This window comes from Hyla sarda, unplaced genomic scaffold (assembly GCF_029499605.1).
Source record: "Hyla sarda isolate aHylSar1 unplaced genomic scaffold, aHylSar1.hap1 scaffold_306, whole genome shotgun sequence".
Lineage (NCBI taxonomy): Eukaryota > Metazoa > Chordata > Amphibia > Anura > Hylidae > Hyla > Hyla sarda.
Genome location: NW_026609781.1, coordinates 11,888 through 83,976, shown reverse-complemented (window position 1 = coordinate 83,976; position 72,089 = coordinate 11,888). Strand labels below are relative to the sequence as shown.

Sequence of the window (72,089 nt, the reverse complement as noted above, 5' to 3'; positions counted from 1 at the left end):
TATATATACAGAGGAGAGGAGATATATATATATATGGTAAGGCCTGCGCAGCTGGCCTGTAATTGTGGGAGGAGCGGGATGACCATAAAACTCACGGCTCCCCCCCCTTCTATGACGCCGTGGGTTCTTCGCTTGAGGGTTTGTCATGTGATGTCGGCAGGAGGCGGAGTCACGTTCCCACCGGTCAGCTGACTGCACGAGTCAGCTGACAGGAAGGTCGCTTCAGCCGGCATGGTGGTGGTAAGTGGCCGTGGCTGACCAGGGGTAACGCTGGCTGTTCCCGGACTCCGGAGGTGAGTCGGAGTTCAGGGAAACCCTTGGTCAGCCCGGCCCCAGGTTATTGTATTACATATCGGCATTCGGCTTCTCGCACATGTATATCATTACCGCACTATATGATCAGTCTCCTGCACATGTATATCATTACTGCACTATGTGATCAGTCTCCTGCACATGTATATCATTACTGCACTATGTGATCAGTCTCCTGCACATGTATATCATTACCGCACTATGTCATCAGTCTCCTGCACATGTATATCATTACTGCACTATATGATCAGTCTCCTGCACATGTATATCATTACCGCACTATGTCATCAGTCTCCTGCACATGTATATCATTACTGCACTATATGAACAGTCTCCTGCACATGTATATCATTACTGCACTATATGATCAGTCTCCTGCACATGTATATCATTACTGCACTATATGATCAGTCTCCTGCACATGTATATCATTACTGCACTATATGATCAGTCTCCTGCACATGTATATCATTACCGCACTATGTCATCAGTCTCCTGCACATGTATATCATTACTGCACTATATGAACAGTCTCCTGCACATGTATATCATTACTGCACTATATGATCAGTCTCCTGCACATGTATATCATTACTGCACTATATGAACAGTCTCCTGCACATGTATATCATTACTGCACTATATGATCAGTCTCCTGCACATGTATATCATTACTGCACTATATGATCAGTCTCCTGCACATGTATATCATTACTGCACTATATGATCAGTCTCCTGCACATGTATATCATTACTGCACTATGTGATCAGTCTCCTGCACATGTATATCATTACCGCACTATGTGATCAGTCTCCTGCACATGTATATCATTACTGCACTATGTGATCAGTCTCCTGCACATGTATATCATTACTGCACTATGTGATCAGTCTCCTGCACATGTATATCATTACCGCACTATGTGATCAGTCTCCTGCACATGTATATCATTACTGCACTATGTGATCAGTCTCCTGCACATGTATATCATTACTGCACTATGTGATCAGTCTCCTGCACATGTATATCATTACTGCACTATGTGATCAGTCTCCTGCACATGTATATCATTACTGCACTATGTGATCAGTCTCCTGCACATGTATATCATTACTGCACTATGTGATCAGTCTCCTGCACATGTATATCATTACTGCACTATGTGATCAGTCTCCTGCACATGTATATCATTACTGCACTATATGATCAGTCTCCTGCACATGTATATCATTACTGCACTATATGATCAGTCTCCTGCACATGTATATCATTACTGCACTATATGATCAGTCTCCTGCACATGTATATCATTACCGCACTATATGATCAGTCTCCTGCACATGTATATCATTACTGCACTATATGATCAGTCTCCTGCACATGTATATCATTACTGCACTATGTGAGCAGTCTCCTGCACATGTATATCATTACTGCACTATATGATCAGTCTCCTGCACATGTATATCATTACTGCACTATATGATCAGTCTCCTGCACATGTATATCATTACCGCACTATGTCATCAGTCTCCTGCACATGTATATCATTACTGCACTATATGATCAGTCTCCTGCACATGTATATCATTACCGCACTATGTCATCAGTCTCCTGCACATGTATATCATTACTGCACTATATGAACAGTCTCCTGCACATGTATATCATTACTGCACTATATGATCAGTCTCCTGCACATGTATATCATTACTGCACTATATGATCAGTCTCCTGCACATGTATATCATTACTGCACTATGTGATCAGTCTCCTGCACATGTATATCATTACTGCACTATATGATCAGTCTCCTGCACATGTATATCATTACTGCACTATGTGATCAGTCTCCTGCACATGTATATCATTACTGCACTATGTGATCAGTCTCCTGCACATGTATATCATTACCGCACTATGTCATCAGTCTCCTGCACATGTATATCATTACTGCACTATATGAACAGTCTCCTGCACATGTATATCATTACTGCACTATATGATCAGTCTCCTGCACATGTATATCATTACTGCACTATATGAACAGTCTCCTGCACATGTATATCATTACTGCACTATATGATCAGTCTCCTGCACATGTATATCATTACTGCACTATATGATCAGTCTCCTGCACATGTATATCATTACTGCACTATGTGATCAGTCTCCTGCACATGTATATCATTACTGCACTATGTGATCAGTCTCCTGCACATGTATATCATTACCGCACTATGTGATCAGTCTCCTGCACATGTATATCATTACTGCACTATGTGATCAGTCTCCTGCACATGTATATCATTACCGCACTATGTGATCAGTCTCCTGCACATGTATATCATTACCGCACTATGTGATCAGTCTCCTGCACATGTATATCATTACTGCACTATGTGATCAGTCTCCTGCACATGTATATCATTACTGCACTATGTGATCAGTCTCCTGCACATGTATATCATTACTGCACTATGTGATCAGTCTCCTGCACATGTATATCATTACTGCACTATGTGATCAGTCTCCTGCACATGTATATCATTACTGCACTATGTGATCAGTCTCCTGCACATGTATATCATTACTGCACTATGTGATCAGTCTCCTGCACATGTATATCATTACTGCACTATATGATCAGTCTCCTGCACATGTATATCATTACTGCACTATATGATCAGTCTCCTGCACATGTATATCATTACTGCACTATATGATCAGTCTCCTGCACATGTATATCATTACCGCACTATATGATCAGTCTCCTGCACATGTATATCATTACTGCACTATATGATCAGTCTCCTGCACATGTATATCATTACTGCACTATGTGAGCAGTCTCCTGCACATGTATATCATTACTGCACTATATGATCAGTCTCCTGCACATGTATATCATTACTGCACTATATGATCAGTCTCCTGCACATGTATATCATTACTGCACTATGTGATCAGTCTCCTGCACATGTATATCATTACTGCACTATATGATCAGTCTCCTGCACATGTATATCATTACCGCACTATGTGATCAGTCTCCTGCACATGTATATCATTACTGCACTATGTGATCAGTCTCCTGCACATGTATATCATTACTGCACTATATGATCAGTCTCCTGCACATGTATATCATTACTGCACTATATGATCAGTCTCCTGCACATGTATATCATTACCGCACTATGTCATCAGTCTCCTGCACATGTATATCATTACCGCACTATGTGATCAGTCTCCTGCACATGTATATCATTACTGCACTATATGATCAGTCTCCTGCACATGTATATCATTACCGCACTATGTGATCAGTCTCCTGCACATGTATATCATTACCGCACTATGTGAACAGTCTCCTGCACATGTATATCATTACTGCACTATATGATCAGTCTCCTGCACATGTATATCATTACTGCACTATATGATCAGTCTCCTGCACATGTATATCATTACTGCACTATGTGATCAGTCTCCTGCACATGTATATCATTACTGCACTATGTGATCAGTCTCCTGCACATGTATATCATTACTGCACTATATGATCAGTCTCCTGCACATGTATATCATTACTGCACTATGTGATCAGTCTCCTGCACATGTATATCATTACTGCACTATATGATCAGTCTCCTGCACATGTATATCATTACCGCACTATGTGATCAGTCTCCTGCACATGTATATCATTACTGCACTATGTGATCAGTCTCCTGCACATGTATATCATTACTGCACTATATGATCAGTCTCCTGCACATGTATATCATTACTGCACTATATGATCAGTCTCCTGCACATGTATATCATTACTGCACTATATGATCAGTCTCCTGCACATGTATATCATTACCGCACTATGTCATCAGTCTCCTGCACATGTATATCATTACCGCACTATGTGAACAGTCTCCTGCACATGTATATCATTACCGCACTATGTGATCAGTATCCTGCACATGTATATCATTACTGCACTATATGATCAGTCTCCTGCACATGTATATCATTACTGCACTATATGATCAGTCTCCTGCACATGTATATCATTACTGCACTATATGATCAGTCTCCTGCACATGTATATCATTACTGCACTATATGATCAGTCTCCTGCACATGTATATCATTACTGCACTATATGATCAGTCTCCTGCACATGTATATCATTACTGCACTATGTGATCAGTCTCCTGCACATGTATATCATTACTGCACTATGTGATCAGTCTCCTGCACATGTATATCATTACCGCACTATGTGATCAGTCTCCTGCACATGTATATCATTACTGCACTATATGATCAGTCTCCTGCACATGTATATCATTACTGCACTATGTGATCAGTCTCCTGCACATGTATATCATTACTGCACTATGTGATCAGTCTCCTGCACATGTATATCATTACTGCACTATGTGATCAGTCTCCTGCACATGTATATCATTACTGCACTATATGATCAGTCTCCTGCACATGTATATCATTACTGCACTATATGATCAGTCTCCTGCACATGTATATCATTACTGCACTATGTGATCAGTCTCCTGCACATGTATATCATTACTGCACTATATGATCAGTCTCCTGCACATGTATATCATTACTGCACTATATGATCAGTCTCCTGCACATGTATATCATTACCGCACTATATGATCAGTCTCCTGCACATGTATATCATTACCGCACTATGTGATCAGTCTCCTGCACATGTATAACATTACCGCACTATGTGATCAGTCTCCTGCACATGTATATCATTACTGCACTATGTGATCAGTCTCCTGCACATGTATATCATTACTGCACTATATGATCAGTCTCCTGCACATGTATATCATTACCGCACTATGTGATCAGTCTCCTGCACATGTATATCATTACCGCACTATATGATCAGTCTCCTGCACATGTATATCATTACCGCACTATATGATCAGTCTCCTGCACATGTATATCATTACCGCACTATGTGATCAGTCTCCTGCACATGTATATCATTACTGCACTATATGATCAGTCTCCTGCACATGTATATCATTACCGCACTATATGATCAGTCTCCTGCACATGTATATCATTACTGCACTATATGATCAGTCTCCTGCACATGTATTTCATTACTGCACTATATGATCAGTCTCCTGCACGTGTATATCATTACTGCACTATATGATCAGTCTCCTGCACATGTATATCATTACTGCACTATATGATCAGTCTCCTGCACATGTATATCATTACCGCACTATATGATCAGTCTCCTGCACATGTATATCATTACTGCACTATATGATCAGTCTCCTGCACATGTATAACATTACTGCACTATATGATCAGTCTCCTGCACATGTATATCATTACTGCACTATATGATCAGTCTCCTGCACATGTATATCATTACTGCACTATATGATCAGTCTCCTGCACATGTATATCATTACTGCACTATATGATCAGTCTCCTGCACATGTATATCATTACTGCACTATATGATCAGTCTCCTGCACATGTATATCATTACTGCACTATATGATCAGTCTCCTGCACATGTATATCATTACCGCACTATATGATCAGTCTCCTGCACATGTATATCATTACTGCACTATATGATCAGTCTCCTGCACATGTATAACATTACTGCACTATGTGATCAGTCTCCTGCACATGTATATCATTACTGCACTATATGATCAGTCTCCTGCACATGTATATCATTTCCGCACTATGTGATCAGTCTCCTGCACATGTATATCATTACTGCACTATATGATCAGTCTCCTGCACATGTATATCATTACCGCACTATATGATCAGTCTCCTGCACATGTATATCATTACTGCACTATATGATCAGTCTCCTGCACATGTATATCATTACCGCACTATATGATCAGTCTCCTGCACATGTATATCATTACTGCACTATATGATCAGTCTCCTGCACATGTATATCATTACTGCACTATGTGATCAGTCTCCTGCACATGTATATCATTACTGCACTATATGATCAGTCTCCTGCACATGTATATCATTACCGCACTATATGATCAGTCTCCTGCACATGTATATCATTACCGCACTATATGATCAGTCTCCTGCACATGTATATCATTACCGCACTATATGATCAGTCTCCTGCACATGTATATCATTACTGCACTATATGATCAGTCTCCTGCACATGTATATCATTACCGCACTATGTGATCAGTCTCCTGCACATGTATAACATTACCGCACTATGTGATCAGTCTCCTGCACATGTATATCATTACTGCACTATGTGATCAGTCTCCTGCACATGTATATCATTACTGCACTATATGATCAGTCTCCTGCACATGTATATCATTACCGCACTATGTGATCAGTCTCCTGCACATGTATATCATTACTGCACTATATGATCAGTCTCCTGCACATGTATATCATTACCGCACTATATGATCAGTCTACTGCACTATATGATCAGTCTCCTGCACATGTATATCATTACTGCACTATATGATCAGTCTCCTGCACATGTATATCATTACTGCACTATGTGATCAGTCTCCTGCACATGTATATCATTACTGCACTATATGATCAGTCTCCTGCACATGTATATCATTACTGCACTATGTGATCAGTCTCCTGCACATGTATATCATTACTGCACTATATGATCAGTCTCCTGCACATGTATATCATTACTGCACTATGTGATCAGTCTCCTGCACATGTATATCATTACTGCACTATATGATCAGTCTCCTGCACATGTATATCATTACTGCACTATGTGATCAGTCTCCTGCACATGTATATCATTACTGCACTATATGATCAGTCTCCTGCACATGTATATCATTACTGCACTATGTGATCAGTCTCCTGCACATGTATATCATTACCGCACTATGTGATCAGTCTCCTGCACATGTATATCATTACTGCACTATATGATCAGTCTCCTGCACATGTATATCATTACTGCACTATGTGATCAGTCTCCTGGACATGTATATCATTACTGCACTATATGATCAGTCTCCTGCACATGTATATCATTACTGCACTATGTGATCAGTCTCCTGCACATGTATATCATTACTGCACTATATGATCAGTCTCCTGCACATGTATATCATTACCGCACTATGTGATCAGTCTCCTGCACATGTATATCATTACTGCACTATGTGATCAGTCTCCTGCACATGTATATCATTACTGCACTATATGATCAGTCTCCTGCACATGTATATCATTACTGCACTATGTGATCAGTCTCCTGCACATGTATATCATTACCGCACTATATGATCAGTCTCCTGCACATGTATATCATTACTGCACTATGTGATCAGTCTCCTGCACATGTATATCATTACTGCACTATGTGATCAGTCTCCTGCACATGTATATCATTACCGCACTATATGATCAGTCTCCTGCACATGTATATCATTACTGCACTATATGATCAGTCTCCTGCACATGTATATCATTACCGCACTATGTGATCAGTCTCCTGCACATGTATATCATTACTGCACTATATGATCAGTCTCCTGCACATGTATATCATTACTGCACTATGTGATCAGTCTCCTGCACATGTATATCATTACTGCACTATGTGATCAGTCTCCTGCACATGTATATCATTACTGCACTATATGATCAGTCTCCTGCACATGTATATCATTACCGCACTATGTGATCAGTCTCCTGCACATGTATATCATTACCGCACTATATGATCAGTCTCCTGCACATGTATATCATTACTGCACTATATGATCAGTCTCCTGCACATGTATATCATTACTGCACTATATGATCAGTCTCCTGCACATGTATATCATTACCGCTCTGTATATTGGTGGTATAGGAGTGATGTCATTTACATGGGACTGTATATTGGTGGTATAGGAGTGATGTCATTTACATGGGACTGTATATTGGTGGTATAGGTGTGATGTCATTTACATGGGACTGTATATTGGTGGTATAGGAGTGATGTCATTTACATGGGACTGTATATTGGTGGTATAGGTGTGATGTCATTTACATTGGACTGTATATTGGTGGTATGGAAGTGATGTCATTTACATGGGACTGTATATTGGTGGAATGGGAGTGATGTCATTTACATGGGACTGTATATTGGTGGTATGGGAGTGATGTCATTTACATGGGACTGTATATTGGTGGTATGGGAGTGATGTCATTTACATGGGACTGTATATTGGTGGTATAGGAGTGATGTTATTTACATGGGACTGTATGGTGGTGATAGGGGAGGGATGTCATTTACATGGGACTGTATATTGGTGGTATGGGAGTGATGTCATTTACATGGGACTGTATATTGGTGGTATGGGAGTGATGTCATTTACATGGGACTGTATATTGGTGGTATAGGAGTGATGTTATTTACATGGGACTGTATGGTGGTGATAGGGGAGGGATGTCATTTACATGGGACTGTAAATTGGTGGTATAGGAGTGATGTTATTTACATGGGACTGTATGGTGGTGATAGGGGAGGGATGTCATTTACATGGGACTGTATATTGGTGGTATGGGTGTGATGTCATTTACATGGGACTGTATATTGGTGATATAGGAGTGATGTTATTTACATGGTACTGTATATTGGTGATAGGGGAGGGATGTTATTTACATGGGACTGTATATTGGTGGTATGGGTGTGATGTCATTTACATGGGACTGTATATTGGTGATATAGGAGTGATGTTATTTACATGGGACTGTATGGTGGTGATAGGGGAGGGATGTCATTTACATGGGACTGTAAATTGGTGGTATAGGAGTGATGTTATTTACATGGGACTGTATGGTGGTGATAGGGGAGGGATGTCATTTACATGGGACTGTATATTGGTGGTATGGGTGTGATGTCATTTACATGGGACTGTATATTGGTGATATAGGAGTGATGTTATTTACATGGTACTGTATATTGGTGGTATAGAAGTGATTTCATTTACATGGGACTGTATGTTGGTGGTAGAGGAGTGATGTAATTTACATGGGACTGTATGTTGGTGATAGGGGAGGGATGTTATTTACATGGGACTGTATATTGGTGATAGGGGAGGGATGTTATTTACATGGGACTGTATGTTGGTGGTATAGGAGTGATGTCATTTACATGGGAAAGGACTTTGGGGTGTGGGGGGGAGTTCAGGGGAGCATGGAGAGGACTTACAAATCTAGGGGGAAAGAGGGTGGAACAAGGGAATCGGGTGGAAGATTTATATTATATTCATTGTACAGTGTATAGCAGGGTTATATTTAGAGGCTACAGTGTGTGGTAGTATTTCACTCAGGTGGTAAATGTGTACCTGTGTTAAATTCAGAGGGTACAGTGTGTGGCAATAATATATTCAGAAGGTACAGTGTGTGGTAGTATTTTACTCAGGTGGTAAATGTGTACCTGTATTATATTCAGAGGGTACAGTGTGTGGCAATAATATATTCAGAAGGTACAGTGTGTGGCAATAATATATAGAGGGAGCAGTGTGTGGCAATAATATATTTAGAGGGAGCAGTGTGTGGCAATAATATATAGAGGGAGCAGTGTGTGGCAATAATATATTTAGAGGGAGCAGTGTGTGGCAATAATATATAGAGGGAGCAGTGTGTGGCAATAATATATTTAGAGGGAGCAGTGTGTGGCAATAATATATTTAGAGGGTGCAGTGTGTGGCAATAATATATTTAGAGGGTACAGTGTGTGGCAATAATATATATAGAGGGAGCAGTGTGTGGCAATAATATATTTAGAGGGTACAGTGTGTGGCAATAATATATTTAGAGGGTACAGTGTGTGGCAATAATATATTTAGAGGGTACAGTGTGTGGCAATAATATATAGAGGGAGCAGTGTGTGGCAATAATATATTTAGAGGGTGCAGTGTGTGGCAATAATATATTTAGAGGGTGCAGTGTGTGGCAATAATATATTTAGAGGGTACAGTGTGTGGCAATAATATATATAGAGGGAGCAGTGTGTGGCAATAATATATTTAGAGGGTGCAGTGTGTGGCAATAATATATTTAGAGGGTACAGTGTGTGACAATAATATATTTAGAGGGTACAGTGTGTGGCAATAATATATATAGAGGGAGCAGTGTGTGGCAATAATATATATAGAGGGAGCAGTGTGTGGCAATAATATATTTAGAGGGTACAGTGTGTGTCAATAATATATTTAGAGGGTACAGTGTGTGTCAATAATATATTTAGAGGGTACAGTGTGTGTCAATAATATATTCAGAAGGTACAGTGTATGGCAATAATATATATATAGAGGGTGCAGTGTGTGGCAATAATATATTTAGAGGGTACAGTGTGTGGCAATAATATATTTAGAGGGTACAGTGTGTGGCAATAATATATTTAGAGGGTACAGTGTGTGGCAATAATATATTTAGAGGGTACAGTGTGTGGCAATAATATATTTAGAGGGTACAGTGTGTGGCAATAATATATAGAGGGAGCAGTGTGTGGCAATAATATATTTAGAGGGTACAGTGTGTGGCAATAATATATTCAGAAGGTACAGTGTATGGCAATAATATATATAGAGGGAGCAGTGTGTGGCAATAATATATTTAGAGGGTACAGTGTGTGGCAATTATATATAGAGGGAGCAGTGTGTGTCAATAATATATTTAGAGGGTACAGTGTGTGTCAATAATATATTTAGAGGGTGCAGTGTGTGGCAATAATATATTTAGAGGGTGCAGTGTGTGGCAATAATATATTTAGAGGGTACAGTGTGTGGCAATAATATATTCAGAGGGTACAGTGTGTGGCAATAATATATAGAGGGAGCAGTGTGTGTCAATAATATATTTAGAGGGTACAGTGTGTGGCAATAATATATTTAGAGGGTACAGTGTGTGGCAATAATATATTTAGAGGGTGCAGTGTGTGGCAGTATTATATTCAGGGGGCACAGTGGTTGGCAGTATTATATTCAGGGGGTACAGTATTTGTTAGTATTATATTCAGGGGGTACAGTATTTGGCAGTCTTATATTCAGAGGGTACAGTGGTTGGCAGTATTATATTCAGGGGGCACAGTATTTGGCAGTATTATATTCAGGGGGTACAGTATTTGGCAGTCTTATATTCAGAGGGTACAGTGGTTGGCAGTATTATATTCAGGGGGCACAGTGGTTGGCAGTATTATATTCAGGGGCACAGTGGTTGGCAATATTATATTCAGGGGGTACAGTATTTGGCAGTCTTATATTCAGGGGGTACAGTATTTGGTAGTATTATATTCAGGGGCACAGTGGTTAGCAGTATTATATTCAGGGGGTACAGTATTTGGCAGTATTATATTCAGGGGGTACAGTATTTGGCAGTATTATATTCAGGGGGTACAGTATTTGGCAGTATTATATTCAGGGGGCACAGTGGTTGGCAGTATTATATTCAGGGGGCACAGTGGTTGGCAGTATTATATTCAGGGGCACAGTGGTTGGCAGTATTATATTCAGGGGGTACAGTATTTGGCAGTATTATATTCAGGGGGTACAGTATTTGGCAGTATTATATTCAGGGGGTACAGTATTTGGCAGTATTTTCAGGGGGTACAGTATTTGGCAGTATTATATTCAGGGGGCACAGTGGTTGGCAGTATTATATTCAGGGGGCACAGTGTTTGGCAGTATTATATTCAGGGGGTACAGTGTTTGGCAGTATTATATTCAGGGGGTACAGTATTTGGCAGTATTATATTCAGGGGGTACAGTATTTGGCAGTATTATATTCAGGGGGCACAGTATTTGGCAGTATTATATTCAGGGGGCACAGTATTTGGCAGTATTATATTCAGGGGGTACAGTATTTGGCAGTATTATATTCAGGGGCACAGTGGTTAGCAGTATTATATTCAGGGGCACAGTGGTTAGCAGTATTATATTCAGGGGGCACAGTATTTGGCAGTATTATATTCAGGGGGTACAGTATTTGTTAGTATTATATTCAGGGGGTACAGTATTTGGCAGTATTATATTCAGGGGGTACAGTATTTGGCAGTATTATATTCAGGGGGTACAGTATTTGGCAGTATTATATTCAGGGGGTACAGTATTTGGCAGTATTATATTCAGGGGGTACAGTATTTGGCAGTATTATATTCAGGGGGTACAGTATTTGGCAGTATTATATTCAGGGGCACAGTATTTGGCAGTATTATATTCAGGGGGCACAGTATTTGGCAGTATTATATTCAGGGGGTACAGTATTTGGCAGTATTATATTCAGGGGGTACAGTATTTGGCAGTATTATATTCAGGGGGTACAGTATTTGGCAGTATTATATTCAGGGGGTACAGTGGTTGGTAGTATTATATTCAGGGGGTACAGTATTTGGCAGTATTATATTCAGGGGCACAGTGGTTAGCAGTATTATATTCAGGGGCACAGTGGTTAGCAGTATTATATTCAGGGGGCACAGTATTTGGCAGTATTATATTCAGGGGGTACAGTATTTGTTAGTATTATATTCAGGGGGTACAGTATTTGGCAGTATTATATTCAGGGGGTACAGTATTTGGCAGTATTATATTCAGGGGGTACAGTATTTGGCAGTATTATATTCAGGGGGTACAGTATTTGTTAGTATTATATTCAGGGGGTACAGTATTTGGCAGTATTATATTCAGGGGGTACAGTATTTGGCAGTATCATATTCAGGGGGTACAGTATTTGGCAGTATTATATTCAGGGGGCACAGTGGTTGGCAGTATTATATTCAGGGGGCACAGTATTTGGCAGTATTATATTCAGGGGGCACAGTATTTGGCAGTATTATATTCAGGGGGTACAGTATTTGGCAGTATTATATTCAGGGGGCACAGTATTTGGCAGTATTATAATGATTACTGTCATCATACAGAGGATGAGGATCTGCTGACAAATTAAGGGACCATTGATGTCCGGGCGTCAGACTCTGCAGAGAAGATGGAGCTGGAAGACGTCCTGACGTCTGGACCAGATGAAGAAGAAAAGGAAAGACGTCACTCAGGTCACTGATATTGTTTGTTCTCCTGACTGTCCCATCAGAGCTGTAGTCAGTTGTATGTTCTGCAGTGATGATGGATGACGCTGTACTCCAATCTGTGGCTCTCCAGCTGTTGCAAAACCACAACTCCAAACTTCATCAGGCAAAACAAGGAACATGTGAGAGGGGAATTTATCCAGACAGTGAAAAGATACGTAAGGGAATGGGTGGGAACAGGGGGTAATGACTGGGGGAGGGGGGAGAGGGAGCAGGGAATGTATCCTCACTGCTGGGAAAATTACAAACTCGCTGTAACCCCCCGCCCATGTGACTGTACCCTAAAAACACTACACTACACTAACACAAAATAAAAGAAAAAGTAAAAAACACTACATATACACATACCCCTACACAGCCCCCCTCCCCCAATAAGAACGTCCGGTACACCACTGTTTCCAAAGCAGAGCCTCCAGCTGTTGAAAAACAACAACTCTCAGTATTACGGGACAGCCGTTGACTGTCCAGGCATGCTGGGAGTTTTACAACAGCTGGAGGCCCCCTGTTTGGGAATCACTGGCGTAGAATACCCCTATGTCCACCCCTATGCAAGCCCCTAATTTAGGCCTCAAATGCGCATGGCGCTCTCACTTCGGAGCCCTGTCGTATTTCAAGGCAACAGTTTAGGGCCACATATGGGGTATCGCCGTACTCGGGAGAAATTGCATTACAAGGTTTGGGGGGCTTTTTCTTCTTTAACCCTTCATGAAAAGGAAATGTTGGGGTCTACACCAGCATGTTAGTGTAAAAAAAAATTAATTTTTTGCACTAACATGCTGATGTTGCCCTATACTTTACATTTTCACAAGAGGTAAAAGGGAAAAAAGCCCCCAAAATTTTGTAATGCTATTTCTCCCAACTATGGAGATGCCCCATATGGGGGCGCAAAGTGCTCTGGGGGCGCACAACAAGGCCCAGAAGGGAGAGTGCGCCATGTACATTTGAGGTGATTTGCACGGGGGTGGCTGATTGTTACAGCGGTTTTGACAAACGCAAAAAAAACTAAAACCCCACATGTGACCCCATTTTGGAAACGACACCCCTCACGGAATGTAATGAGGGGTGCAGTGAGAATTTACCCCCCACAGGTGTCTGCCGGATTTTTGGAACAGTGGTCCGTGAAAATGAAAATTCGTACAGCCCACTGTTCCAAAGATCTGACAGACACCAGTGGGGGGTAAATGCTCACTGTACCCCTTGTTACGTTCCTCAAGGGGTCTAGTTTCCAAAATGGTATGCCATGTGTTTTTTTTTTGCTGTTCTGGCACCATAGGGGCTTCCTAAATGCGACATGCCCCCGAGCAAAATTTGCTCTCAAAAAGCCAAATATGACTCCTTCTCTTCTGAGAATTGTAGTTTGCCCGTAGTGCACTTCAGGTCAACTTATGGGGTACCTCCATACTCAGAAGAGATGGGGTTACAAATTTTGGGGGTATTTTCTGCTATTAACCCTTGCAAAAATGTGAAATTTGGGGGGAAACACACATTTTAGTGAAAAAAAAAATATTTTTTTTTACATATGCAAAAGTCATGAAACACCTGTGGGGTATTAAGGCTCACTTTATTCCTTGTTACGTTCCTCAGGGGGTCTAGTTTCCAAAATGGTATGCCATGTGAGGGTTTTTTGCTGTTCTGGCACCATAGGGGCTTCTTAAATGCAAGATGCCCCCCAAAAACAATTTCAGAAAAACGTACTCTCCAAAATCCCCTCGTCGCTCCTTCGCTTCTGAGCCCTCTACTGCGCCCACCGAACACTTTACATAGACATATGAGGTATGTCCTTACTCGAGAGAAATTGGGATACAAATATAAGTATACATTTTCTCCTTTTATCCCTTGTAAAAATTCAAAAATTGGGTCTACAAGAACATGCGAGTGTAAAAAATTAAGATTGTGAATTTTCCCCTTCACTTTCCTGCTATTCCTGTGAAACACCTAAAGGGTTAAAATGCTGACTGAATGTCATTTTGAATACTTTGGGGGGTGCAGTTTTTATAATGGGGTCATTTGTGGGGTATTTCTAAGATGAAGACCCTTCAAATCCACTTCAAACCTGAACTGATCCCTGAAAAATAGTGAGTTTGAAAATTTTGAGAAAAATTGGAAAATTGCTGCTGAACTTTGAAGCCTCTGGTGTCTTCCAAAAGTAAAAACTCATAAATTTTATGATGCAAACATAAAGTAGACATATTGTATATGTGAATAAAAAATTTTTTTATTTGTAATATCCATTTTCCTTACAAGCAGAGAGCTTCAAAGTTAGAAAAATGCAAAATTTTCAAATTTTTCAACAAATTTTAGGATTTTTCACCAAGAAAGGATGCAAGTTACCACAAAAATTTACCACTATGTTAAAGTAGAATATGTCACGAAAAAACAATCTCGGAATCAGAATGATAACTAAAAGCATCAGAGTTATTAATGTTTAAAGTGACAGTGGTCAGATGTGCAAAAAACGCTCTGGTCCTTAAGGTGTAAAATGGGCTTGGTCCTAAAGGGGTTAATATATATAAAAAAAAAAAAAAAAAAATTTGGTATAAAAAGAATGAAATTTATCGACAAATGGATCCATCATGCTACAACATAAGCAGCGGGTTTTATTACATGGTGAACAGCCCATAGTGGGGGATAAAGGTACAGTGCTAATTGGAAAGGAATTTTTTAATCTGTTGGGAGCAAGTAAGTTTTGGAGGTTTTTGGATCTCCTGTATGTGATACCTGGTTTAGAGGGGACTATATCCTTGAGTATCAGATCACTCAGACAATATTTTAAAACGTAATTGGCATATTATTCGATCACAGGGGCCGCTCTATTATAACCAGTGATGAAATTCTATTTGAATTGATTACCGTATTTATCGGGGTATACCACGCACCGGCCTATAACACGCACCCTCATTTTACCAAGGATATTTGGGTAAAAAAAGTTTTTTACCCAAATATCCATGGTAAAATGAGGGTGCGTGTATACCCCGATATACCCCCAGGAAAGGCAGGGGGAGAGAGGCCGTCGCTGCCCGCTTCTCTCCCCCTGCCTTTCCTGGGGTCTAGAGCCCTGCTGCCGGCCCTTCTCTCCCCCTGGCTATCGGCGCCGCTGCCCATTCTCTCCCCCTGGCTATCGGCGCCGCTGCCCATTCTGTCCCCCTGACTATCGGTGCCGGCGCCCCATTGCCGGCGCCGATAGCCAGGGGGAGAGGAGGGGCAGCGGCACCCATTGCCGGCGCCGATAGCCAGGGGGAGAGAAGGGGCAGCGGCACCCATTGCCGGCGCCGCTGCCCCGTTGCCTCCCCCCATCCCCGGTGGCATAATTACCTGGTTCGGGTCCGCGCTGCTCCAGGCCTCCGGCGTGCGTCCCCGTCGTCGTTGCTGTGCGCTGCACGCCGCGGCGCATGACGTCAGTGCGCCGCACCGTGCATAGCAACGACGCAGGGGACGCACGCTGGAGGCCTGCAGCAGCGCGGATCCGATCCAGGTAATTATGCCACCGGGGATGGGGGGAGGCAACGGGGCAGCGGCGCCGCCAATGGGTGCCGCTGCCCCTTCTCTCCCCCTGGCTGTCGGCGCCGCTTCTCTCCCCCTGGCTATCGGTGCCGGCAATGGGGCGCCGGCGCCGATAGCCAGGGGGAGAGAAGGGCCGGCAGCAGGGCTCTAGACCCCAAGAAAGGCAGGGGGAGAGAAGCGGGCAGCGACGGCCTCTCTCCCCCTGCCTTTCCTGGGGTTGTATCGGCGTATAACACGCACATAGACTTTAGGCTAAAAATGTTAACCTAAAAAGTGCGTGTTATACGCCGATAAATACGGTATTTTCTTTTTTCTGTGGTATAGTAGTAGTGAGATTTATTTATAACTTTGTGGTATGCTTGTGTTAATAATGAATTTGGATAGCCTTTTAATAGAAATCTTTGTTTTAATATTTGTGCCTGTAAAGAAAAATCACGGTCAGTGGTGCAATTTTTGCGAATTCGCAGGTATTGTCCATAAGGGACTCCTCTCAACCAACTGGGGTAGTGGGCACTGGTGTAGTCTAAAAAACTATTAACATCTACGGTTTTGAAGTGGATTTTAGTGTGTATTTGACCTGTAGAATTGATGATTTCTAAATCTAGAAAATTAATAGTTATAGGGGAAAAATTAATAGTGAATTGTAAACCCCAAGTGTTGGAATTAAGATGGTTAACAAAATCAAGAGCTTGTTCTTCTGTGCCTGTCCAAATGAAAAACAAATCATCAACGCTGAAAAAATAAAATAAATGGTGAATAGATCAGAGGTTGTGCTATGTGGACGGCCTCAAAAGCCCCCATGACTAAATTAGCATAACTGGGGGGCGAAGCGCGTCCCCATAGCACAAACTCTGATCTGTTGATAAATGACATCATTAAATGAAAAGATATTATGTTTGAGAATAAATGAAATTGATTGTTACAAAAAAGATGCTTGGTCCGGGTGAAGGGAACTATCACCAAATAAAATATCTCCCATAACACAGAATATAACGAGCAAACATCAAGAGTCAAAAAGGAATATGAAGATGGTAAATTAATCTTCTGTAATTCCCAAATTAATTGAGAGGAGCCCTAAGATAGGAAGGGAAATGTAAAACGTAAGGTTGTAAAAACAAATCACAAAATGAGATACATTGGCCTTTAGGGAAGAAATACCGGAAATAATAGGCCGACCGGGAGGATTGACAGGATTTTTGTGCAGTTTGGGTAAATAATAAAAATTGGGTAAAGAAAAATGTTTTACTGTAAGAAACGAAAGTTCTTGTTTATTGAAAATATTTTTGTCAGATGCTGTATTGTTATTATTAGTTCATTATTATTATTGTTATTATTAGTTTATTATTATTGTTATTATTAGTTCATTATTATTATTGTTATTATTAGTTCATTATTATTATTGTTATTATTAGTTTATTATTATTGTTATTATTAGTTCATTATTATTATTGTTATTATTATTAATTCATTATTATTATTGTTATTATTAGTTCATTATTATTATTGTTATTATTATTAGTTCATTATTATTATTGTTATTATTAGTTCATTATTATTATTGTTATCATTAGTTCATTATTATTATTGTTATTATTAGTTCATTATTATTATTGTTATTATTAGTTCATTATTATTATTGTTATTATTAGTTTATTATTATTGTTATTATTAGTTCATTATTATTATTGTTATTATTAGTTCATTATTATTGTTATTATTAGTTCATTATTATTATTAGTTCATTATTATTATTGTTGTTATTATTAGTTCATTATTATTATTGTTATTATTAGTTCATTATTATTGTTATTATTAGTTCATTATTATTATTAGTTCATTATTATTATTGTTATTATTAGTTCATTATTATTGTTATTATTAGTTCATTATTATTATTGTTATTATTAGTTCATTATTATTATTGTTATTATTAGTTCATTATTATTATTGTTATTATTAGTTTATTATTATTGTTGTTATTAGTTCATTATTATTATTATTGTTGTTATTAGTTCATTATTATTATTATTGTTGTTATTAGTTCATTATTATTATTATTATTGTTATTATTAGTTCATTATTATTATTATTATTATTATTATTGTTATTATTAGTTCATTATTATTATTATTATTGTTATTATTAGTTCATTATTATTATTATTATTGTTATTATTAGTTCATTATTATTATTATTATTGTTATTATTAGTTCATTATTATTATTATTGTTATTATTAGTTCATTATTATTATTATTGTTATTTTTAGTTCATTATTATTATTATTGTTATTATTAGTTCATTATTATTATTATTGTTATTATTAGTTCATTATTATTATTATTGTTATTATTAGTTCATTATTATTATTATTGTTATTATTAGTTCATTATTATTATTATTGTTATTATTAGTTCATTATTGTTATTATTAGTTCATTATTATTATTATTGTTATTATTAGTTCATTATTATTATTATTGTTATTATTAGTTCATTATTATTATTGTTATTATTAATATACATTTCATGAAACTCTTTGTAAGGTCTGTGGGTAAAATAATGTAGTAGTTTGTATCGGACAGGATTCTACGAGACTCAAGGATATCGTCCCCTCGATTGAGGATAGTTATGCCCCCCCCCCCTCCCCCTTATCATCGGGGAGTATAATAATTTGATCATTGCTTTGTAGTGTTCTAATAGCCCCACTGGTTCTCTCATAGGGGGCAGTAGTCTTCTCTATAGCCCCACTGGTTCTCTCATAGGGGGCAGTAGTCTTCTCTATAGCCCCACTGGTTCTCTCATAGGGGGCAGTAGTCTTCTCTATAGCCCCACAGGTTCATTCATAGGGGGCAGTAGTCTTCTCTATAGCCCACAGGTTCTCTCATAGGGGGCAGTAGTCTTCTCTATAGCCCCACTGGTTCTCTCATAGGGGGCAGTAGTCTTCTCTATAGCCCCACTGGTTCTCTCATAGTGGGCAGTAGTCTTCTCTATAGCCCCACTGGTTCTCATATAGTGGGCAGTAGTCTTCTCTATAGCCCCACAGGTTCATTCATAGTGGGCAGTAGTCTTCTCTATAGCCCCACTGGTTATCTCATAGGAGGCAGTAGTCTTCTCTATAGCCCCACTGGTTCTCTCATAGGGGGCAGTAGTCTTCTCTATAGCCCCACAGGTTCATTCATAGGGGGCAGTAGTCTTCTCTATAGCCCCACTGGTTCTCTCATAGGGGGCAGTAGTCTTCTCTATAGCCCCACAGGTTCTCTCATAGGGGGCAGTAGTCTTCTCTATAGCCCACAGGTTCTCTCATAGGGGGCAGTAGTCTTCTCTATAGCCCCACTGGTTCTCTCATAGGGGGCAGTAGTCTTCTCTATAGCCCCACAGGTTCTCTCATAGGGGGCAGTAGTCTTCTCTATAGCCCCACAGGTTCTCTCATAGGGGGCAGTAGTCTTCTCTATAGCCCCACTGGTTCTGTCATAGGGGGCAGTAGTCTTCTCTATGGCCCACAGGTTCTCTCATAGGGGGCAGTAGTCTTCTTTATAGCCCCACTGGTTCTCTCATAGGGGGCAGTAGTCTTCTCTATAGCCCCACAGGTTCTCTCATAGGAGGCAGTAGTCTTCTCTATAGCCCCACAGGTTCTCTCATAGGGGGCAGTAGTCTTCTCTATAGCCCACAGGTTCTCTCATAGGGGGCAGTAGTCTTCTCTATAGCCCCACAGGTTCTCTCATAGTGGGCAGTAGTCTTCTCTATAGCCCCACTGGTTCTCTCATAGGGGGCAGTAGTCTTCTCTATAGCCCCACAGGTTCATTCATAGTGGGCAGTAGTCTTCTCTATAGCCCCACTGGTTCTCTCATAGGGGGCAGTAGTCTTCTCTATAGCCCCACTGGTTCATTCATAGGAGGCAGTAGTCTTCTCTATAGCCCCACTGGTTCTCTCATAGGGGGCAGTAGTCTTCTCTATAGCCCCACTGGTTCTCTCATAGGGGGCAGTAGTCTTCTCTTTAGCCCACAGGTTCTCTCATAGGGGGCAGTAGTCTTCTCTTTAGCCCACAGGTTCTCTCATAGGGGGCAGTAGTCTTCTCTATAGCCCCACTGGTTATCTCATAGGAGGCAGTAGTCTTCTCTATAGCCCCACTGGTTCATTCATAGGGGGCAGTAGTCTTCTCTATAGCCCACAGGTTCTCTCATAGGGGGCAGTAGTCTTCTCTATAGCCCCACTGGTTCTCTCATAGGGGGCAGTAGTCTTCTCTATAGCCCCACTGGTTCTCTCATAGGGGGCAGTAGTCTTCTCTATAGCCCCACAGGTTCTCTCATAGGGGGCAGTAGTCTTCTCTATAGCCCCACAGGTTCTCTCATAGGGGGCAGTAGTCTTCTCTATAGCCCCACAGGTTCTCTCATAGGGGGCAGTAGTCTTCTCTATAGCCCCACTGGTTCATTCATAGGGGGCAGTAGTCTTCTCTATAGCCCCACTGGTTCATTCATAGGGGGCAGTAGTCTTCTCTATAGCCCCACTGGTTCTCTCATAGGGGGCAGTAGTCTTCTCTATAGCCCCACTGGTTCTCTCATAGGGGGCAGTAGTCTTCTCTATAGCCCCACTGGTTCTCTCATAGGGGGCAGTAGTCTTCTCTATAGCCCCACTGGTTCTCTCATAGGGGGCAGTAGTCTTCTCTATAGCCCCACTGGTTCTCTCATAGGGGGCAGTAGTCTTCTCTATAGCCCCACAGGTTCTCTCATAGGGGGCAGTAGTCTTCTCTAACTTTTCTACCTGTAGTCTACTGGGAATTTAGGGGTTAAATAGAGCATAGCAACCTAAACCCTAAACCTTTGTGCCCTTATGTGGTCAATGACTTTTTTCTTGCCACGTCAGACTGTGTGCGAAAAGAAGGTTTTGTGTTTTGGGTAGATGCCAAAAGAACAAGTCAGCAACTGAGCTGGATCAAGTCAGTGCCGAAGGGGATTCTCCAACACTGGGAAAACAGTCTGAGCTATACATCTCAGGAATACTCCAATACATGTGACAAATGTGATGGACATGGTGTAGGTGATCAAAAACTGGGGCCACGAGGGTCACAAATCCAGCAAACACCAAGGATGTCTAGATAGAATAACTCTACAACTCCCCTCAGTCTAATGTCGGGACTGCAAAAGGACAGTTCCTATGAGCAAGCTACAACATCCCAACGTGTTTCCCCAGTTTCAGTAATGGGGTTCATCAGGGGACAAGTACAAAAGGATCACATTCAATAAGAAATATAGCATAGCTATAGATATTGTAGATCAGACCACAGATACGATACATCCATGTACAGTCTACTCAACTATGGAGAGGCTATGGAGAGGTGTTCCGATTCATCAGGCAATAAATATAAAGGGGCCATGTGGCCATTGCGGCAGAAGACATGTCAAGTCATTGTCATAGAATTAAGACAATAATAATGATCATAGTAAAACACATCCTATGGGAATCATGATGTACAATACAGAAGATGTCAATAACAAAATAATTATGGTGCATTCCACTTTTGGTTACATGGGTCTTTATATGAGGTGTAGAGGTCATGGGGCTGTAACCACACTGCACACCCTCTTTTCTATATTAATGTAAGTGTACTATGTTAGGATCACCACTGCGTTTAACCCTTATGCCAATGACCGCGCCAAGATTCCATACAACAAAGCCGTAATATGGCACCAATAGAAGTCAATGGGCCTCCTAATGTATTGCTTAATGTACCTCTGTATTGCTTCTACCAAAATTCGATAAATATATGAATCGGAAAAAAGTTTGGCACCATGTATAGCACCATGTTACTGATATCACCATCCTGTACAGAGCAAAACATGGCAGCACACAGACAAACAAGGTGCTCGGTAAGTCTCGGTAAGTCTCTGTAGGGTCTGTGCACACAGCTTCAATACATTCCATAGATGACAAGATTGGGAAAGACACGAGTACGAGTCCTGTAACCTATGAACCTTCTGTGCTGCTACCAATTGCCCCAAACCAGGGGAAACAATTCCTTCCTGACTCCAAATCTCTGATCATAATTAATCCCAGAATTATTGTCTCATCTCCAGGAGTCGAGGACCATACAAAACTTCTAGATTCATGGTCACTGTCCTATGAAAAAGCCTTGTAAAGCATTTCGACCCATCATTCCATATACCGACATATATACAATATAGACTATACAATAAGAGGTCAGAAACAAGTAACATAGACAACCCCTAAATATGTGGCCATACGCTGATACCTAAACTAAGACATTTATAAATAGGAAAATAAAAATTATATCTAAAAACACATAACACATAAAAACCCCATTGTCCAGGTCTCCAGTAAGTTACCATGTGAAGAGCAACCAGATCTACTCACCATACAAAGTAGGTGATGATGAGGAGCTGCACGGCCCGGTTGATGACCCCGATGGTCCAGCTTTTGACCACCACAGACTTTGTCGTTTCGTAGGTGAAGAAGTCAGTGACACAACCCATGTTTTTTGGAAAAATCTTTGGATCAAAGCGAATTCTGAGACGTCCTCTTTTTCCAGCCTTGGCTGTTTTCTGCGAACACCAACGATTATCTCAGTTCTGCAGGTGTCTTAATCTTGAAAGCGTCTTAAGAGCGTTTGGTTCTTTAGCACTTTTACTAAATGCAGAAGATAACTCTTGGAGCTATTCCTCATAAATTATTAAAGCTTTAACTTGCAAAGACCCTTTTAGCTGTAATTACCACATCCCGCCCCGGGGACTAGGATTATCAGTTTTTCTTGGTAATCTCTGGTATATTTCTTGGAGAAGAGCCGCCTTCTGTGACCTCCTCCATAAGTGACAATGCAGAGATGCTGGCTTGCAGTAAATGTTCCTCCGTACTCCTCTTATCTGATCTTTAAGTGATATCTCCTCGTTTCTCCGGCCAACGTAAAAGGGTTTCTTCTGGAATCCTCCATGGACCGTTAAAATGTTTCAATTTTCAAAACTCAATTACGGCAGATGAAGTCAGAAGGAATATAATAACATCAAGAAAAAGACCTCTCCCTGCAACCGAGATACTTCTGGGAAGATAATATACTTAACAAAGAGAACGGAAACATCAAAACAAGGCAAAAATAACACAAGCAACTAAGCCTTCTAATGGAAGATTCCTCCCGCCCAGACTCCACGCTGTAATGGTGCCAATCGCATCATCTCACTAAGACACATCAGATGGATTCCCTGCTCTTCATGGACATCAGAGAAAGTGTCAAATCACCAAAGTACAATTCACCAGCTGAACTCATGGTGGTGGGTTCTGTAATGAAACCCCCCAAATATCTTGGGATCTGCTAAGTACCCCAGAGCTAAGGAAGTCCAGTTGGGTTACAGGACCCTGTCAAGGAAGCTCCATAAATGCCAACTTGGCCACGGACTATAAATAATTGACATCTTCTCTGAAAGGGGTACTCCGCCCCCAGGAAATATATTATCTCCTATCCAAAGCACATGTTGGTGGTGTATGTGATGAGTGAAATTTCAGGAAATGTGACCTGCACAAAATATATCAAATGCCCTGCGACCATTTAAAAACTTCTACACATCACCAGCACACACAAAAAAAAGGTGTAAAAGTTATGATTGACAGGGGTCTCTAATACAGGGGCCACATTCACACAGAGTTTTTGACTGGACTTTACATCCATCCCCTCCCCCAAAATTTTTACGGTTCTCTTCAGACTACGACCCTGTACGTTTGATTTCCCAGTCGTAGCCATCACCAGCCGCGTCTCCTTATAAGAGTCTTCCTTATACATTATTTATTCCAGTTCATTCATTTTATTGGTCAGGTTTATAGCATTGATTAGAGATGAGCAAATGTTTGGAAAAAAAAAGAAATGTTTTGTTCCGAATTTATTTGCGGTGAATCGCTATTAAAAATGGCTATTTCTGGCCTACAGAGAGCCTCGATAGGGATGTAGAACAGTTTGCCTTGTCCTAACACAAATAGGGAGTGTGCTGTGTTAGTGAAATAATACTGTTATTCAGTATGACATGCAGATTACAGGCATCACTATTAGAATCACCGCCGCAGAGCGTCTGGATGTTGCAGCAGGGAGACCATATGGCATAAAAACTGAAGAGAATATATAGATTTTTTGTGTAATTTTTAATTGATTCAATTTGAATTTATTGACATTTTTTAAGTACCCATTTTTTAAGTACAATGAGTCTAATGTCACATGGTGGCACAATAACAGAGCGTGGAGGTGGCGGCAGCATGTGGAGGCCACATAGTGGCTGAATGACAAAGCCTGGAGGTGGTGGAAGCATGATGAGAACATATAGTGGCTGAATGACAGCATGGAGGTGTTGGCAGCATGATGAGAACATATAGTGGCTGAATGACAGCATGGAGGTGTTGGCAGCATGATGAGAACATATAGTGGCTGAATGACACAGCGTGGAGGTGTTGGCAGCATGATGAGAACATATAGTGGCTGAATGACACAGCGTGGAGGTGTTGGCAGCATGAGGACACCATATAGTGGCTGAATGACACAGCGTGGAGGTGTTGGCAGCATGATGAGAACATATAGTGGATGAATGACACAGCGTGGAGGTGTTGGCAGCATGAGGAGACCATATAGTGGCTGAATGACACAGCGTGGAGGTGTTGGCAGCATGAGGAGACCATATAGTGACTGAATGACACAGTGTGGAGGTGTTGGCAGCATGAGGAGACCATATAGTGGCTGAATGACACAGCATGGAGGTGTTGGCAGCATGAGGAGACCATATAGTGGCTGAATAACATAGCGTGTAGGTGTTGGCAGCATGATGAGAACATCTAGTGGCTGAATGACACAGCGTGGAGGTGTTGGCAGCATGATGAGAACATATAGTGGCTGAATGACACAGCGTGGAGGTGTTGGCAGCATGAGGAGACCATATAGTGGCTGAATGACACAGCGTGGAGGTGTTGGCAGCATGAGGAGACCATATAGTGACTGAATGACACAGTGTGGAGGTGTTGGCAGCATGAGGACACCATATAGTGACTGAATGACACAGTGTGGAGGTGTTGGCAGCATGAGGACACCATATAGTGACTGAATGACACAGCGTGGAGGTGTTGGCAGCATGAGGAGACCATATAGTGGCTGAATGACACAGCGTGGAGGTGTTGGCAGAATGAGGAGACCATATAGTGGCTGAATGACACAGCGTGGAGGTGTTGGCAGCATGAGGAGACCATATAGTGGATGAATGACACAGTGTGGAGGTGTTGGCAGCATGAGGAGACCATATAGTGGCTGAATGACACAGCATGGAGGTGTTGGCAGCATGAGGAGACCATATAGTGGCTGAATAACATAGCGTGTAGGTGTTGGCAGCATGAGGAGACCATATAATGGCTGAATGACACAGCGTGGAGGTGTTGGCAGCATGAGGAGACCATATAGTGGCTGAATGGCACAGCGTGGAGGTGTTGGCAGCATGAGGAGACCATATAGTGGCTGAATGACAGTGTGGAGGTGTTGGCAGCATGAGGAGACCATATAGTGACTGAATGACACAGCGTGGAGGTGTTGGCAGCATGAGGAGACCATATAGTGACTGAATGACACAGCGTGGAGGTGTTGGCAGCATGAGGAGACCATATAGTGACTGAATGACACAGCGTGGAGGTGTTGGCAGCATGAGGAGACCATATAGTGACTGAATGACACAGCGTGGAGGTGTTGGCAGCATGAGGAGACCATATAGTGGATGAATGACACAGTATGAATATATTGGCAGCATGAGGAGACCATATAGTGGCTGAAAGACACGGCGTGGAGGTGTTGGCAGCATGAGAACATATAGTGGCTGAATGACACAACGTGGAGGTGGCAGCAGCGTAAGGAGAACATATGGTGGCAGAATGAGCGCCAGCAGCAGCATCAGGAGTGGTGCAGTGGGCGGCAATACCAGTACCCGGTGATAAAGGTGGGTGAAAAAAGGAGAACTTGGCATCAGATGTGTGGCAGGATCAGAAGAGTAGCTGAAGCAGGTAGGCAGAAGAAAACGGTCTCTTTTGTAAGTGTGTTAGTGTGCACAAGTAAGTATTGAGGATATGCATAACATAAAACTTAACTTTTAATAATATATTCTTAGGATAAACTATATGGACCCAACATTTTTTTCTTAAATAAAACAAAAGGAAAAGGTGTGCAAAAAAACACCATGGGCCACCTACACCACCAAGTGTTGATGTGATGCAAAGACTTCTAAAAGGTGGAAGGGAACAACGTATGGTCCATTGTAACCGGTGGGGGAAAAAACCTTCCCCTGTAAGGCCCTACTCACACATTATTAATTACCTTCTCGGCAACTGTTACTCACCCTAAAAAGGGCGGCCCCACACAAGAAACTATTTCCTCGTAAAAACCCTGGGAAATGGCAGTGTTTGTAGGGGGAAATAGGGAGAGGTTCCTGTGTGAGCCGCCCTTTTTAGGGTGAGTAACACTTGCCAAGAAGGTAATTAATAACGCGAGAGTAGGGCCTTACGGGGGAAGTTTTTACCCCCACCGGTTACAATGGACCATACGTTGTTCCCTTCCACCTTTTAGCGGTCTTTCCATCACATCAATACTTGGTGGTGTAGGTGGCACATGGTGTTTTTTGCACCTTTACTTTTGTTTGATTTAAAAAAAAATTGCGGTCCATATATTTTATCCTAAGAATATTAAAAGTTCCGTTTTACGTAATGCATATCCTCAATACTTACTTGTTGTCTGATGTGGAGGAATGTCTGTAACTGGGTAGCAGCGCCTTAAACACGTTTTGCACTATCCATAATTGTGAAGTGTTGGTGGCACCATGGTCAATCTACTCAGACCCATTTGGCATTGGTGGGTGGAAATCCTGGCTGATCCATCCCTGATTCATCTTGACAAACGTCAGTCTCTCCACATTTTTAGTGGACAGATGAGTTCGCCTTGGGGTGACTATGGCCCCGGCCGCACTAAACACCCGCTCTGATGGCACACTACTGGCCGGGCAGGACAGCTTTTCCAGGGCAGAAGTCCAGCAGATTTTCAATGGTTGTTGGCAGGGTCGTGTCAAGGTATGCCACCACCTGCTGGTTCAGGTCCTGCTCCATGTCTACCTGCTGCTGCTAAGTTGCTTCATTAAGCGGGTGAAGAAAGCTACTCATCAGCGACTGTAGACTCAGGCTGCTGCTGATGGAGCTGCTACTGCTCCTGCCACCCCTCCCCAGCAGCCATGGCAGTGGAAGGTGAGCGCAGAGGGCCCCCCCGAGTCAGACCTGCAAGAGGCTGGACAAGGGCCCAGATAGGCATCGGCCAACTGACTATGTAGGATGTCTCTGTAGTAGGTCAGTTTGTCCTCCCTCTCAGTGGGTATAAAAAAAAGACCCCCATTTTGTGCCGGTAGTGAGGGTCCAATAAGGTGGAGAGCCAGAAGTCATCCCTCTGCCAATTTAGCAGCAACTACGCAAGCAAGTGAGCATGCATTGTGCCATTTGTGCAAGTGACTCGGAGGGACTCCCTGCCTCCATCTCCACTGCATACTGCCACGGTGTGTCTGGGTCCTGTGTCTCGCCTTCCTCATAACCCTCTAAGCTCCTCTTCTCCTTTCAGATGGCAGAATGGCTGACTAAAAGTAGGAGAAGCATCTGGAGCGACAGAAGGAGGGTATGACACACAGCTCCCTTCGGCTGAGGTGGTGGAGCCTTGGCTGGATGAAGAAGGGAGCGGATGGCCACTGGGTGATGCAGCAGGCTGGACCACTACATCTGAGCCATGGATCTCCCAGGCTGCTTTATGGTGACGCTGCATATGTTGACGCAGGGCCGAGGTGCCAACATTGGGACCCTGGCCACGCTTCACCTTCTGCCGACACCTCTTGCATGTGGCTACGTGAACCTCCTCCGGATGCTTGATGAAAAACTTCCACAATAGCCGATTTTCTCACCCGCAGTCCGCACTGATTGACTGCTACTGCCGCCGTCTCCAGGAACCCGTTTCACTACCTCCCGGAAAGGTAGGCGGCCGCGAAGCAGGTGGTCTCCCTCAGGCATGTTTGGCTCCAGAATTTCCACCATGCTGACTGCCAGCCGTGCTACCGCCTTGCTGCCTCAAGGGCAACCTGCAACTCTCTTCTCCTGATGATGAAGCCCCTTCTGCACCCGGCTCCCAATTGTGATCGGCTTCATCATCATCAACAGGTGTATGCACGTCACTGACGTCCTACTCAGGTTCCCAACAGTGTCTGCTTCAGGACCCTGAACCCTTGCAACACCCCCTCCCACGTCACTCTCCGCATCACTACTTGCCCGCCTAGCGGAGGAAGCGGCGCATGTCTCCTCCAGTTCTTGGGTGGGCAGTAGCTGCTAGGTGTCTGTATACATAGGGATTGTGACCCCATTATGTGTCTGCATACAGAGACCAGGACGTCACATAATGAGGTCCTAGTCCCTCTGTATACAGACATATAGTATCTGTATACAGAGGGACCGGGAGCTCACTATGTGTCTGTATACAGATGGATTGTGACCCCATTATGTGTCTGCATACAGAGAGACCAGGACCTCACTATATGTCTGTATACAGAGGGACCGGGAGCTCACTATGTGTCTGTATACAGAGAGACCGGGAGCTCACTATGTGTCTGTATACAGAAGGACCGGGAGCTCACTATGTGTCTGTATACAGAGGGACCGGGAGCTCACTATGTGTCTGTATACAGAGGGACCGGGAGCTCACTATGTGTCTGTATACAGAGGGACCGGGAGCTCACTATGTGTCTGTATACAGAGGGACCGGGAGCTCACTATGTGTCTGTATACAGAGGGACCGGGAGCTCACTATGTGTCTGTATACAGAGGGATTGTGACCCCATTATGTGTCTGCATACAGAGAGACCAGGACCTCACTATATGTCTGTATACAGAGGGACCGGGAGCTCACTATGTGTCTGTATACAGAGAGACCGGGAGCTCACTATGTGTCTGTATACAGAGGGACGGGAGCTCACTATGTGTCTGTATACAGAGGGACCGGGAGCTCACTATGTGTCTGTATACAGAGGGACCGGGAGCTCACTATGTGTCTGTATACAGAGGGACCGGGAGCTCACTATGTGTCTGTATACAGAGGGACCGGGAGCTCACTATGTGTCTGTATACAGAGGGACCGGGAGCTCACTATGTGTCTGTATACAGAGGGACCGGGAGCTCACTATGTGTCTGTATGCGGTATATAAAGCTGCCGTCTAATCCATCTTCTCATCCTCCCGATTCCCACATCACTTCTCTCAATTAGCGCAGAACGTTTCCTGTGTGGAGGGAAGCCCCGGCTCCATCATTAACACATCAATACTCTGGGCTCATTATTAACGCATCAGCATTTCTCATCTCCTAGTAACCAAATACTTTCACAAATCTGTTTACAGCGCCGGCCAAAGTGCTCACAGCTCCGAGAGGAAGCGCAAAACGATTCCCGCGTATTCATGGAAGCCAGAAGAAAAATGCTCCGTGCCAAAAGAGTCACATACGTGCCCATGTGCAGACGCGGAGCGGCACAGACGCCATGAGTGATGGGTTATTTCTAGGCCTTCAGATTGATCCGCGCACATTACCCGTACACTGGAGACTGCGATTAAGGCGCTTAACCAGATTACAGACACTCAGCATCCTGGAGGCGTCCTGTAAGTGCAGCGCGGCGCGGAGGTGTGAAGGAAACGCGATTGAATTAGCAATTAACTCAAAAAATCCACAAGAAACAATATTAGAAACAGGAAGGAAACGCCTGAAAATATTTTATTACAAACTAAAGGAAAAAAAAAACGGCAGAAATCTGATCTTTCCAGCTGAGGTGACGACGACACAGGGAACGTGCGCGACGCCTCGAGGCTCCCCGAATATGTACACAGCCCTGGGGCCAAAAGACAAATATTAAGGAGTCAGTATGGGGAGAATTGATGTAACATGGTCCCAGGACTCTTCAACCAAACACCGATCCGGACGCGCAATCTATTCATGAGAGGAGAGGGGATCAGTCAGACCCCGAGCCGGAGCTTGGGGGGGTACTTGCCATCTCTTCATCATCTGATCCCTGAAGGAAAGGAAAAAGACAAAAGTATTAAAGGGGTACTCCAGTGAAATATTATTATTTTTTTTTATAAATTGGTGCCAGAAATGTAAACAGATTTGCAAACTACTTGTATATAAACATCATAACCCTTCCAATACTTATCAACTGCTGTATTCTCCACAGGAAGTTGTGTAGTTCTTTCCAGTCTGAACACAGTGCTCTGCTGCCACCTCTGTTCATGTCAGGAACTGTCCATAGAAGGAGAGGTTTACTATGGGGATTTGCTCCTACTCTGGACAGTTCCTGACATGGACAGAGGTGGCAGCAGAGCACTGTGGTCAGACTGGAAAGACCTACACAACTTCCTGTGGAGCATACAGCAGCTGATAAGTATTGGAAGGATTAAGATTTTTATAGAGAAGTAATTTACAAATCTGTTTACATTTCTGGCACCAGTTGATTTTAAAACATTTGTTTTCCACCCGAGTTCCCCTTTAATGAGACTGCACATAAGGGACGGTGGAGAGACGTGACCTGTACCTTTTTAGGGGCGCTCTCATCGGAGGAGCTCTCGTCACTGGACACGAATTCCTTGCTCTTCACCGTGTTGGCCTTCACCGGACTTTTCGCAGGAGACGCGGCTTTCACCGATTTCCTCTTCTCGGACTTTGCTGCCGTCTTCTTCTCCGGTTTTGACTTTTTATCCCTTCAATGAAACAAATGGTGAGTGGGAGACCAGAAGGTGACACATAGGAGACCCGAAGGTGACACATAGGAGACCCAATCTGCCATGGACCCCTGCTCACTTTTTGGGTGTGTCTGACGGGGCGGCGTTCTCGTTGTATTCTTTCATGGCTTTCTCGTAATCCCGCTTGGCTTCTTCTGCCTTCCGGTCCCATTCCTGGTAGAAGACAAAGCGCAGTAAAGAGAACAGATAGGACCTAGTTAAGGGGTACTCCGCCCCTAGACATCCTAACCAAAGGACAGGTGATAAGATGTCTGATTGGGTGGGGTCCCACCACGATCTCCCTACTGCACCCGGTGTTCCTTTAGAGTGTCAGGTGCTGCGCCGGAGGCGGTGTGACAGCAATCACACCCCCCTTGCTTTGACGGGTGCGTGGCTGTGACGTCACGAGCCTCCGGCGCGGCACCCGACACTCTAAACGAACACCGGGTGCAGCAGGGAGATTGTGGGGGTCCCCAGTGGCGGGACCCCTCCCCGATAAGAGATCTTGACATCATGGGCCTCCGGCCCGCATCGCCAGTCATCCGGCACATAGGGGATAAGATGTGTAGGGGCAGAGTACCCCTTTACAGTCTTCTTTAGGGGCCACGCTCTTTAGGGGCCACATTCTTACCTCTTTCTTGTCCTTGCCCATGCTTTTCCATATCTCTCCGGCTTTTTTCGACAGGTCAGTGATGCTGATACCGGGATTTTCGCTCTTTATCTTCTCACGACTGGCGTTTAGCCACAACATGTACGCAGACATTGGACGCTTGGGGGCCGCTGGGTCTTTGACTTTTTTACCCTAAAAGCCAGAAACACTGAATTCATTTCCATTCTGTTCAGACCTTTTCTCTGTAACCCAAAAATGTCATAAGGTCCCGAGGAGGACAGAAAAGAGGCAAGCATTTACGGTTGTGTGTATGGACAGATTATGTATATAGCTCCACAAGACCCAGGCGCCAGGTCAACTGAAAAATTCCTCCTGGCACCTAGGTTTCCGTCAGCCCTTTCTTACATGGGCTAACTCTGTCCCGACCCATGACATTTATGACTTGGGTTGGGTAAGGAGGTATGAAAGATATGGGAGATTACTCTGATGGCCATTATTTAAAGAGGTCCTCTGCCCCTAGACATCTTATCCCTATACAAAAGGATAAGGAATAAGATGTCTGATTGCGGGGGGTCCCGCCGCTGCACCCAGCGTTCGCTTAGAGCGTCAGGTTCAGCGCCGGAGCCTTGTGACATTACGGCCACGCCCCCTCAATGTAAGTCTATGGGAGGGGGTGTGACGGCTGTCACTCCCTCCCATCGACTTGCATTGAGGGAGCGTGGCCCTGAAGTCATAGTCACATGATACAGATCCTCACTGCCCTCCCCCGATGTAATGGGAAGATCAGGTCACATGATAACGCTCCAGACGTTACCTCTGCTTTTTTCCTCGGTTTCCTCTCTTTAACAATTTTGGGTTTCTTGGCTTTCTTCTTCTTCTTCTCTCCTTCGTCTTCGTCACTTCCTGCACTGGATGAACTGGCGGAAGGATTACTGTCAAATCTGCAACGAGGGAAACAAACGCCCAGACTTACCAAGACGTTCCGGTTTATCAGAACCACGCCACATTTGTTTTCCCGCCAGATTTATTGTCTTTCATTTTTTATCTATTTATCTGACTTTCTCTTAACGGATTCGCCTGGTCACGTGACACTGGGCGCCAAACACATCACTAATGTGAAAATTGGCCAATATAGAAAAGTGCAGACACCATGCGGGTTTTTTGCGACGTTATGAAGAGATTTGTGCGAAAAAGCTGGAAACAAACTTTGGAAAATATCTCAGGACAAACGTAAAAACAATCTAAAACACAACAGCCAGAAACGGGGTAAATTAACTTCTATACCGACTCTTCAGTATCACGGGGTATAAAACCTCTTATTCTCTAAACACATCACAACAATCCAAAAAGAGATGTACAGCACAAGACGGAGACTCCAATAGCAAAGGAAAGTGACTTTTATTGGTAGTTACCCAGATGCAACGTTTCGGCAAACAAACTGCCTTTTTCAAGCTTGAACGTTGCATCTGGGTAACTACCAATAAAAGTCACTTTCCTTTGCTATTGGAGTCTCTGGCTTGTGCTGTACATCTCTTTTTGGATTGTTGTGACTCTGGATTGGCCCTCCGGATAGGTACGGGCACAGCCGAGTGGTCCAGTGCTGTCTCTCGGTACTTTTCTGCTAAACACATCACATTTATTGATCTGCATTACAACTGGTTCGACAAAGAGTTAAAACCACAAATCACAGTCCACCGATAAATAGAACAATAAATATATATTGTCTCTTCACCCCCTGATTAAGTGACCAGCGCAACGAAACATGTATCTATTTATAATAGATGTCTGCAAAACAGACGGGGATACAGAGGATTAAAATATTAACTGTTCGCCTCCCCTATATGTTTTGTGGCACTGGTCACTTCATCAGGGGATGTAGAGGCAAAAATTTGACAATATATATTTATTGTTATATTGATCGATGGACTGTGATCTGTGGTTTTAACCATTTGTGGAACCGATTTTAATGCAGATCAATTAATGTGATGTTTTGGTTTAGTATAAATATGTAAAAACAAAGGCCGCCGCCCCTTTTTGGGTTCCTGTGCTGCTTTGTCAGACCCAGAGCAAAATCAGGAAAAATACAATAAATATTTGATAAATCTGTCGGGAAAACCCCTTTTTTTTTTTCACGTGTGGAATTTTGTGAACATTTTACGACACAACAAAAACAATCAAATCCATTAAACAAAGAGCGTTCAGGTTCTGCGTTCACATTGCGTCAGATTTACACGGAGGAATTTGGTTACTTACTCTTCTGCAACTTCATCCTCCTCCTCTCCGGGATTAAACGACTCGTCTAGAAGAAAACGAATGGAACAAATGTAAAGTGGTCGACTCCACAGTACAGACCGACCCAGACTGCCCCCTCCAGGGCAAACACAGAAGGCACTGGGTTCCAAACAGTGTGTCTCCAGCTGTTGCAAAACTACAAATCCTAGCATGGCCGTTGGCTGTGCGGGCATACTGGGAGTTGTAGTTTTGCAACAGCTGGAGACACACTGTTTGTAAAACACTGACTGCAGGCTGGCTGAGGCGAGGCTGGCTGAGGCGGGGGGGGGGGGGAGGGAGGCCGGCTGAGGCGGGGGGGGGGGAGGCAGGCCGGCTGAGGCGGGTGGGGGGGGGGAGGCAGGCCGGCTGAGGCGGGGGGGGGGGGGGAGGAGGCAGGCCGGCTGAGGCGGGGGGGGGAGGCAGGCCGGCTGAGGCGGGGGGGGAGGCAGGCCGGCTGAGGCGGGGGGGGGGGGGGGGGGGGGAAGGCAGGCCGGCTGAGGCGGGGGGGGGGGGGGGGGGGGAAGGCAGGCCGGCTGAGGCGGGGGGGGGGGAGGCTGAGGCGAGGGGAGGCAGGCCGGCTGAGGCGAGGGGAGGAGGGGAGGCAGGCCGGCTGAGGCGAGGGGAGGAAGGCCGGCTGAGGCGAGGGGAGGGGAGGAAGGCCGGCTGAGGCGAGGGGAGGAAGGCCGGCTGAGGCGAGGGGGGGAGGGGAGGCAGGCCGGCTGAGGCGAGGGGAGGGGAGGCAGGCCGGCTGAGGCGAGGGGAGGAAGGCAGACTGAGGTGACGTGTTCCTGTGCAGTGTTGTAAGAGAAAGATGCAAAAACCACAGAAAGCTAATGTGGTGTGAACAGGGACCTACAGGATGACATTATTCTCACCGGTCTCATCTCCAGAGTCATCGCTGTCGGCATTCTCCCGAATCTTCCCTTCTTCCTTCATCCTCTCCAGATAAGCGTCATGTTGCTGATCATCATCGGAATCGGCATAATCATCATACGCCTGCTTCACACCCTGAGGGAGACGAGAAAGGAAAGAGCTGACAGGGGCCACGTCCTATTACTATTATAGAGGGTCCTCCAGAGGCGATCACGTATGAGCGAGACAGGGGGGCCAAAAAGTATTAAGTCAGCCCCCAATTGTACAAGTTCTCCCCCTTATAAAGATGAGGCTGTAATTATCATCATTATAGGTTATAACATCAACTATGAGACAGAATGAGAAAAATCCATAAATCCCATTGTCTGATTATTACAGGATTGTAAATTATGGAGGAAAATAAGTATTTGGTCACCTAGAAACAAGAAGATTTCTGCCCCTCACAGACCTGTCAACACTTCTTTAAGAGTCTCCTCTGTCAGGTCTGTTTGTTGGGGGTTATTAATGGGTTGGAGACGGGCTCTTGTGCGCGTAAAGTTATGGCGATGGCCTGAAGGATGTGTCCTCACCCCCTCTGGCCCGGCGGATGGCCCTAATTAATAAATATGACCCATTATATCAGGCCCTTTATGTCAGTAGGAAGTGTCCGAAAAAATTTGACAGGGTCTGGGTCCCATGGTTGTTGGATGTCTCTGCGGATCCTCCAGTTCGGGGGGCCTCTCAGACGTAGATTGGCTAAATGGGAAGGGAGGAGCTGGTAGGGTATGTCTGGATGTGTGTGAATGGAATGGTCTTTGTGTTGTTCTGAAGGCCTCCCTTCCCTCGATCATGCATACTTGTTTCAGTTTTTTTGTACAGCTGCTCCTTTGGCATGACTATGATGGGGGGGGGGGGGGGGGGAGGGGGGGGGAGGGTGAGCTGGAACTGTTTGTTGTTTACAAAAAAAATAAAAATATGTTAAAAATAAATAAATAAATAAATAAAAGTCTCCTCTGTCCTCCACTTGTTACCTGTATTAATGGCTCCTGTTTGAACTTGTTATCAGTATAAAAGACACCTGTCCACAACCTCAGTCACACTCCAAACTCCACTATGGCCAAGACCAAAGAGCTGGCGAAGGACACCAGAAACAAAATTGTAGACCTGCACCAGGCTGTGGGAAGACTGAATCTGTAATAGTCAAGCAGCTCGGTGTGAAGAAATCAACTGTGGGAGCAATTAATAGAAAATGGAAGACATACAAGACCACTGATAATCTCCCTCCATCTGGGGCTCCACACAAGATCTCACCCCGTGGTGTCAAAATGATCACAAGAACGGTGAACAAAAATCCCAGAACCACATGGAGGGACCTAGTGAATGACCTGCAGAGAGCTGGGACCAAAGTAACAAAGGCTACTATCAGTAACACACTACACCGCCAGGGACTCAAATCATGCAGTGCCAGACGTGTCCCCCTGCTTAAGCCAGTACATGTCCGGGCCTGTCTGAAGTTTGCTAGAGAGCTGGAAATTACAGCCTCATCTTTATAAGGGGGGAGAACTTGTAAGATTGGTGGCTGACTAAAAACTTTTTTGCCCCACTGTATCTATAATACAGGCAGATACACACATATCCATATCTATAATACAGGCACTGATATTAGGGGTCAGTAGAGGGTTGGTGTCACACAGCAATCAGAGTTATTACCGTAATGTTACATCATGCAATTCACTTCTCAGCTCATGAAGATCCTCAAACCCTTTATGGATTGGATCCTCCAAGATCACTGATTGCTGTCAATGCAGAGACCCTGAGCTCCCCCTGGTGTATGCACTGGGGCTCTGCAGCTGTGTTTAGTAGTGAATTAGAGATTACGGACAGGTCTTTGGTCAGAGATATCACGTAAATCCATGCAGCCGCATGCTACATATCTGCAGAGAAGTGACGCCAACCCAGGGAAATGGACACCAGGTCCTGGGGCACAATTCTCTGACATGACTCCGGGTTATGATCGGGCAGCAAAGCCACCACCTGTTACTGCAGCTTCATTTCTCATGCTTGTACACCCATCAACCATAACATTAATACCCTCTCATCCTGGGACCCCATAGACCTGTTATGTGACCCCCGAGGTCTGGACCCCATAGACCTGTTATGTGACCCCCCCCAAGGTCTGGACCCCATGAACCTGTAATGTGACCCCTGAAGCCTGGACCCCATAGACCTGTTATGTGACCCCCGCCTACCCCCCCCCCCCCCCCCCCCCCCCCAGGGCTGGACCCCATAGACCTGTAATGTGACCCTTGAGGCCTGGACCCATAGCCCCGTGATGGGTCCCCAAGAACACAGACCCCATTACCCTCTCTCCCCTAGTCCACATTGCCCTTCTTTGGGCACTTTTGGTCAGTACTGACCACTACATACCAAGAACACACCACGAGAACCGTCCGGAGTCTACACATTACTATCGGGCCCTGATTGCAGATCCCTACACTTGTGCTAATACACCCCCTGCCCTGCGCAGGCGCCATTGTCACAGAATTATCACGTTATTCGCTTTGCTCTCAGTGATTTTAATGTTATGGCTGATGGGTGATTGTAGACGTACATATATACACACAGCACACGTATGACCTGGGTCTGGGGTGGACTCTGACCTGTGGTTTCTAACACAGAAGGAGAAAAGAACCATGAATGAGAGGAGGAGACATCCAGACGACATATGAGGAGGAGGAGGAGGAGACGTACAGACGACATACGAGGAGGAGGAGACGTACAGACGACATACGAGGAGGAGGAGACGTACAGACGACATACGAGGAGGAGGAGACGTACAGACGACATACGAGGAGGAGGAGACGTACAGACGACATACGAGGAGGAGGAGACGTACAGACGACATACGAGGAGGAGGAGACGTACAGACGACATAGGAGGAGGAGGAGACGTACAGACGACATAGGAGGAGGAGGAGACGTACAGACGACATAGGAGGAGGAGGAGGAGACGTACAGACGACATAGGAGGAGGAGGAGACGTACAGACGACATAGGAGGAGGAGGAGACGTACAGACGACATAGGAGGAGGAGGAGACGTACAGACGACATAGGAGGAGGAGGAGACGTACAGACGACATAGGAGGAGGAGGAGACGTACAGACGACATAGGAGGAGGAGGAGACGTACAGACGACATAGGAGGAGGAGGAGGAGGAGACGTACAGACGACATAGGAGGAGGAGGAGGAGACGTACAGACGACATAGGAGGAGACGTACAGACGACATAGGAGGAGGAGGAGACGTACAGACGACATAGGAGGAGACGTACAGATGACATAGGAGGAGACGTACAGATGACATAGGAGGAGACGTACAGATGACATAGGAGGAGACGTACAGATGACATAGGAGGAGACGTACAGATGACATAGGAGGAGGAGACGTACAGATGACATATGAGGAGGAGGAGACTTACAGATGACATATGAGGAGGAGGAGGAGACTTACAGATGACATATGAGGAGGAGGAGGAGACGTACAGATGACATATGAGGAGGAGGAGGAGACGTACAGATGACATGAGGAGGAGGAGGAGACGTACAGATGACATAGGAGGAGACGTACAGATGACATAGGAGGAGGAGGAGGAGACTTACAGATGACATATGAGGAGGAGGAGGAGACGTACAGATGACATAGGAGGAGGAGGAGGAGACGTACAGATGACATAGGAGGAGGAGGAGGAGACGTACAGATGACATAGGAGGAGGAGACTTACAGATGACATATGAGGAGGAGGAGGAGACGTACAGATGACATAGGAGGAGGAGGAGGAGACGTACAGATGACATATGAGGAGGAGGAGACGTACAGATGACATATGAGGAGGAGGAGACGTACAGATGACATATGAGGAGGAGGAGACGTACAGATGACATATGAGGAGGAGGAGACGTACAGATGACATATGAGGAGGAGGAGACGTACAGATGACATATGAGGAGGAGGAAACACACAGATGACATAGGAGACGCGACACAGATGCACTCTCTTACCTCTTTCAGGCCGCGGTTTTTGATATTCAGTTTCTTCGCATTGACAAAGTCAAATAGTTTCCCATATTCTTCCCTGGATAAGAAGAATTATTAGTTGTTACTGAAAACAAGAGAAATTAACCATTTCCCTGCATATAGTGAGTACGGTAACAAGAGGAAACATCCAGTCCTGACAGCGCTGATCTACTGCCCTCTAGTGCTGACCTGGAATACTGAAGCTACAGGGAGGAAGGGACTGCAGAGTGTAAGGGTCCATGCACACTACGGAATAGACACCCCGCACCGCCCAATCACAGAGAATCACACACTGTGCAGGGGACATCACTGAAATCTGAGGGACCCAGCCTAGTCCAACAAGTGCCCTCCAGCTGTTGCAAAACTACAATTCCCAGGATGCCAAGACAACCAACTGTGGCAAATCTACAACTCCCAGAATGCCCGGCCAGCTGTTGGGAGTTGCAGTTTTGCAACAGCTGGAGGCATCTTGGTTGGAAAAAAAAAACACCATTAAGCACTGTGATTCTCTGTGGGTCAGATTAGTGATCACATGACCCAGTCACAATCATGAAATGCATTGATGCAACAACTGTATGGGCATGCTGGGAGTTGTAGTCTTGCAACATCTGGAAAGCTACAGTTTGGAGACGACTAGTCTAGACCAACAATCTCCAACCTGTGGCTTGACCAATTGCTGCAATACTACAACTCCCAGCATGCCCCGATAGTCCACGACTGCAGCTGTGCACTGGGCGAACAAGGGGGCGGTAACTCAGACCAGTGATTTCAACGTGTCGTTCTCCAACTGCTGCAAAACTACAACTCCCAGCATGCCCTGACAGCTAATGTGTTAATAGAGAAGCACTGAGGTAAGGCAATGGAATTATCGCAGAAGATAAGCCCCGCCCCAGGCCCCGCCCCCTGACATTACGGGACGGAACGCACCTCTCGATGTTGCTGAACGTGTACTGAGATCCCTGCTTGGTCTCGATTTCGAAGTCGAAGGAGCGGGTGGTGGTGGTGCCACGGGCGAAGTTCACGCAATTCACCTCATCGAAGCGGACGTGGACGGGCGGCTTGTGCACGTAGATGAAGCCGCGCTCCAGGGGATACAGCAGGCCGGAGCTCGCCTTGTAGGAGCAGGTGATACACTGGGCGCCCGAGTGCCTGCCGGGAGAAACAGCAGTGTGAACACCGACCCAAGACAACGTCAGCGGTCACATACACACCGAGGCTCCGCCCACCCTTGGAAGTTTCCGGGCACGGTGATCTTGCGGTTCACGAGCGCCTTCATGACGCGGCTCACCATCTCGTACAGACACCCCGACATGTTCTTCTTCAGCTTCCCTTCAAATCGCTTCTCCACTTCTTCTCTGGAGGAGGAAAAGAGACAAAAACGGAAAATATGTAGGAGCAGCGCAAATACGATACAGGGCGCAAATACCATACAGGGCGAAAATACCATACAGGGCGCAAATACCATACAGGGCGCAAATACCATACAGGGCGCAAATACCATACAGGGCGCAAATACCATACAGGGCGCAAATACCATACAGGGCGCAAATACCATACAGGGCGCAAATACCATACAGGGCGCAAATACCATACAGGGCGCAAATACCATACAGGGCGCAAATACCATACAGGGCACACACCATACAGGGGGCGCAAATACCATACAGGGGGCGCACACACCATACAGGGGGCGCACACACACCATACAGGGGGCGCACACACCATACAGGGGGCGCACACACCATACAGGGCACACACCATACAGGGCGCACACACCATACAGGGCGCACACACCATACAGGGCGCACACACACCATACAGGGGGCGCACACACCATACAGGGCACACACCATACAGGGGGCGCACACACCATACAGGGCGAAAATACCATACAGGGGGCGCACACACCATACAGGGGGCGCACACACACACCATACAGGGCGCACACACACCATACAGGGGGCGCACACACACCATACAGGGGGCGCACACACACCATACAGGGGGCGCGCACACACCATACAGGGGGCGCGCACACACCATACAGGGGGCGCGCACACACCATACAGGGGGCGCGCACACACCATACAGGGCGCGCACACACCATACAGGGCGCGCACACACCATACAGGGCGCGCACACACCATACAGGGCGCGCACACACCATACAGGGCGCGCACACACACCATACAGGGGGCGCACACACACCATACAGGGGGCGCACACACACCATACAGGGGGCGCACACACACCATACAGGGGGCGCACACACACCATACAGGGGGCGCACACACACCATACAGGGGGCGCACACACACCATACAGGGGGCACACACACCATACAGGGGGCGCACACACACCATACAGGGGGCGCACACACACCATACAGGGGGCGCACACACACCATACAGGGGGCGCACACACACCATACAGGGGGCGCACACACACCATACAGGGGGCGCACACACACCATACAGGGGGCGCACACACACCATACAGGGGGCGCACACACACCATACAGGGGGCGCACACACACCATACAGGGGGCGCACACACACCATACAGGGGGCGCACACACACCATACAGGGGGCGCACACACACCATACAGGGGGCGCACACACACCATACAGGGGGCGCACACACACCATACAGGGGGCGCACACACACCATACAGGGGGCGCACACACACCATACAGGGGGCGCACACACACCATACAGGGGGCGCACACACACCATACAGGGGGCGCACACACACCATACAGGGGGCGCACACACACCATACAGGGGGCGCACACACACCATACAGGGGGCGCACACACACCATACAGGGGGCGCACACACACCATACAGGGGGCGCACACACACCATACAGGGGGCGCACACACACCATACAGGGGGCGCACACACACCATACAGGGGGCGCACACACACCATACAGGGGGCGCACACACACCATACAGGGGGCGCACACACACCATACAGGGGGCGCACACACACCATACAGGGGGCGCACACACACCATACAGGGGGCGCACACACACCATACAGGGGGCGCACACACACCATACAGGGGGCGCACACACACCATACAGGGGGCGCACACACACCATACAGGGGGCGCACACACACCATACAGGGGGCGCACACACACCATACAGGGGGCGCACACACACCATACAGGGGGCGCACACACACCATACAGGGGGCGCACACACACCATACAGGGGGCGCACACACACCATACAGGGGGCGCACACACACCATACAGGGGGCGCACACACACCATACAGGGGGCGCACACACACCATACAGGGGGCGCACACACACCATACAGGGGGCGCACACACCATACAGGGGGCGCACACACCATACAGGGGGCGCACACACCATACAGGGGGCGCACACACCATACAGGGGGCGCACACACCATACAGGGCGCGCGCACACACCATACAGGGCGCGCGCACACACCATACAGGGCGCGCGCACACACCATACAGGGGGCGCGCACACACCATACAGGGGGCGCACACACCATACAGGGGGCGCACACACCATACAGGGGGCGCACACACCATACAGGGGGCGCACACACCATACAGGGGGCGCACACACCATACAGGGGGCGCACACACCATACAGGGGGCGCACACACCATACAGGGGGCGCACACACCATACAGGGGGCGCACACACCATACAGGGGGCGCACACACCATACAGGGGGCGCACACACCATACAGGGGGCGCACACACCATACAGGGGGCGCACACACCATACAGGGGGCGCACACACCATACAGGGGGCGCACACACCATACAGGGGGCACACACACCATACAGGGGGCACACACACCATACAGGGGGCGCACACACCATACAGGGGGCGCACACACCATACAGGGGGCGCACACACCATACAGGGGGCGCACACACCATACAGGGGGCGCACACACCATACAGGGGGCGCACACACCATACAGGGCGCACACACACCATACAGGGCGCACACACACCATACAGGGCGCACACACACCATACAGGGCGCACACACACCATACAGGGCGCACACACACCATACAGGGCGCACACACACACCATACAGGGCGCACACACACACCATACAGGGCGCACACACACACCATACAGGGCGCACACACACCATACAGGGCGCACACACACACCATACAGGGCGCACACACACCATACAGGGCGCGCACACCATACAGGGCGCGCACACACCATACAGGGGGCGCACACACCATACAGGGGGCGCACACACCATACAGGGCGCACACACACCATACAGGGCGCACACACACCATACAGGGCGCACACACACCATACAGGGCGCACACACACCATACAGGGCGCACACACACCATACAGGGCGCACACACACACCATACAGGGCGCACACACACACCATACAGGGCGCACACACACACCATACAGGGCGCACACACACACCATACAGGGCGCACACACACACCATACAGGGCGCACACACACACCATACAGGGCGCACACACACACCATACAGGGCGCACACACACCATACAGGGCGCACACACACCATACAGGGCGCACACACACCATACAGGGCGCACACACACCATACAGGGCGCACACACACCATACAGGGCGCACACACACCATACAGGGCGCACACACACCATACAGGGCGCACACACACCATACAGGGCGCACACACACCATACAGGGCGCACACACACCATACAGGGCGCACACACACCATACAGGGCACACACACACCATACAGGGCACACACACCATACAGGGCGCACACCATACAGGGCGCACACACACCATACAGGGCGCACACACCATACAGGGCGCACACACACACCATACAGGGCGCACACACCATACAGGGCGCACACACACACCATACAGGGCGCACACACCATACAGGGGGCGCACACACACCATACAGGGCGCACACACACCATACAGGGCACACACACACCATACAGGGCACACACAACATACAGGGCGCACACACCATACAGGGCGCACACACACCATACAGGGCGCACACACACCATACAGGGCGCACACACACCATACAGGGCGCACACACACCATACAGGGCGCACACACACCATACAGGGCGCGCACACCATACAGGGCGCGCACACACCATACAGGGCGCGCACACACCATACAGGGGGCGCACACACACCATACAGGGGGCGCACACACACCATACAGGGCGCACACACACCATACAGGGCGCACACACACCATACAGGGCGCACACACACCATACAGGGCGCACACACACCATACAGGGCGCACACACACACCATACAGGGCGCACACACACACCATACAGGGCGCACACACACACCATACAGGGCGCACACACACCATACAGGGCGCACACACACCATACAGGGCGCGCACACACCATACAGGGGGCGCACACACACCATACAGGGCGCACACACACCATACAGGGCGCACACACACCATACAGGGCGCACACACACCATACAGGGCGCACACACACCATACAGGGCGCACACACACACCATACAGGGCGCACACACACACCATACAGGGCACGCACACACACACCATACAGGGCGCGCACACACACACCATACAGGGCGCACACACACACCATACAGGGCGCACACACACACCATACAGGGCGCACACACACCATACAGGGCGCACACACACCATACAGGGCGCACACACACCATACAGGGCGCACACACCATACAGGGCGCACACACCATACAGGGCACACACCATACAGGGCACACACCATACAGGGCGCACACCATACAGGGCGCACACACACCATACAGGGCGCACACACACCATACAGGGCGCACACACCATACAGGGCGCACACACACCATACAGGGCGCACACACACCATACAGGGCGCACACACACCATACAGGGCGCACACACACCATACAGGGGGCACACCATACAGGGGGCACACCATACAGGGCACCTACACCATACAGGGCACACACACACCATACAGGGCGCACACACACCATACAGGGCACACACCATACAGGGCGCACACCATACAGGGCGCACACACACCATACAGGGCACCTACACCATACAGGGCGCACACACCATACAGGGCACACACACCATACAGGGCGCACACACCATACAGGGCGCACACACCATACAGGGCGCACACACCATACAGGGCGCACACACCATACAGGGCGCACACACCATACAGGGCGCACACACCATACAGGGCGCACACACCATACAGGGCACATATGATACAGCGCACCTACACCCTAAAATAAAGAAAATGCTGCGCTGTAGAATGAGACTTATCTAGTAACGTGACCTATAAGAGTTGGACGAGCACTACAGTCCTAGTGACACCCACAGGGGGCGCTATCTCACCATGATCACTCCCATTATAGGAGTTGTAGTTCTCCTTGTGACACCCACAGGGGGCGCTATCTCACCATGATCACTCCCATTATAGGAGTTGTAGTTCTTGTGACACCCACAGGGGGCGCTCTCACCATGATCACTCCATGATAGGAGTTGTAGTTCTCCTTGTGACACCAACAGGGGGCGCTATCTCACCATGATCACTCCCATGATAGGAGTTGTAGTTCTTGTGACACCCACAGGGGGCGCTCTCACCATGATCACTCCATGATAGGAGTTGTAGTTCTCCTTGTGACACCAACAGGGGGCGCTATCTCACCATGATCACTCCCATGATAGGAGTTGTAGTTCTACAGCAGCTGGAGGCACACTGGATGGAAACCACTGCTCTATCAGAATGCACAGAGGAGTCCTCCATATATTCACCATGATCAGCTGATCACTCCCGATCATACAGAATCTCCACATCACATGACACCGCAGTATACGGCACTACTATACAGTATACGGAGCACTCACTCGCTCATGTTGAGGGTCAGGGTGATCTCCTCCTCCTTGGAGAAGAGCAGGATAAGGAAGTGGTAGCGCGTCTGTCCCTGCTTGATGGGAGGATCCAAACTGATCTGTAGAGAAGGAGAAGAACAACACCGCGTCACCACACAAGCCTCCGCCCACCTGAACACCGCGTCACCACACAAGCCTCCGCGTCACCACAGGCCTCCGCCCACCTGAACACCGCGTCACCACACAGTCCTCCGCCCACCTAAACACCGCGTCACCACACAGTCCTCCGCCCACCTAAACACCGCGTCACCACACAGTCCTCCGCCCACCTAAACACCGCGTCACCACACAAGCCTCCGCCCACCTGAACACCACAAGCCTCCGCCCACCTGAACACCACAAGCCTCCGCCCACCTGAACACCACAAGCCTCCGCCCACCTGAACACCACAAGCCTCCGCCCACCTGAACACCACAGGCCTCCGCCCACCTGAACACCACAGGCCTCCGCCCACCTGAACACCACAGGCCTCCGCCCACCTGAACACCACAGGCCTCCGCCCACCTGAACACCACAGGCCTCCGCCCACCTGAACACCACAGGCCTCCGCCCACCTGAACACCACAGGCCTCCGCCCACCTGAACACCACAGGCCTCCGCCCACCTGAACACCACAGGCCTCCGCCCACCTGAACACCACAGGCCTCCGCCCACCTGAACACCACAGGCCTCCGCCCACCTGAACACCACAGGCCTCCGCCCACCTGAACACCACAGGCCTCCGCCCACCTGAACACCACAGGCCTCCGCCCACCTGAACACCACAGGCCTCCGCCCACCTGAACACCACAGGCCTCCGCCCACCTGAACACCACAGGCCTCCGCCCACCTGAACACCACAGGCCTCCGCCCACCTGAACACCACAGGCCTCCGCCCACCTGAACACCACAGGCCTCCGCCCACCTGAACACCACAGGCCTCCGCCCACCTGAACACCACAGGCCTCCGCCCACCTGAACACCACAGGCCTCCGCCCACCTGAACACCACAGGCCTCCGCCCACCTGAACACCACAGGCCTCCGCCCACCTGAACACCACAGGCCTCCGCCCACCTGAACACCACAGGCCTCCGCCCACCTGAACACCACAGGCCTCCGCCCACCTGAACACCACAGGCCTCCGCCCACCTGAACACCACAGGCCTCCGCCCACCTGAACACCACAGGCCTCCGCCCACCTGAACACCACAGGCCTCCGCCCACCTGAACACCACAGGCCTCCGCCCACCTGAACACCACAGGCCTCCGCCCACCTGAACACCACAGGCCTCCGCCCACCTGAACACCACAGGCCTCCGCCCACCTGAACACCACAGGCCTCCGCCCACCTGAACACCACAGGCCTCCGCCCACCTGAACACCACAGGCCTCCGCCCACCTGAACACCACAGGCCTCCGCCCACCTGAACACCACAGGCCTCCGCCCACCTGAACACCACAGGCCTCCGCCCACCTGAACACCACAGGCCTCCGCCCACCTGAACACCACAGGCCTCCGCCCACCTGAACACCACAGGCCTCCGCCCACCTGAACACCACAGGCCTCCGCCCACCTGAACACCACAGGCCTCCGCCCACCTGAACACCACAGGCCTCCGCCCACCTGAACACCACAGGCCTCCGCCCACCTGAACACCACAGGCCTCCGCCCACCTGAACACCACAGGCCTCCGCCCACCTGAACACCACAGGCCTCCGCCCACCTGAACACCACAGGCCTCCGCCCACCTGAACACCACAGGCCTCCGCCCACCTGAACACCACAGGCCTCCGCCCACCTGAACACCACAGGCCTCCGCCCACCTGAACACCGCGTCACCACACAAGCCTCTGCCCACCTGAACACCGCGTCACCACACAAGCCTCCGCCCACCTGAACACCGCGTCACCACACAAGCCTCCGCCCACCTGAACACCGCGTCACCACACAAGCCTCCGCCCACCTGAACACCACAGGCCTCCGCCCACCTGAACACCGCGTCACCACACAAGCCTCCGCCCACCTGAACACCGCGTCACCACACAAGCCTCCGCCCACCTGAACACCGCGTCACCACACAAGCCTCCGCCCACCTGAACACCGCGTCACCACACAGTCCTCCGCCCACCTGAACACCGCGTCACCACACAGTCCTCCGCCCACCTGAACACCGCGTCGCCACACAAGCCTCCCGCCAACTCACAGGACCCCCCCCCCTCCACCACCTCACAGGACCCCCCCCCCCTTCGCCACCTCACAGGACCCCCCCCCCCTTCGCCACCTCACAGGACCCCCCCCCCTCCGCCGCCACCTCACAGGACCCCCCCCCCCCTTCGCCGCCACCTCACAGGACCCCCCCCCCCCCTCCGCCGCCACCTCACAGGACCCCCCCCCCCTCCGTCGCCACCTCACAGGACCCCCCCCCCCTCCGTCGCCACCTCACAGGACCCCCCCCCCCCGCCACCAACACAGAAATAGAGTTAGTCTTTAACCACTTAAATGCTGCAGTAACTGCGGCATCTAAACAGAACCAAATCAGTTGACTTACCACAAAGAACATCTGGCGCTGATCCTTGTGCGGCAGCAGGAAGAGGCGGAGCACGGTGGTGTACGGGATCTTATAGTCAAAGGTTTTACCGTGCAGGTGCAGGAAGGAGGGATAGATACGGATGTCATAGCGACCGCGGGGAGTGAGGCACTGCAGCTCCCGGAATATACAGACCGCGTCCCCTGTGGCCTGGATGACGTCCGCCTTAGAGAGAATGTTCTTAGCAAAAGCCTAAAAAATGACAAAAGGGTCACATGTGAGAGCGATCGCAGCTACACTGCACTACACGACCCAGAGATCTGTACACACTGCACTACACGACCCCGAGATCCATCTACACTGCACTACACGACCCCGAGATCCATCTACACTGCACTACACGACCCCGAGATCCATCTACACTGCACTACACGACCCAGAGATCTGTATACACTGCACTACACAACCCCGAGATCTGTACACACTGCACTACACGACCCCGAGATCCGTCTACACTACACTACACGACCCCGAGATCAATCTACACTGCACTACACGACCCCGAGATCAATCTACACTGCACTACACGACCCCGAGATCCATCTACACTGCACTACACGACCCCCAGAGATCCATCTACACTACACGACCCCCAGAGATCCATCTACACTACACGACCCCGAGATCAATCTACACTGCACTACACGACCCCGAGATCCATCTACACTGCACTACACGACCCCGAGATCCATCTACACTGCACTACACAACCCCGAGATCTGTATACACTGCACTACACGACCCCGAGATCCGTCTACACTACACTACACGACCCCGAGATCTGTATACACTGCACTACACGACCCAGAGATCCATCTACACTGCACTACACAACCCCGAGATCCATCTACACTGCACTACACGACCCCGAGATCCATCTACACTGCACTACACGACCCCAAAATCCATCTACACTGCACTACACGACCCCGAGATCCATCTACACTGCACTACACGACCCCCAGATCTGTATACACTGCACTACACGACCCAGAGATCAATCTACACTGCACTACATGACCCCGAGATCCATCTACACTGCACTACACGACCCCGAGATCCATCTACACTGCACTACACAACCCAGAGATCTGTACACACTGCACTACACGACCCCGAGATCCATCTACACTGCACTACACGACCCCGAGATCCATCTACACTGCACTACACAACCCCGAGATCTGTATACACTGCACTACACGACCCAGAGATCCATCTACACTGCACTACACGCCCCCGAGATCCATCTACACTGCACTACACGACCCAGAGATCCATCTACACTACACTGCACTACCCCGAGATCCATCTACACTACACTACACGACCCCGAGATCTGTATACACTGCACTACACGACCCCGAGATCCATCTACACTGCACTACATGACCCCGAGATCCATCTACACTGCACTACACGACCCCGAGATCCATCTACACTGCACTACACGACCCCAAGATCCATCTACACTGCACTACACGACCCCGAGATCCATCTACACTGCACTACACAACCTAGAGATCTGTATACACTGCACTACACGACCCCGAGATCCATCTACACTACACTACACGACCCCGAGATCTGTATACACTGCACTACACGACCCCGAGATCCATCTACACTACACTACACGACCCCGAGATCTGTATACACTGCACTACATGACCCCGAGATCCATCTACACTGCACTACACGACCCCCAGAGATCCATCTACACTACACGACCCCGAGATCTGTATACACTGTACTACACTACACGACCCCGAGATCTGTATACACTGCACTACACGACCCAGAGATCCATCTACACTACACGACCCCGAGATCTGTATACACTGCACTACACGACCCCGAGATCCGTATACACTGCACTACACGACCCCGAGATCTGTATACACTGCACTACCCCGAGATCTGTATACATCTACACTACACGCCCCAGAGATCCATCTACACTACACTACATGACCCAGAGATCCATCTACACTGCACTACACGACCCAGAGATCCATCTACACTGCACTACACGACCCAGAGATCCATCTACACTGCACTACACGACCCAGAGATCCATCTACACTGCACTACACGACCCAGAGATCCATCTACACTGCACTACACGACCCAGAGATCCATCTACACTGCACTACACGACCGAGATCCATCTACACTGCACGACCCAGAGATCTGTATACACTGCACTACACGACCCAGAGATCCATCTACACTGCACTACACGACCCAGAGATCTGTATACACTGCACTACACGCCCCAGAGATCTGTATACATCTACACTACACGCCCCAGAGATCTGTATACATCTACACTACACGCCCCAGAGATCTGTATACATCTACACTACACTGCCCAGAGATCTGTATACATCTACACTACACGCCCCAGAGATCTGTATACATCTACACTGCACTGCCCAGAGATCTGTATACATCTACACTGCACGCCCCAGAGATCTGTATACATCTACACTACACGCCCCAGAGATCTGTATACATCTACACTGCACGCCCCAGAGATCTGTATACATCTACACTGCACTGCCCAGAGATCTGTATACATCTACACTGCACGCCCCAGAGATCTGTATACATCTACACTACACGGCCCAGAGATCTGTATACATCTACACTGCACTGCCCAGAGATCTGTATACATCTACACTACACTGCCCAGAGATCTGTATACATCTACACTACACGCCCCAGAGATCTGTATACATCTACACTACACGCCCCAGAGATCTGTATACATCTACACTACACGGCCCAGAGATCTGTATACATCTACACTGCACTGCCCAGAGATCTGTATACATCTACACTACACTGCCCAGAGATCTGTATACATCTACACTACACGCCCCAGAGATCTGTATACATCTACACTGCACTGCCCAGAGATCTGTATACATCCACACTACACTGCCCAGAGATCTGTATACATCTACACTACACTGCCCAGAGATCTGTATACATCTACACTGCACTGCCCAGAGATCTGTATACATCTACACTGCACTGCCCAGAGATCTGTATACATCTAGACTACACTGCCCAGAGATCTGTATACATCTAGACTACACGCCCCAGAGATCTGTATACATCTACACTACACGCCCCAGAGATCTGTATACATCTACACTACACGCCCCAGAGATCTGTATACATCTACACTACACGCCCCAGAGATCTGTATACATCTACACTACACGACCCAGAGATCTGTATACATCTACACTGCACGGCCCAGAGATCTGTATACATCTACACTGCACTGCCCAGAGATCTGTATACATCTAGACTACACTGCCCAGAGATCTGTATACATCTAGACTACACGCCCCAGAGATCTGTATACATCTACACTACACGCCCCAGAGATCTGTATACATCTACACTACACGCCCCAGAGATCTGTATACATCTAGACTACACGCCCCAGAGATCTGTATACATCTACACTACACGACCCAGAGATCTGTATACATCTACACTGCACGGCCCAGAGATCTGTATACATCTACACTGCACTGCCCAGAAATCTGTATACATCTACACTGCACGCCCCAGAGATCTGTATACATCTACACTACACGCCCCAGAGATCTGTATACATCTACACTGCACTGCCCAGAGATCTGTATACATCTACACTACACACCCCAGAGATCTGTATACATCTACACTGCACTGCCCAGAGATCTGTATACATCTACACTGCACTGCCCAGAGATCTGTATACATCTACACTACACGCCCCAGAGATCTGTATACATCTACACTACACTGCCCAGAGATCTGTATACATCTACACTGCACGCCCCAGAGATCTGTATACATCTACACTGCACGGCCCAGAGATCTGTATACATCTACACTACACTGCCCAGAGATCTGTATACATCTACACTACACGCCCCAGAGATCTGTATACATCTACACTGCACTGCCCAGAGATCTGTATACATCTACACTACACTGCCCAGAGATCTGTATACATCTACACTACACGCCCCAGAGATCTGTATACATCTACACTACACTGCCCAGAGATCTGTATACATCTACACTACACTGCCCAGAGATCTGTATACATCTACACTACACTGCCCAGAGATCTGTATACATCTACACTACACGCCCCAGAGATCTGTATACATCTACACTACACGCCCCAGAGATCTGTATACATCTACACTACACTGCCCAGAGATCTGTATACATCTACACTACACGCCCCAGAGATCTGTATACATCTACACTGCACTGCCCGGAAATCTGTATACATCTACACTACACGCCCCAGAGATCTGTATACATCTCCACTACACTGCCCAGAGATCTGTATACATCTACACTACACTGCCCAGAGATCTGTATACATCTACACTACACGCCCCAGAGATCTGTATACATCTACACTACACGCCCCAGAGATCTGTATACATCTACACTGCAGTGCCCAGAGATCTGTATACATCTACACTGCACGCCCCAGAGATCTGTATACATCTACACTGCACTGCCCAGAGATCTGTATACATCTACACTACACGCCCCAGAGATCTGTATACATCTACACTGCACTGCCCAGAGATCTGTATACATCTACACTACAAGCCCCAGAGATCTGTATACATCTACACTACACGCCCCAGAGATCTGTATACATCTACACTACACTGCCCAGAGATCTGTATACATCTACACTGCACGCCCCAGAGATCTGTATACATCTACACTACACTGCCCAGAGATCTGTATACATCTACACTACACGCCCCAGAGATCTGTATACATCTACACTGCACTGCCCAGAGATCTGTATACATCTACACTGCACGCCCCAGAGATCTGTATACATCTACACTACACTGCCCAGAGATCTGTATACATCTACACTACACGGCCCAGAGATCTGTATACATCTACACTACACGCCCCAGAGATCTGTATACATCTACACTACACGCCCCAGAGATCTGTATACATCTACACTACACGCCCCAGAGATCTGTATACATCTACACTACACTACACGGCCCAGAGATCTGTATACATCTACACTACACGGCCCAGAGATCTGTATACATCTACACTGCACGCCCCAGAGATCTGTATACATCTACACTGCACTGCCCAGAGATCTGTACACATCTACACTACACGCCCCAGAGATCTGTATACATCTACACTGCACTGCCCAGAGATCTGTATACATCTACACTGCACGCCCCAGAGATCTGTATACATCTACACTGCACGCCCCAGAGATCTGTATACATCTACACTGCAGTGCCCAGAGATCTGTATACATCTACACTACACTGCCCAGAGATCTGTATACATCTACACTACACGCCCCAGAGATCTGTATACATCTACACTGCACGGCCCAGAGATCTGTATACATCTACACTACACGCCCCAGAGATCTGTATACATCTACACTACACGCCCCAGAGATCTGTATACATCTACACTACACGCCCCAGAGATCTGTATACATCCACACTACACGCCCCAGAGATCTGTATACATCTACACTGCACTGCCCAGAAATCTGTATACATCTACACTGCACGCCCCAGAGATCTGTATACATCTACACTGCACGCCCCAGAGATCTGTATACATCTACACTGCACTGCCCAGAGATCTGTATACATCTCCACTACACTGCCCAGAGATCTGTATACATCTACACTACACGCCCCAGAGATCTGTATACATCTACACTGCACTGCCCAGAGATCTGTATACATCTACACTACACTGCCCAGAGATCTGTATACATCTACACTACACGCCCCAGAGATCTGTATACATCTACACTGCACTGCCCAGAGATCTGTATACATCTACACTACACGCCCCAGAGATCTGTATACATCTACACTACACTGCCCAGAGATCTGTATACATCTACACTACACGGCCCAGAGATCTGTATACATCTACACTACACTGCCCAGAGATCTGTATACATCTACACTACACGGCCCAGAGATCTGTATACATCTACACTGCACTGCCCAGAGATCTGTATACATCTACACTACACTGCCCCAGAGATCTGTATACATCTACACTGCACGCCCCAGAGATCTGTATACATCTACACTGCACGCCCCAGAGATCTGTATACATCTACACTACACTGCCCAGAGATCTGTATACATCTACACTACACGCCCCAGAGATCTGTATACATCTACACTACACTGCCCAGAGATCTGTATACATCTACACTGCACGCCCCAGAGATCTGTATACATCTACACTGCACGCCCCAGAGATCTGTATACATCTACACTGCACTGCCCAGAGATCTGTATACATCTAGACTACACGACCCAGAGATCTGTATACATCTCCACTACACTGCCCAGAGATCTGTATACATCTACACTACACGCCCCAGAGATCTGTATACATCTACACTGCAGTGCCCAGAGATCTGTATACATCTACACTGCACTGCCCAGAGATCTGTATACATCCACACTGCACTGCCCAGAGATCTGTATACATCTACACTGCACGGCCCAGAGATCTGTATACATCTACACTGCACGGCCCAGAGATCTGTATACATCTACACTGCACTGCCCAGAGATCTGTATACATCTACACTGCACTGCCCAGAGATCTGTATACATCTACACTGCACTGCCCAGAGATCTGTATACATCTACACTACACGCCCCAGAGATCTGTATACATCTACACTACACTGCCCAGATATCTGTATACATCTACACTGCACTGCCCAGAGATCTGTATACATCCACACTGCACTGCCCAGAGATCTGTATACATCTACACTGCACTGCCCAGAGATCTGTATACATCTACACTGCACTGCCCAGAGATCTGTATACATCTACACTACACGCCCCAGAGATCTGTATACATCTACACTACACTGCCCAGATATCTGTATACATCTACACTGCACGCCCCAGAGATCTGTATACATCTACACTACACTGCCCAGAGATCTGTATACATCTACACTACACGGCCCAGAGATCTGTATACATCTACACTACACGCCCCAGAGATCTGTATACATCTACACTACACTGCCCAGAGATCTGTATACATCTACACTGCAGTGCCCAGAGATCTGTATACATCTACACTACACGGCCCAGAGATCTGTATACATCTACACTACACTGCCCAGAGATCTGTATACATCTACACTACACGCCCCAGAGATCTGTATACATCTACACTGCACTGCCCAGAGATCTGTATACATCTACACTACACGCCCCAGAGATCTGTATACATCTACACAAGATCCCACCTACTCGCAGGAGATCCGTATACAGCCACATGGGGCAGGACACAGGATTGGACGGGTTGTGATATCAGGAAAGTAACACATTGGACACATTTCTGCACTGACCCCTCATAGCTGTGACCCCCCCCTCCCCCTTCATGTCTAGACGTCCCCTCTAAGTACAACCACCTCAAAAATATTTAGGACCCTCCCCCTTACCTCTACAGGGTCCCCGCCGTCCTCTTGTGTGGGGGGGACATAGAAGCGAATCTCCATGAGAGAAACCTCTGAATCATCGTTCTGGTGGAACTCCAGGGTCACCTCGTTCTTGCCGGTCGTGCACTGAGAGACGTTACTGAGCGGGAGCTCGAACACCGGCTGCTCCCCGATATCGAACGAGAGGAGCTGCCCTGTAAGAGACACAGCGGGGGCTTATATCTTACTCCAGTGGTCCGTCCTCATATACATCAAACCACTATGGGTGTCCGCACCAGTGCTGGGGTCTACACCTCACAGCCCACTATGGGGGTCCGCACCAGTGCTGGGGTCTACACCTCACAGACCGCTATGGGGGTCCGCACCAGTGCTGGGGTCTACACCTCACAGACCACTATGGGGGTCCGCACCAGTGCTGGGGTCTACACCTCACAGCCCACTATGGGGGTCCGCACCAGTGCTGGGGTCTACACCTCACAGACCACTATGGGGGTCCGCACCAGTGCTGGGGTCTACACCTCACAGACCGCTATGGGGGTCCGCACCAGTGCTGGGGTCTACACCTCACAGACCACTATGGGGGTCCGCACCAGTGCTGGGGTCTACACCTCACAGACCGCTATGGGGGTCCGCACCAGTGCTGGGGTCTACACCTCACAGACCGCTATGGGGGTCCGCACCAGTGCTGGGGTCTACACCTCACAGACCGCTATGGGGGTCCGCACCAGTGCTGGGGTCTACACATCCAAGACCCCTATGGGGGTCCGCACCAGTGCTGGGGTCTACACATCCAAGACCCCTATGGGGGTCCGCACCAGTGCTGGGGTCTACACATCCAAGACCCCTATGGGGGTCCGCACCAGTGCTGGGGTCTACACATCCAAGACCCCTATGGGGGTCCGCACCAGTGCTGGGGTCTACACATCCAAGACCACTATGGGGGTCCGCACCAGTGCTGGGGTCTACACATCCAAGACCACTATGGGGGTCCGCACCAGTGCTGGGGTCTACACCTCACAGACCGCTATGGGGGTCCGCACCAGTGCTGGGGTCTACACATCCAAGACCCCTATGGGGGTCCGCACCAGTGCTGGGGTCTACACATCCAAGACCACTATGGGGGTCCGCACCAGTGCTGGGGTTTACACCTCACAGACCACTATGGGGGTCTGCACCAGTGCTGGGGTTTACACCTCACAGACCGCTATGGGGGTCCGCACCAGTGCTGGGGTCTACACCTCACAGACCGCTATGGGGGTCCGCACCAGTGCTGGGGTCTACACCTCACAGACCGCTATGGGGGTCCGCACCAGTGCTGGGGTCTACACATCCAAGACCCCTATGGGGGTCCGCACCAGTGCTGGGGTCTACACATCCAAGACCACTATGTGGGTCCGCACCAGTGCTGGGGTTTACACCTCACAGACCACTATGGGGGTCTGCACCAGTGCTGGGGTTTACACCTCACAGACCACTATGGGGGGTCTGCACCTCATAGACAGGTCATATACATCACAGAACAGTACCGGGGGTCCGCACACCATTAGGCATCAGAAGAGGTGCCCCTGGACATACTCACCCCCGAACCTGGCGTTGCCCCAGTTCCAGCCCTTCACACACATGTCCTTCTCCACCAGATCCACGTGGAAATGCGTCTTGAAGAAGTCAGAAATCTTCTCGAATTCCTGTGGAGAGAGGAACATGTTTAGGGAGGTCCCCGGTGTTATATGTCAGAGCCCCCCGTAGTGCCGGCTCCATACAACTTACTGACCTCCCATAACGTTACCTACTGACAGGCTTTATAGTGACAGCAGGAGACATTTGGATGGTGGTCTACATAATGGTCACATTTCTGGGGGTACACCGAGTGTGATTACAGGCAGAGAACACCGCACACTCACCGTCTCCCTGAAACCGTCATATTTATACACAAGACCTCCACTTGTCAGAAGTTTGATGCCGTATCCAAGGGCCACACGGCGCCACACGCCCTCCGACACATCAGTGGACGCGATGTTCTCCACCTTCCCCGTCTTACTGTTCTTGTACATCAGCCCGGCCTTGGATAAGCGGAGGCGGCCATCGTTCTGTGAGGAGAAGAGGAGCAACGTCAACAACAACAAGACGACGACCGGAAGAGGGAGCAACGTCAACAACAAAAACAAGACGACGACCGGAAGAGGGAGCAACGTCAACAACAAAAACAACAAGACGACGACCGGAAGAGGGAGCAACGTCAACAACAAGACGACGACCGGAAGAGGGAGCAACGTCAACAACAAAAACAACAAGACGACGACCGGAAGAGGGAGCAACGTCAACAACAAAAACAACAAGACGACGACCGGAAGAGGGAGCAACGTCAACAACAAAGACGACGACCGGAAGAGGGAGCAACGTCAACAACAAAAACAACAAGACGACGACCGGAAGAGGGAGCAACGTCAACAACAAAAACAACAAGACGACGACCGGAAGAGGGAGCAACGTCAACAACAAAAACAACAAGACGACGACCGGAAGAGGGAGCAACGTCAACAACAAAAACAACAAGAGGACGACCGGAAGAGGGAGCAACGTCAACAACAAAAACAACAAGAGGACGACCGGAAGAGGGAGCAATGTCAACAACAACAACAACAACAACAAGAGGACGACCGGAAGAGGGAGCAACGTCAACAACAACAACAAGAGGACGACCGGAAGAGGGAGCAACGTCAACAACAACAACAAGAGGACGACCGGAAGAGGGAGCAACGTCAACAACACCAAGAGGACGACCGGAAGAGGGAGCAACGTCAACAACAAAAACAACAAGACGACGACCGGAAGAGGGAGCAACGTCAACAACAACAAGAAGACGACCGGAAGAGGGAGCAACGTCAACAACAACAAGAAGAAGACCGGAAGAGGGAGCAACGTCAACAACAACAAGAAGACGACCGGAAGAGGGAGCAACGTCAACAACAAAAACAACAAGAAGAAGACCGGAAGAGGGAGCAACGTCAACAACAACAAGAAGAAGAAGACCGGAAGAGGGAGCAACGTCAACAACAACAAGAAGAAGAAGACCGGAAGAGGGAGCAACGTCAACAACAACAAGAAGAAGAAGACCGGAAGAGGGAGCAACGTCAACAACAACAAGAAGAAGAAGACCGGAAGAGGGAGCAACGTCAACAACAACAAGAAGAAGAAGACCGGAAGAGGGAGCAACGTCAACAACAACAAGAAGAAGAAGACCGGAAGAGGGAGCAACGTCAACAACAACAAGAAGAAGACCGGAAGAGGGAGCAACGTCAACAACAACAAGACGACGACCAGAAGAGGGAGCAACGTCAACAACAACAAGACTACGACCGGAAGAGGGAGCAACGTCAACAACAACAAGAAGAAGACCGGAAGAGGGAGCAACGTCAACAACAACAAGAAGAAGAAGACCGGAAGAGGGAGCAACGTCAACAACAACAAGACTACGACCGGAAGAGGGAGCAACGTCAACAACAACAAGAAGAAGAAGACCGGAAGAGGGAGCAACGTCAACAACAACAAGAAGAAGAAGACCGGAAGAGGGAGCAACGTCAACAACAACAAGAAGACCGGAAGAGGGAGCAACGTCAACAACAACAACAAGAAGACCGGAAGAGGGAGCAACGTCAACAACAACAACAAGAAGACCGGAAGAGGGAGCAACGTCAACAACAACAAGAAGAAGACCGGAAGAGGGAGCAACGTCAACAACAACAAGAAGAAGACCGGAAGAGGGAGCAACGTCAACAACAACAAGAAGAAGACCGGAAGAGGGAGCAACGTCAACAACAACAACAAGAAGACCGGAAGAGGGAGCAACGTCAACAACAACAAGAAGAAGACCGGAAGAGGGAGCAACGTCAACAACAAGAAGAAGAAGACCGGAAGAGGGAGCAACGTCAACAACAACAAGAAGAAGAAGACCGGAAGAGGGAGCAACGTCAACAACAACAAGAAGAAGAAGACCGGAAGAGGGAGCAACGTCAACAACAACAAGAAGAAGAAGACCGGAAGAGGGAGCAACGTCAACAACAACAAGAAGAAGACCGGAAGAGGGAGCAACGTCAACAACAACAAGAAGAAGACCGGAAGAGGGAGCAACGTCAACAACAACAACAAGAAGACCGGAAGAGGGAGCAACGTCAACAACAACAAGAAGAAGACCGGAAGAGGGAGCAACGTCAACAACAACAAGAAGAAGACCGGAAGAGGGAGCAACGTCAACAACAACAAGAAGAAGACCGGAAGAGGGAGCAACAACAAGTAGAAGACAGGAAGAGGCCCAAAGGGGCCATCATAATCACCACTGACCCCAGGGCCCATCATCAACACCACCACCTCCTCCACCACTGACTCCGGGGCCCATCATCACTACCTCCACCACTGACTCAGGCGCCCATCATCATCATCACTGACTCCGGGGCCATCATGATCACCAATGACCCCCTCTATCATGACCAACCCCCTCATAATCATCATCACCCCCTGCCCCCCCCCAATGATCATCATCACCCCCCCCATTATTATCATCACCCCCCCCCATTATTATCATCACCCCCCCCATGATCATCACCACCCCCCCATTATTATCACTCCCCCCCCCATTATCACCCCCCTATGATCATCACCACCCCCCCCCCCCCCCATTATTATCACCCCCCTATGATCATTATCACCCCCTGCCCCCCTCAGGCCTAATCATCACCATCACCCCTGACTTAATGATCATCCCCTTGGGCTCCCTACCACACACATCACCCATGCTGGGCCGTGTAGTACCACAAGCCCCCTGGAGGCCGGTACCGCACCTGTACTTAGCCCCCGATCACACAGACGCGTCTTCTCTTACCCACGAACCCTTCACCTCCTGGTAAATGTCATTAAACTCCAGTGTATCGGCCATTGTGTCACGTGTCAGGCGGTACCTCAGCTTCTGCACTTCCCGCCACAGCACACTCGGCCGCCGGAAGTTACTATGAGGCGCTACCTGGTAAACTCGCGGCCTCCGTCACTCTATCTAGTGTCGTCACTTCCGGCAGCGGCCGCCATATTATGGTTGGTGCAATTATGTGTGCGGCTCCGGAAGCTTCCACAATGCGCATGCGCCATACTGTTATTCTATTTAACCCGTTGATGGCCTGTCCGTGATGTTGAGAACATTCTGTAGAAATTGTTTAGTTTATTATTGTGTAAAATAATATCCGTGACGTCACGTACATCATCCAGCCAATCACTGACCTGAGGCCTGAAATCACTGATTGGCTGCAGCGGTCATGTGACTGTGGATGTGACGTCATCACTGGGGATCTGAAGAGGATTTCTCATTTATACATTTTCTGGTGTTTTCTTACTATCCGGGAGGAAACCATATGACCTTAATACTGCCCACCCACCCCCCCCCCCCCCCCCCCCCCCACCATATAATATCTCCATATAATATCTCCATATAATATCTCCATATAATATCTCCATATAATACCACCATGTAATATCTCCATATAATATCTCCATATAATACCACCATGTAATATCTCCATATAATATCTCTATATAATACCATCATGTAATATCTCCATATAATATCTCCATATAATACCATCATGTAATATCTCCATAGTAATATCTCCATATAATACCATCATGTAATATCTCCATATAATATCTCCATATAATACCATCATGTAATATCTCCATATAATATCTCCATATAATATCTCCATATAATACCATCATGTAATATCTCCATATAATATCTCCATATAATATCTCCATATAATATCTCCATATAATATCTCCATATAATATCTCCATATAATACCATCATGTAATATCTCCATATAATATCTCCATATAATATCTCCATATAATACCATCATGTAATATCTCCATATAATATCTCCATATAATATCTCCATATAATACCATCATGTAATATCTCCATATAATATCTCCATATAATATCTCCATATAATACCATCATGTAATAATCTCCATATAATACCTCCATGTAATATCTCCATATAATACCACCATGTAATATCTCCATATAATACCATCATGTAATATCTCCATATAATACCACCATATAATATCTCCATAAAATACAATACCGCCATGTAATATCTCCATATAATATCTCCATATAATACAATACCGCCATATAATATCTCCATATAATATCTCCATATAATACAATACCGCCATGTAATATCTCCATATAATATCTCCATATAATACCACCATATAATATCTCCATATAATACCATCATGTAATATCTCTATATAATACCACCATATAATATCTCCATATAATATCTCCATATAATATCTCCATATAATATCTCCATATAATACAATACCGCCATATAATATCTCCATATAATATCTCCATATAATACAATACCGCCATGTAATATCTCCATATAATATCTCCATGTAATATCTCCATATAATATCTCCATATACTATCTCCATATAATACCACCATATAATATCTCCATGTAATATCTCCATATAATACCACCACATAATATCTCCATATAATACCACCATGTAATATCTCTATATAATACCACCATATAATATCTCCATATAATACCACCATGTAATATCTCCATATAATACCACCATGTAATATCTCCATATAATACCACCATGTAATATCTCCATATAATATCACCATGTAATATCTCCGTGCAATACCACCATGTAATATCTCCATATAATACAATACCGCCATGTAATATCTCCATATAATACCACCATGTAATATCTCAATATAATACCACCATATAATATCTCCATATAATACCACCATGTAATATCTCCATATAATACCACCATGTAATATCTCCGTACAATACCACCATGTAATATCTCCATATAATACAATACCGCCATGTAATATCTCCATATAATACCACCATGTAATATCTCCATATAATACCCCCATGTAATATCTCCATATAATACCACCATATAATATCTCCATATAATACCATCATGTAATATCTTCATATAATACCATCATATAATATCTCCATATAATACCACCATGTAATATCTCCATATAATACCACCATGTAATATCTCCATATAATATCTCCATACAATACCACCATGTAATATATCCATACAATACCACCATGTAATATCTCCATATAATACCACCATGTAATATCTCCATATAATACCACCATATAATATCTCCATATAATACCATCATGTAATATCTTCATATAATACCATCATATAATACCACCATATAATATCTCCATATAATACCACCATGTAATATCTCCATATAATATCTCCATACAATACCACCATGTAATATCGCCATATAATACAATACCGCCATGTAATATATCCATACCATACTGCCATATAATATCTCCATATAATACCACCATGTAATATCGCCATATAATACAATACCGCCATGTAATATCTCCATACAATACTGCCATGTAATATATCCATATAATACCACCATGTAATATCTCCATATAACACAATACCGCCATGTAATATCTCCATATAATACCACCATGTAATACCATCATGTAATATCTCCATATAATACCACCATGTAATATCTCCATATAATACCACCATGTAATATCTCTATATAATACCATCATATAATATCACCATATAATATCTCCATATAATATCTCTATATAATACCACCATGTAATATATCCATATAATACCACCATATAATATCACCATATAATATCTCCATATAATATCTCTATATAATACCATCATATAATATCTCCATATAATACCACCATGTAATATCTCCATATAATACCACCATGTAATATCTCCATATAATACCATCATGTAATACCACCATGTAATATCTCCATATAATACCACCATGTAATATCTCTATATAATACCATCATATAATATCACCATATAATATCTCCATATAATATCTCTATATAATACCACCATGTAATATATCCATATAATACCATCATGTAATATCTCCATATAATACCATCATGTAATATCTCTATATATTACCATCATGTAATATCTCTATACAATACCACCATGTAATATATCCATATAATACCACCTTGTAATATATCCATATAATATCTCCATATAATATCTCTATATAATACCACCATATAATATCTCCATATAATACCACCATGTAATATCACCATATAATATCTCCATATAATATCTCCATATAATACCACCATGTAATATCTCCATATAATATCTCCATATAATATCTCCATATAATACCACCATATAACATCTCCATATAATATCTCCATATAATACCATCATATAATATCTCCATATAATACCATCATATAATATCTCCATATAATACCATCATGTAATATCTCCATATAATACCATCATGTAATATCTCCATATAATACCATCATGTAATATCTCCATATAATACCACCATATAATATCTCCATATAATACCACCATATAATATCTCCATATAATACCATCATGTAATATCTCCATATAATACCACCATGTAATATCGCCATATAATACCACCATGTAATATCTCCATATAATACCACCATGTAATATCGCCATATAATACCACCATGTAATATCGCCATATAATACCACCATGTAATATCTCCATATAATACCACCATGTAATATCGCCATATAATACCACCATGTAATATCTCCATATAATACCACCATATAATATCTCCATGTAATACCATCATGTAAAATCTCCACACAATACCATCATGTAATATCTCCATATAATACCACCATATAATATCTCCATATAATACCACCATGTAATATCTCAATACAATACCACCATGTAATATCTCCATATAATACCACCATATAATATCTCCATATAATACCACCATGTAATATCTCAATACAATACCACCATATAATATCTCCATATAATACCACCATATAATATCTCCATATAATACCACCATGTAATATCTCCATATAATACCACCATATAATATCTCCATGTAATACCACCATGTAATATCTCCATATAATACCACCATATAATATCTCCATGCAATACCACCATGTAATATCTCCATATAATACCACCATGTAATATCTCCATATAATACCACCATATAATATCTCCATATAATACCACCATGTAATATCTCCATACAATACCACCATGTAATATCTCCATATAATACTACCATATAATATCTCCATGTAATACCACCATATAATATCTCCATGTAATACCATCATGTAATATTTCCATATAATACCACCATATAATATCTCCATATAATACCACCATATAATATCTCCATGTAATACCACCATATAATATCTCTATACAATACCACCATGTAATATCTCCATATAATACCACCATGTAATATCTCCATATAATACCGCCATATAATATCTCCATGTAATACCATCATGTAATATCTCCATATAATACCACCATATAATATCTCCATATAATACCACCATATAATATCTCCATATAATACCATCATGTAACATCTCTATACAATACCACCATGTAATATCTCCATATAATACCATTGTGTAATATCTCCATATAATACCATCATGCAATATCTCCATATAATGCCACCATATAATATCTCCATATAATAGCATCATGTAATATCTCCATAAAATATCTCCATTTAATCTCTCCAAATAATACCACCATGTAACATCTCTATACAATACCACTATGTAATATCTCCATATAATACCACCATATCAAATCTCCATATAATACCACCATGTCATATGTCCATACAATACCACCATGTAATATCTCTATAGAATACCACCATGAAACATCTCTATACAATACCGCCATGTAATATCTCCATACAATACCACCATGTAATATCTCTATACAATACCACTATGTAATATCTCCATATAATACCACCATATAATATCTCCATACAATACCGCCATGTAATATATCCATACAATACTACCATGTAATATCTCCAGATAATACCGCCATGTAATATCTCCATGTAATACCACCATGTAATATCTCCATGTAATACCATCATGTAATATCTCCATATAATACCATCATGTAATATCTCCATATAATACCATCATGTAATATATCCATACAATACCGCCATGTAATATCTCTATACAATACCACCATGTAATATCTCCATATAACATAATACCACCATGTAATATCTCCATATAATACCATCATGTAATATCTCTGTACAATACCACTATGTAATATCTCCATATAATACCACCATATAATATCTCCATACAATACCGCCATGTAATATATCCATACAATACCACCATGTAATATCTCCATATAATACCGCCATGTAATATCTCCATGTAATACCACCATGTAATATCTCCATGTAATACCATCATGTAATATCTCCATATAATACCATCATGTAATATCTCCATATAATACCATCATGTAATATATCCATACAATACCGCCATGTAATATCTCTATACAATACCACCATGTAATATCTCCATATAACATAATACCACCATGTAATATCTCCATATAATACCACCATGTAATATCTCCATATAATACCACCATGTAATATCTCCATATAATACCATCATGTAATATCTCTGTACAATACCATCATGTAATATCTCTATACAATACCGCCATGTAATATCTCCATGTAATACCGCCATGTAATATCTCTATACAATACCGCCATGTAATATCTCCATATAATACCGCCATGTAATATCTCTATACAATACCGCCATGTAATATCTCCATGTAATACCGCCATGTAATATCTCTATACAATACCGCCATGTAATATCTCCATGTAATACCGCCATGTAATATCTCGATACATTACCGCCATGTAATATTTCCACATAATACCACCATGTAATTTCTCCATATAAAACCACCATGTAATATCTCCATACAATACCACCATGTAATATCTCCATATAATACCACCATATAATATCTCCATACAATACCGCCATGTAATATCTCTATACAATACCGCCATGTAATATCTCCATGTAATACCGCCATGTAATATCTCTATACAATACCGCCATGTAATATTTCCATACAATACCGCCATGTAATATCTCCATATAATACCACCATGTAATATCTCCATATAATACCGCCATGTAATATCTCCATACAATACCGCCATGTAACATCTCCATACAATACCACCATGTAATATCTCCATATAATATCTCCATGTAATACCATCATGTAATATCTCTATACAATACTGCCATTTAATATCTCCATACAATACCACCATGTAATATCTCTATACAATACCGCCATGTAATATCTCCATGCAATACCCCCATGTAATATCTCTATACAATACCACCATGTAATATCTCCATACAATACCACCATGTAATATCTCTATACAATACCGCCATGTAATATCTCCATGCAATACCCCCATGTAATATCTATATATAATACCACCATGTAATATCTCCATGCAATACCACCATGTAATATCTCCAAATAATACGACCATATAATATCTCCATATAATACCACCATGTAATATCTCCATATAATACCACCATGTAATATCTCCATATAATACCACCATGTAATATCTCCATATAATACCACCATATAATATCTCCATATAATACCACCATGTAATATCTCCATATAATACCACCATGTAATATCTCCATATAACACCACCATGTAATATCTCTATATAACACCACCATGTAATATCTCTATATAATACCACCATGTAACATCTCTATACAATACCACTATGTAATATCTCCATATAATACCACCATATCAAATCTCCATATAATACCACCATGTCATATGTCCATACAATACCACCATGTAATATCTCTATAGAATACCACCATGAAACATCTCTATACAATACCGCCATGTAATATCTCCATACAATACCACCATGTAATATCTCTATACAATACCACTATGTAATATCTCCATATAATACCACCATATAATATCTCCATACAATACCGCCATGTAATATATCCATACAATACTACCATGTAATATCTCCAGATAATACCGCCATGTAATATCTCCATGTAATACCACCATGTAATATCTCCATGTAATACCATCATGTAATATCTCCATATAATACCATCATGTAATATCTCCATATAATACCATCATGTAATATATCCATACAATACCGCCATGTAATATCTCTATACAATACCACCATGTAATATCTCCATATAACATAATACCACCATGTAATATCTCCATATAATACCATCATGTAATATCTCTGTACAATACCACTATGTAATATCTCCATATAATACCACCATATAATATCTCCATACAATACCGCCATGTAATATATCCATACAATACCACCATGTAATATCTCCATATAATACCGCCATGTAATATCTCCATGTAATACCACCATGTAATATCTCCATGTAATACCATCATGTAATATCTCCATATAATACCATCATGTAATATCTCCATATAATACCATCATGTAATATATCCATACAATACCGCCATGTAATATCTCTATACAATACCACCATGTAATATCTCCATATAACATAATACCACCATGTAATATCTCCATATAATACCACCATGTAATATCTCCATATAATACCACCATGTAATATCTCCATATAATACCATCATGTAATATCTCTGTACAATACCATCATGTAATATCTCTATACAATACCGCCATGTAATATCTCCATGTAATACCGCCATGTAATATCTCTATACAATACCGCCATGTAATATCTCCATATAATACCGCCATGTAATATCTCTATACAATACCGCCATGTAATATCTCCATGTAATACCGCCATGTAATATCTCTATACAATACCGCCATGTAATATCTCCATGTAATACCGCCATGTAATATCTCGATACATTACCGCCATGTAATATTTCCACATAATACCACCATGTAATTTCTCCATATAAAACCACCATGTAATATCTCCATACAATACCACCATGTAATATCTCCATATAATACCACCATATAATATCTCCATACAATACCGCCATGTAATATCTCTATACAATACCGCCATGTAATATCTCCATGTAATACCGCCATGTAATATCTCTATACAATACCGCCATGTAATATTTCCATACAATACCGCCATGTAATATCTCCATATAATACCACCATGTAATATCTCCATATAATACCGCCATGTAATATCTCCATACAATACCGCCATGTAACATCTCCATATAATATCTCCATGTAATACCATCATGTAATATCTCTATACAATACTGCCATTTAATATCTCCATACAATACCACCATGTAATATCTCTATACAATACCGCCATGTAATATCTCCATGCAATACCCCCATGTAATATCTCCATATAATACCACCATGTAATATCTCCATATAATACCATCATGTAATATCTCTGTACAATACCATCATGTAATATCTCTATACAATACCGCCATGTAATATCTCCATGTAATACCGCCATGTAATATCTCTATACAATACCGCCATGTAATATTTCCATACAATACCGCCATGTAATATCTCCATATAATACCACCATGTAATATCTCCATATAATACCGCCATGTAATATCTCCATACAATACCGCCATGTAACATCTCCATACAATACCACCATGTAATATCTCCATATAATATCTCCATGTAATACCATCATGTAATATCTCTATACAATACTGCCATTTAATATCTCCATACAATACCACCATGTAATATCTCTATACAATACCACCATGTAATATCTCTATACAATACCACCATGTAATATCTCCATACAATACCACCATGTAATATCTCTATACAATACCGCCATGTAATATCTCCATGCAATACCCCCATGTAATATCTCTATATAATACCACCATGTAATATCTCCATGCAATACCACCATGTAATATCTCCAAATAATACGACCATATAATATCTCCATATAATACCACCATGTAATATCTCCATATAATACCACCATGTAATATCTCCATATAATACCACCATGTAATATCTCCATATAATACCACCATGTAATATCTCCATATAATACCACCATATAATATCTCCATATAATACCACCATGTAATATCTCCATATAATACCACCCTGTAATATCTCCATATAACACCACCATGTAATATCTCTATATAATACCACCATATAATATCTCCATATAATACCACCATTTAATATCTCCATACAATACCCCCATGTAATATCTCTATACAATACCACCATGTAATATCTCCATGCAATACCACCATGTAATATCTCCAAATAATACGACCATATAATATCTCCATATAATACCATTGTTACGCCGAGCGCTCCGGGTCCCCGCTCCTCCCCGGAGCGCTCGCAGCGTCCTCTCATTCGCAGCGCCCCGGTCAGAGCTGCTGACCGGGTGTGCTGCAATATCTCTCCCAGCCGGGATGCGATTCGCGACGCGAGAGGCGCCCGCTCGCGATGCGCGTCCCGGCTCCCGTACCTTACCCGTTCCCCGTCTGTCTTGTCCCGGCGCGCGCGGCCCCGCTCCTTAGGGCGCGCGCGCGCCGGGTCTCTGCAATTTAAAGGGCCACTGCGCCACTGATTGGCGCAGCAAGCCTAATCAGTGTTATCACCTGTGCACTTCCCTATTTATACCTCACTTCCCCTGCACTTCCCTACTTATACCTCACTTCCCCTGCACTCCCTATTTATACCTCACTTCCCCTGCACTCCCTACTTATACCTCAATTCCCCTGCACTCCCTCGCCGGATCTTGTTGCCATTGTGCCAGTGAAAGCGTTTCCTTGTGTGTTCCTAGCCTGTGTTCCAGACCTCCTGCCGTTGCCCCTGACTACGATCCTTGCTGCCTGCCCTGACCTTCTGCTACGTCCGACCTTGCTCTTGTCTACTCCCTTGTACCGCGCCTATCTTCAGCAGTCAGAGAGGTTGAGCCATTGCTAGTGGATACGACCTGGTCACTACCGCCGCTGCAAGACCATCCCGCTTTGTGGCGGGCTCTGGTGAATACCAGTAGTGACTTAGAACCGATCCACTAGCACGGTCCACGCCAATCCCTCTCTGGCACAGAGGATCCACCACCTGCCAGCCGAATCGTGACAACCATCATGTAATAACTTCATATAATACCACCATATAATATCTCCATATAATACTACCATATAATATCTCCATATAATACCGCCATATAATATCTCCATAGAATACCATCATGCAATATCTCCATACAATACCGCCATGTAATATCTCCATATATTACCACCATGTAATATCTCCATATAATACCGCCATGTAATATCTCCATATAATACGACCATATAATATCTCCATATAATACCATCATGTAATATCTCCATA

At 45.8% G+C, this 72,089-nt stretch overlaps 1 protein-coding gene across 2 annotated transcripts; it reads right to left on the bottom strand.

Annotated features, from left to right (window-relative positions):
• Positions 1 to 30,716: 30,716 nt before the first annotated feature.
• SSRP1 (structure specific recognition protein 1) lies at positions 30,717 to 61,661 on the bottom strand. Of its 2 annotated transcripts, none has more exons than XM_056553445.1 (16): positions 61,508 to 61,661; positions 58,533 to 58,718; positions 58,211 to 58,316; positions 56,635 to 56,825; positions 49,059 to 49,289; positions 46,485 to 46,588; positions 40,775 to 40,903; positions 40,476 to 40,697; positions 39,534 to 39,606; positions 35,499 to 35,631; positions 34,606 to 34,651; positions 33,167 to 33,293; positions 32,374 to 32,544; positions 31,822 to 31,916; positions 31,556 to 31,721; positions 30,717 to 31,036 (listed from the first exon to the last, which is right to left on the bottom strand). In XM_056553445.1, exons 1-16 carry the CDS (start codon positions 61,559 to 61,561, stop codon positions 30,977 to 30,979), a joined length of 2,094 nt encoding a protein of 697 aa, XP_056409420.1. In that variant the 5' UTR covers positions 61,562 to 61,661; the 3' UTR covers positions 30,717 to 30,976. The 2 variants fall into 2 exon arrangements, with proteins under 2 accessions (XP_056409420.1, XP_056409421.1); XM_056553446.1 differs by having other exon boundaries at positions 61,467 to 61,605.
• Positions 61,662 to 72,089: the final 10,428 nt, after the last annotated feature.

What these genes read in the sequence shown, in the direction of transcription:
- SSRP1 (XM_056553445.1), bottom strand. Translation starts at nt 61,561, where the DNA reads ATGGCCGATACACTGGAGTTTAATGACATTTACCAGGAGGTGAAGGGT. An exon ending in ATGACGGTTTCAGGGAGACG is followed by an intron (nt 58,317 to 58,532) that starts GTGAGTGTGCGG and finishes CTCTCTCCACAG; the next exon opens with GAATTCGAGAAGATTTCTGA. An exon ending in CCGTCAGACACACCCAAAAA is followed by an intron (nt 31,722 to 31,821) that starts GTGAGCAGGGGT and finishes GTTTCATTGAAG; the next exon opens with GGATAAAAAGTCAAAACCGG.